General features: G+C 44.3%; 1 protein-coding gene across 1 annotated transcript; it reads left to right on the top strand.

Moving 5' to 3' along the window:
- The first annotated feature begins 41,967 nt into the window (after positions 1-41,967).
- FGF4 (fibroblast growth factor 4) lies at positions 41,968-59,111 on the top strand. Its single transcript, XM_035121451.3, has 3 exons — positions 41,968-42,310; positions 46,492-46,595; positions 53,581-59,111. Exons 1-3 carry the CDS (start codon positions 41,968-41,970, stop codon positions 53,755-53,757), a joined length of 624 nt encoding a protein of 207 aa, XP_034977342.2. The 3' UTR covers positions 53,758-59,111.
- The last annotated feature ends 12,978 nt before the right edge of the window (positions 59,112-72,089 follow it).

Genomic DNA, 72,089 nt, shown 5'->3' with positions numbered 1-72,089 from the left:
CCCTAATTCTGTGCATACTGTGCATACCCATAAACCCACAAGTGGTTCCAACTATTAATAAATACATTCATGTCCATGTTGACGTGACCTGATGTGGACCTGGTTCTGCCCCCTTACGTTTCATGCTCACCCCCTTAGTTACTATTTTAGCAATGGGGGGGGGAGGGCAGTGACTGCCCTAAAATTGGAGGAAGTTGGCGGTTGTGCTCATGGATTTCATGAAGAGGCTCCTCCATTTTCCTCATAATTCAAGGACTGGTTTAGAATTGACTAACTAGATGCACTATTGCCATGTATAGGGCTAATGTCTATTAACATTCGTCGGAATGAATTATTTTGCACATAGTCTATTATTGAAATCCATCGCTTTGCCCGGACACTGAGGTCCAGTGCCGAGGGCCTTCTGGTGGTTCCCTCGCTGCGAGAAGCCAAGTTACAGGGAACCAGGCAGAGGGCCTTCTCGGTAGTGGCACCCGCCCTGTGGAACGCCCTCCCACCAGATGTCAAAAAGAAAAACAACTACCAGACTTTTAGAGGACATCTGAAGGCAGCCCTGTTTAGGGAAGCTTTTAATCTTTAAGAAATTAGTGTATTCTAATATTTCTGTTGGAAGCCGCCCAGAGTGGCTGGGGAAACCCAGCCAGATGGGCGGGGTATAAATAAATTATTATTATTATTATTATTATTATTATTATTATTATTATTATTATTATTATTATTATTTGTACCACATCCAATGCACCATTTATGTCTCCAACTTTATTTCCCAAAGAGCAATACCCAAGCAATACCTGTACTGAATTCAAGCCTTTTTATAAGTATCTTCACCTCTGACACCCAGATCTGAGATCTTGCATCTGATGTTTCACTTTACATGATATGCCATTTGATCGGCAGTAGTAAATGCCAATCTTCTTTCTGCATAGAGTTCCCGAGAAACAGGAAGTTGCTGTGTTGTTATCAGTGTGATTGTGTCATTAATGATGGCTCTGCCAAGCCATTTGCTCGGCTGATTAAGGCCAAAATAGTTATGTCCCCTTCAGTCTCAGTGAAATTGATAATACGTAAGTGCGCATAACTGAGCTGTGCTGCGATTCATGTCTTTGCTGTAAGATCATCTTCTTGAGACTGCTTGACAAAGGAAGTAACTTATATGACTGAAGGCTGGAATTTATAGATCTACAAGGCAGATCCAAATATAGTGCGCTATAAATGTGTAAGTATCTCTGCTGGCCACTTTTACCCTTCCACCAACTTTCATGTATCATGATATCACCAGGAGTAATTACATTAATTTCCTTTAGTGCTTTATTTTCTAGCCATACTCCAGTCACATTAACTCCCAGGTCTGTTTTCATATCTCTAGAGTACATTTGACCTCATGCTGGACCTTGTTGACATTTGTGATGTATTTCTCAACGCTTCCCTCCCCCTCCCTTGACATCACAACTTTATTTTCAGCTCAGCGGTTTTCTTGGCTTTGAGCAACGAAACACTGCCCGCTCTTCAAGACTAATATATGGCCCCTGAGTGAAGGCAAGGCTGTGATCCAAATCAAGAGTTTCGTTGACACCATAATCCTTAGGAGTGCACAACTGGAGCATTTCATGAGCAGTAAGCAAAGGCTCCCTATTGATTTATGGCCCTGGTATTTGATCAGGAGTCCATGTTCTGTGTCACTACTACTACATGCAGACTTCTAATTAAGGAAATTAACTAGTTGTCTGACTTGTAAGAGGAGAATTGTTATATCGGTAGCATGAGGCTGCTTTTATGGATTCTCCCTATTTTTACAATGGATAGGCTCCAGGCATCTAAGAGCATTCAGTAGGGTCTGAAGAAACATCCCTAAAGTTCTAAGATCCAAACTTGCTGCTGCAGTTGTCACATTATGCATCCTTCGCCCAACCTTGGAGAGCTATGGGTGGGTATCTCTTTGTGGGCAGGGACAGAACTGAGGACAGATAAGTGCTGCCTGACAGCATGGGGGTGGAGCTCAACCAGCGTATTTATGTTGGCTCCCTGCTCTCTCCTCTGGTGACACCCAGTCCTCCCTTGCTAAGATATCAGATCAGATTAGCTGGCATGCTTACATTGGCCTCCTATTTTTTTCCCTCCCCATCTACTCTGCACCTGAGAACTGGGGGTAGGGGTGTGAGCAGGTAATTGATTTAGCTGGGGGTTGGGTTTGTTAAATAGGTTGATTCTTCCTTCATAACCTGGCAAGCTTGTGTGGTAAGTGGAACTAGGAAGACCAGTAGGGGAGCTTTACGGTACCCAAGAGTTGCCCGTGGAGCTTTGGTAGCTATCAATAGGGTAAGGACCAATACTGTGGCTAACTTTTGTAACAGGAACATCTCCACCCACCCCTATTGTTCAGCCCAGACACTGAGGTCCAGCTCCAAAGGCCTTTTGGTAGTTCACTCATTGCAAGAAGTGACGTTACAGGCAACCAGGCAGAGGGCCTTCTGGGTAGTGGTGCTCACCCTATGGAACACCCTCCTGTCAGATGTCAAGGAAATAAACAACTATCTGACTTTTATAAGACATCTGAATGCAGCCCTGTATGGGGAAGTTTTTAGTGTTTGATCTTTTATTGTGTTTTTATATTTTGATGAAAGCAGCCCAGAGTGGCTGGGGCAACCCAGTCAGACGGGCAGCATATAATTAATAAAATTATCATCATCATCATACTCAGGCAATTTTCCCATTTAGATGAAGATTTGCAAATTCTGTGTCTTATCTATAAAGGTGGATGGTTCCTGTGGATTCCCTAATAATTGCTCAGAATCATGAATTCACATCCTCTGTTCACCTTAGGGTACTTGGAACATTAAATGCACAGATACATCTGTAGGGTTCAGAGGCAGAAAGAACACTGGTGGTATAAAACACTGCAGTCAGGAGGAGAAGTGGGATCAGCTGTGGGATCAGCACAATTTTTGTCTATAGCCGTCTGGATATAGCATCCTATAATCCTACAGCAACTTAAGTGGAGGCACTGCCTTTGTAGAATTCCCTCCTAGATGATCTCCACTGGGCTCCTCTTTGCCTCTCTTTATGATTGGTAAATACTTAAAACAAAACAAAAAATCTAATTGGCTTTTCCCATATAGCCTGCTGTTTTACACCTTGCATCCTATCCATTGCATTTATTTCCTTTGCTAACTGCAGCTATTTAACTTGCTGCTTTTAATATTTACATTTTGTCCTCCTGCACTTTTGGATTTACAGTCATACCTCGGGTTACAGACGCTTCAGGCTGCGTGTTTTCGGGTTGCACACCATGCCGAACCCAGAAGTACCGGAACAGGTTACTTCCGGGTTTCGGTGCATGCGCAGAAGCACTGAATTGCAACCCGTGTGTGACGCGGTGCTGTGGGTTGCCAACGCTGCGGGTTGCGAACGTGCCTCCTGCACGGATCACGTTCGCAAGCTGAGCGTCCACTGTATTTAATTTGTTTGGTTTTCACACAAAGGCAGGTGTTATTGTGAAATCAAACCAATGTCATTTCGGATCATGTAGTCTAATAATTTGCTTCCCCCCCCCAAGTCCAAACAAGTTCAGGGCACACCATAAATGGATCATCTGAATATCAGCCTGCTCGTGACCAATGATTCAGTTCACCCATTCACCACATGCTCAACTCATTCTGGGATGGCAGGTAAAAGTCCTTGGTCACAAGGAGTTTAGCTATATGAGCTGCCCCTTACATAAATGCTTTACTCTCTTGCCATAGGAGCCAACTCCTAGGGACCATGGGGGCTTTGGGCCCCCCACAATAAAATATTTGAGGGGGCTGCCCCCCGCAAAGTTGATGGGCATTTGTATTCAAATGGTGTGTGTGCACTGTGTCATGTGATTGATTTTATTTTATTCAAGTTAGCATCCTGCTGCATCCATGCTTTGGTGTTTCAGTGTTTACTAAGCGCAACTAAGAAGTTCCCTTGTACTCGATTGCTCAGCATGGCCTCTGCTGATTGGCAGCCATTCTCCAGGGGAGAAAGAGGCATTTCACATCACATGCTACTTGAGCCTTTTAACTGGAGATGCCCTGCATGTGTGCTCTGCAGTCTCACACTAGCAGCCTTAGCTGCTAAACAGATCTCTGCAGCACAGTGGCCATGAGACATCCTTCCCTTCCCTTGCACTCCCTGTCAATGCATACCTGTGAAGAAACTGGTGGCATGCCAGCAAACAAACCCTGTCGCTCCTGCAGTACCAGCCAGCAACCACAGAGTGTCTTAGAGCCGTATGGTGACACCCTTCCCAGCCCCTCTCCCACCCAGCAATCTGCCACCACTCCCCTCTGACCTGAAGTTCTCTAGATTGTTTCCAATCCTGCATTGCTAACCTCACGGAGCCAATAGTATTCCCAGTATTTTGGGGTGGTGACTCACAAGACAGTTATGAGGGCTCCTTAAGGGGCTCTCGGAAGTCTTGGTGTAAGCAACACTCTCTTTTGGCCACAGCTGTAAGCCTGAAACTTTGCACACATTTAAGACCTCTCTCTCTCTCTCTCTCTCTCTCTCTCTCTCTCTCTCTCTCTCTCTCTCTCTCTCCCTTTTTCACACTTTGAGGATGTGTAGTTTTTTCCCTCCTTGGTTTCCCTCCTTCTTTGTGCACATCTTCAGTCTTGAGGATATGCATCAAAAACATTTTGAAAGCTGTGGGCAAGGGAAGCATGGAGTGACATTCTTTATTCCCTTCTACTTATTTAATATACTTAATATTTAATATACTTATTTTTTTTCTCCTACTTTGTACTCTGAGGATCCAAAAGGTCCATTCCTTTGCTCTCACTGCAACTGGTACTCAGCATAGAGTCTCAGTTAACAACCCCCAACTATTTATAATATGAGTTATAGGGTTAGAATGATAGAACTATAGGGGAGGAAGGGATCCTGGGGGTCATCTAGGCAAAGCCCTTGCAATGCAGGAATCTCAGCTAACGCAGCCAGTGTTTGTCATATTCAGAGTAGACCCACTGAAATGGATGGGCATGCCTAACTTAGGTGCATTGATTTCAATGGTTCTCCTCTAAAACCTCCCTGTGTATGGCTCTTAAGTGCTGTGATTGGATGTTATGACACCCCATCCAATACTCTGTCCTGGCAAGGTGGGTGGGGCAATTGTCAATTCTGTGCCCCCTCCCCCTGCTCTTCTCATTGAAGTCAGTGGGAAGGAAATGGATTGCAACCCAAAAAAACATACTTGAAATCACAGGCAAAAAAAATGCTGATAAATGAATAGTTATTGCTGTTTTAAAAAATCTGTAACTCTGTGCATGATTGTCAAGGGTTTTTGTTTTTTGTTTTTTTGTTAGAGATTACTTCCACCGTTAGTAGGCAGCCCTGTTTAGGGAAGCTTTTAATGTTTAATAGATTCTTGTATTTTAATATTCTGTTGGAAGCCGCCCAGAGTGGCTGGGGAAACCCAGCCAGATGGGCGGAGTATAAATAATAAATTGTTGTTGTTGTTGTTGTTGTCAAGAAGGAAATGCATTGCGTCAGGTCTGGGGCTGGTGTAAAGTTGCATCATTGATCGGCTGTGGATGTGGTTAGATGCAGTACTGGATAGAGTGCAAGTGTGCTCCCTGCTTAATCAGACAGATATGCCAGGGTGTCTTTCACCCTGGCGGTGTCTCTCGGGTTTCACAAGCTTAGTGGGGTTTCTAAACTATAGCCTCTCAGCTGGCAGAACTCAAGTGCAGGGCTGAGCTCCTAGCCATTTAAGCTCAGGAGCATGGAATCCTATTTGGACAGCAGGTCACAGAGAACTGGGGCCACATCTGAAAGGAGGGAATGTGCTGCCCACCAGTCAGGGCCGTCTTTAGCATATGCGCTGCCGGGGTGCAAAGATCCGCCCAGCGCCCCAAAATTTAGTTTGGCCCCCAAATTAATTTTTATTATGCTTATGTCAGACACCACACTTTTTAAAAATGATTTCTCTAAACGAATTTGAACTGTAAGTGATGAAATTAAAACGCAATTTGCAATGTTTCACTCGGGGTCAGCGGCACCTTTGACACGACTGATTGCACGTGGTTTGCATGCAGCCAGCAGGCAGGCGGTGCGAGATCAGTCGTGTCAAAGGTGCCACTGACCCCGCTGCCGCATTGCAGCTCAATACAATACGTAACATAATGTTTTGTAAGAGTTAATTTCGCCATTGTGAATGACAAGCACCGTCGCTGGTGCGGTGCGTCTTTGGTAAATGAGCGCACGAAGTCGAAAGTCCTTACAGTAGGTATACATTTTGGTAATACATAGGTATATATGTATTTTGTTTCTCTAGCTTGATCAAAATTATTTATTATTTCATAACAGATAGATAGTAGTTAAGAGCTTAGGCAGCTTCAGCGGCGGGCGCCTAGTGCCCCCCAGAATTTGGTGCCCAGGTGCCCTGCACCCCTTGCACCCCTGGGTAAAGACGGCCCTGCCACCACTCAATCACCTGACATCACAAGGCACAAGGTGGATACAACTCTTGGGCTTGCTTTTGGGATCAAATTTATATGGTATTGAATGGAAGCCACACTTGCTAGGGAACAATCAGGAGTGCCCTTGAAAGCCCCTGGTGGTTCCTTTGTAGCTGCAGCTTCACCTCTCCCACACCTGACATCATAGGACTTCAGGTGAGTGACAGGTGGGCATGAAATGGCCTTGTGGACCAAATTAGGAGTCCCAAATTAGGAGTATAAATAAATTATTTATTATTATTATTATTATTGTTATTATTATTATTAACTGTTGCATTCTTTCTTCTCATGGGTGCAAGAGAAGAAGTTGGCGTAGATCTGTTCTGTAACTTCACATTTTTGAAATGTCCAGGAACTGCATTTGGCAGTCGAACCAGCCTGCCCACAGCTTGCAGTGATTTATTTTAGTGTATGTGAGCCTGGTTTAAGTTTGCCGGTGCACAGAGGTCCTGCCACTGCAGCTGATCATACACATAATTAATTCCAACAATGACAACAGTCTATATGGAGGAGCTTGACAAATGGAAAATGCCCAACTATATTTTTTCCAGTAGTGCAAATATGATACCTCTGCCTTTATATTTGCTGCATATCAGTATTGGTTCTGTTATAGAGAATGACATAAACAGCTTCCTTCTAGTTTAAGAGGAAATGATTTGTTTAGCATGTTTTCTGACCACGATGCATTTAAACCGGGGATGAGCAACCCAGCTCTTGTTGGACTCACATCATTACCTGTCCATTGGCCAGGTTGGCCAAGTTTAATGTTGGACTCCACAATGTATGGAGGCCCAATAAAACAAGAAACAAGACAACGGGCCAAAGCTCTGGAGGACTGGGTGGCATCTATTCAAGATTTGCCTGTATGGGAATTTCACTTTAGCATCACCTGAGTGGATTAACTATGCAGAAGTCCCACTGCAGCTGCTTAAGGCTGCAATCTTATACTCACTTACCTGGGAGTGAAGTCACTGGAACTTATTTCAGAACAGGCATGTCTTGGATTGCTCTGTAAAAGCAGCTAAGCTTAGGCTAACCACCCTTTTCACTGCTGCCTTGCAATCTGAGGGAGTAGAATCATAGAATCATAGAGTTGGAAGAGACTACAAGGGCCATCCAGTCCAACCCCCTGCCAAGCAGGAAACACCATCAAAGCATTCTTGACATATGCCTGTCAAGCCTCTGCTTAAAGACCTCCAAAGAAGGAGACTCCACCACACTTCTTGGCAGCAAATTCCACTGTTGAACAGCTCTTACTGTCAGAGAGAGAGACAACTCTGCTGGGTTGGAGACTAAACATGACTGGATTCCCATGAGGACATCCCACATACTTTGAGCACTGGATCCATTGAATGTTTGAAGGGGAAAAAATATACCTGCTCCATTTCCACACAGCTCCAAATGTGTCGATACCCTCGTAGTGGTCCTAAATCTAATTTAAACAGGAAGATCTTAGCATTCATGCGCTCATATAAATGAAGGAATGTAACCATGATGCAATTCCTTTGTGTACATGTTCTTTATGTTGTTAAACTATCTTTGAAATGGTAAGAAAGCTTCATAACTTGTCATCTGGTGGAGCTAGGGATATCCTGTTGGGAAGCATTGCTGCTGAAGCCCAGGGAGATATGGTTACCAGGAAGGAATCCCTTAGGATTCAGTTACCATGCAGGAATTCTGTAAGACAGTATTATTAAGCAGGAATCTGTCGTGTCCAGTATACCACAAGGCAGTAATATAAGATTTTTAGAATGAAATCCTAGGGTATCTTGTTTTATAAGACCTGGCACAGAAGGAACAAAGAAAAAAAAGCAATGGAAGAAGGCAGATGCTCACTTAAATTATGGAGATGGAAGGAATTCCAAATACTTAATATCCATTTCTGGCACAAAGGGAGGGGGAAAATATTTATTCAAGGTCCTTAAGTGCTATTTTGCTGAAAGTGAGGTGATGAAAGATAATTAATCTGTAGTCATAATATTTTCCTGGAGTTGTTGCTTCTTTTTGGGGGGGACTAGTGAGACATAAAATTGATCTGCAATCATTTTAAAATGTAAAAACAATAGGCAGAATCCCATTGCTCACCAAACCCTCCTCACTCCACTCCCATGCATATTGTTCCACAGGTAGGGAATTCTTGGTGCTGAAACCATCCCCATAGCATCAGCCCACAGCCGTCCTTCAAGTAGAGAGCAGCAGTTGTTGGCTAGCTGTGCACATCTGAGGGTGTACATAAAGGACCAACTGGATCAACCCCAAAGGATTTTATATGGACATCCTCTTAATGGGGCAAAGATATGCTGAAATTGGCTCTTGTACAGAAAGAAAAAAAGCAAAGAAAGCATAACAAAAATAGAGTAGAATAAATATATTTATGCACAGACTTCCCCAACCATAAATGCATTTGTCATATGTATAACCTCCAAGTACTAAAACAGGGAGAACTACAATAAAAATTGAATGTAAAAATGCATTTAGAAATGGATGTTGTCCTATAAGGAATGCAACTCATACAATATATAATGATAATTTATTTTTATATGTTTATACTGAAAACTCAGTAGCAGGCTGGTCAGGTCACCTATTTGTATATTTATTTAATGGGATTTCATAGAATCACAGAGTTGGAAGAGACCACAAGGGCCATCCAGTCCAACCCCCTGCCAAGTAGGAAACACCATCAAAGCATTCTTGACATATGCCTGTCAAGCCTCTGCTTAAAGACCTCCAAAGAAGGAGACTCCACCACACTCCTTGGTAGCAAATTCCACTGCTGAACAGCTCTTACTGTCAGGAAGTTCTTCCTAATGTTTAGGTGGAATCTTCTTTCTTGTAGTTTGAATCCATTGCTCCGTGTCTGCTTCTCTGGAGCAGCAGAAAATAACCTTTCTCCCTCCTCTATATGACATCCTTTTATATATTTGAACATGGCTATCATATCACCCCTTAACCTTCTCTTCTCCAGGCTATTTGTCCGCTGCTTAATTGTAAAATCCTATAAGTTTTACACAAAATAAAATGGATTTTAAAATTATCAATTAAAGTCAGTTAAAAACAAGGTAACTTAAAAGTCAATCATTTAAAATTATAAAATTACATGTTAAAATACTGTACATCCCAAGTTTTCGTATCTGGATAGGTTTTCCTATAATATAAAGAAGTTTTTAGAAGGCAGTACAGTGAACAACATTCTGCACCAACTGCAGTTTCTGGTCCAAGTGCAAGAGAAGTCCCACGTAAAGTTCATTGCAGTCCAGCCTTAAAGTCACATCTGCATGTGATATGTTCAATCAACGCATGTGATGACCATTCCTCAGTTAATATACGAAATGTGTATTTCTTCCAGGTAATTGTTTATTACCGGTAATTCATACAAGCACATTCACACAGTGTACCACATAGTCCATACCTCCCCTTTCAAACTGCTAGGTTGGCTGGCAGGAGCTGGGACAGAGCAACAGGAGCTCACCGCGGTCACACAGACACGAACTGCCGACCTCCTGATCAGCAAGTCCAAGAAGCTCGGAGGTTTAGACCACAGTGCCACCCACTCCATTGAAAGCATACCAGCGTGAGTAGATAAATAGGTACCGCTGCGGCAGGAAGGTGAATGGTGTTTCTGTGCTCTCTGGCACTCGTCACGATGTCCTGTTGTGCCAGAAGCAGTTTAGTCATGCTGGCCACATGACCCAGAAAGCTGTCTGTGGACAAACACCAGCTCCCTGGGCCTGAAGCGAGATGAGCACTGCCCCCTATATTCAAGTTTGACTGGACTTATCCATCCAGGGGTCCTTTACCTTTACCTTTCCCATACCTTTCCAAATATAATAATTATTATTATGTATTTATACCCTGCCCATCTGGCTGGGTTTCCCCAACCATTCTTGGCGGCTCCCAACAGAATATTAAGAACAAATTAAACACAAGCACTGCTTAAAACACTCATTCACATGTACTGTATGCATTTGACATGCCATGTGTGGCACTGCTTAAGTATGAGACACAGTGTTGTGTGTATGAATGTGTGTGTCAGAGATGTGGCCCATGTTTGATGTGCTGGTAGGTGAGGAGGGGGAGAACCATGAACCCCACCTTGTGCTCCTTAGAAGGAAAAGGTGGAATATAGACGCCATAAGATATAATCATTAAAAGATTGAAATCCTACTTTCCCAAATTGTTCAGACCGGGAGGCAACATAATAAAAGTACAATCTTAAAAACAAAAATGCACTACCTTTTAAAGCCCTAAACGGCCTTGGTCCTGCTACCTGAAGGAGCATCTCCACCCCCACTGTTCAGCCCGGACACTGAGGTCCAGCTCCGAGAGCCTTCTGGCAGTTCCCTCATTGTGAGAAGTGAGGTTACAGGGAATCAGACAGAGGGCCTTCTCGGTAGCAGCACCCGCCCTGTGGAACGCCCTTCCATCAGATGTCAAGGAAATAAGCAGCTATCTTAATTTTAAAAGACATCTGAAGGCAGCCCTGTTTAGGGAAGCTTTTAATATTTAATGCTGTATTGTTTTAATATTCGAATGGGAGCCGCCCAGGTTGGCTGGGGAGGCTCAGCCAGATGGGCGGGGTATAAATAATATATTATTATTATTACTACAGTGTTTAGCATAATATCGACAGCAGCATCAAAACAGCAGCAGAAAACAATATCAAGAACAATACAGTGGTACCTCGGGTTAAGAACTTAATTCGTTCCGGAGGTCCGTTTTTAACCTGAAACTGTTCTTAACCTGAGGTACCACTTTAGCTAATGGGGCCTCCCGCTGCCACCATGCCGCTGCCACGCGATTTCTGTTCTCATCCTGAAGCAAAGTTCTTAACCTGAGGTACTATTTCTGAGTTAGTGGAGTCTGTAACCCGAAGCATCTGTAACCCGAGGTACCACTGTATTGTCAGCTGAAAGCCTGATGGAGGAGCTCCTTCCAAAAGGCCACCAGAGATGTCCCTTTCCTCACCTTCTGGCAGGAGACTCCACCATCCAAACCTGCTGCAAAGATGCCACAGGCAGTAATGCCTGAGGACTAAGCCACAACTGGCAAGTGAAAGAGACAGTCTTTAAGGGATGTGTGTGTTGGACATTACAAAATGCCTGCCACTCCCTATTTCAGAACAATCGTTTTGGAAGCAATATGGAGCATAGTAAAGGATAGTGATGTAACTTTTGCAGGACAATAAATAAATAATGTGTAAGGTGGCTTTTATGTGTCCATCCATTTGAAGGGTGTAGACGGAAAGTTAACATAATATGCCACAGTATTCTGAAACAGAGAAAAGAAATGCATGGCAGGTAGCAAAAGGAGCTTCAGCGTATCCCCTCTTTATTCAGGTAGCTTGTTGCCTGAATTGTGTTAGTATACAACATACCTTTGTTTTCTGCTTCTGAAAGCACTTTTCAAGAAGGAGGCCGAGAGGCATCAAAGGTAGGTAGGCATTGTTGGGCAGCTGCAAAGGTTCGCACCTCTGCAGCAGCTCCTTGCTTTCTCTATTTGTTCACCTTCTCTTTTTGAGTATGCAAGCAGATCATGGGACCGAGCCTCTTCCTTTGCCTGTCTTGCACTCTCCCACTGAGCAGTTGTGCAAATTTGGTACAAAGGGAGAAGGAAAGTGAATGGGCAGTGGAGACATCAGTGACCAGGCATTGACTCCCATGCTGGGCTTCTTTAAACATTTCACAGGGTTTGCCACTGAGCATATTCTCAATATAGATGTATAGAAAGCCTCCCCCCCTTTTTTTGCAGACACTGGATTGTTCCTTTCATAGGAACATGAGACGCTCCTTTATACAGTGTCATCCAGCTCACTATTGTTTACACTGACTGGCAGCATCTCTCCAGGGTCCCATTCAAGGTGTTCTCCCAGCCCTACCTGGAGATGCCAGGTATAGAACTTGGAACCTTCTAAATGCAAGGCAGATGTTTTAACACTGATTATGTTCCCAGGTGCAGAATTCAAAATTATTGTACTGTATGAAAAGACCTTCAGCTTCCAAGGATTTGACAAGAATTTGAATCCCATACTATTCCATGAAATTGGATTCCTCCCTGCCTCATATAGAAGATTATTTTTCCTCTGCAGATTGGCATTGCCTGGGGATGGGGGGGGGATGCATGAAACAAGCCACAGTTGCAGGTACTGAACATAGTAAATAAAGAACTAAAATTTTGTAGGCGGAATTCAATCCCATAGCAGCAAATTTTGATTGCACATTTAAAGTGGATTTGGAGCATTTTCATAATAAACCCTCGATAGGTTTTAAAAATACAATTTTTGTGTGTGTGTGTGTGTGTGTGTGTGTGTGTGTGTGTGTGTTGCAGAGTTGTAAAAATTAGAAGCTAGAGCTGCCTGGAGTTACTCAGTCCTACCACTGTCCATTCTGTCTCATTCATACATCACTAACATTGCTTAAAAGGGAAAGATAAAACATGCAGTAGTTCCAATGGTAAAGGGAAAAGAGTTCATTATTTACAGTTACTTCAAGGATGGCTTTGAATTCAAAGTTTACATCACTGGAGGAAATACCATAGCAATATTGTAGCAATCTTGTGCAAGGAAAGAGAGAGAGAGAGGGGGGGGGAGAGGGAGAGGGGGAGAAAGAAAGAAAGAAAGAGAGAGAGAGAGAGAATACAAGAGGAAGGAGCAGAGCTTCAGCATTAGTGGGAAACAACAAAATGTATTTCCCCCTGACTGTTAGTCTCAGCTCTGCTGACTGGAAGCATGCAAGGTTGCTCATACCCAACAACAGCCCCCACCTGGACACACAAAAACCAGCCCTGGATTTTTTTTGAGATAAAGAAAGTGATGAGAAAATGCACAAGAAAATAATAGGATTACAATTGCTTGAGATGTCATATAACCCCCCTGTAAAAACAAATCAGAATGAAGGCCCAATAGACAGCCGACAGAGCCTCCCGACAAACTTTGCGCAAACAAACAGAACAGATGCTCACTAAAGAGGTTGCCTTGAAGCTGCCTCACGGTGTTGTAAAAACGTCATGCAAATGCGATTAGAAAGAAAAAAGGGACAGTGACATTTCTCTTTTAGGCACAGGACAAAGGAGGTGATGGCAGGGCTGAGTGTAAAAGAAGCACAAAGCTTCTTGGAGATGTTTGAGGAAATTCTTGCTCCGAAACAGGAACACAGGCACACCTGGGTGACAGACAATAGGAAAGGTAATGTCACCTCAGTAGAGAGTTTGGACATACTTCATAGGCACCAACATGAACAAAATATGGGGGAGGCGGCTCCTCTTCTCTCTGCACTTCTGCAGAGCACACCTTCCTCCACTGCATGCCACTGGACTCAGGCCTCCCCGGTGCCCCTACCCTGCTCCTGCTCACCTCTCACCCCCCACCCATGTGCAAGAAGTTTATGCCTGACCGCTCACCCCTTGCCCCTCCTACCAGCCAGCTGACTGGCCTGTCCACCTTCCTCTCCCCAGTTGCCCCAGCTCAGATACACTTGGAAATGGCACGGAAAGCCGGGTGGCAAGCTGGGAAAAGAAAGCAATGCCAGGGGTAGGAGTGGGGAGGTGGCTGCCCAAGGGAGGGAGGGAGGGAGGGAGGAAGACATCAACTTGCATAAAATATTGAGTTGAGAGTTGAGTCATATGAGCTAGAAGCTGAATGCAAAAGCTGAAGGCTGGAAAGGCAGAGAGAGAACCAGGCCTGATTTATGCAAGAATCCAAAGTTTGCACCTATGGGAGAAACCAGACCTTTTGGGGGTGTTAATGCTGTGAACCCCTCCATCTTAGGCTCAGGTTGTATACATGTGATAAACCATATATCATAAGGACACCACAGTCTCCACTGTGCCTCATTCCAAAAGGAATTCCAAAAGGAAACATCAACCCTTGGTATGCACATAAAGGTAAAGGGACCCCTGACCATTAGGTCCAGTCGTGACCGACTCTGGGGTTGCGCGCTCATCTCGCATTATTGTCCGAGGGAGCCGGCATACAGCTTCCAGGTCATGTGGCCAGCATGACAAAGCCACTTCTGGCAAACCAGAGAAGCACATGGAAACGCCGTTTACCTTCCCGCTGTAGCGGTTCCTATTTATCTACTTGCATTTTGACATGCTTTCGAACTGCTAGGTTGGCAGGAGCTGGGACCAAGCAACGGGAGCTCACCCCGTCACAGGGATTCGAACCGCCGACCTTCTGATCAGCAAGCCCTAGGCTCAGTGGTTTAACCACAGCGCCACATAGAACCCTGGAATCCTGCACCAATCGGAGTTTGGGGTGTGTGCAACAATCTTTCTTCTTTGGCGATCACTCGTAGCCGAGTAAGATTGTCTTCCATAAACACGGTTTTAACAATGGGTCCGTAAGTGACTGTGAAGGCCAATTCTGGATCCACACGTCCTTCCACAGTGGGGACATTGGTTTCCAGGCGGGAGTTGATCAAGGTGTGGATTTGCCAAGCATGCCTTCCTCTTAGCATGTTTCTCCCTTGCGTCCTGAGATCGAGTTTCTTCAAAGCCCATGACACCTTTGGTAAAGGCTGTTCTCCAACTGGAGCACTTGAAGGCCAGTGTTTCCCAGTTGTCAGTGTTTATACTACATTTTTTAAAGATCTGCCTTGAGACAGTCTTTAAACCTCTTTTGTTGACCACCAGCATTACGCTTTCCATTTTTAAGTTCGGAATAGAGTAGTTGCTTTGGAAGACGGTCATCAGGCATCTGTACAACATGACCAGTCCAACAAAGTTGATGTTGAAGAATCATTGCTTCAATACAATACATATACTGTACCAGGGATGGGGAACCCATGGCCTTCTAGATGTTGTTGGTCTCCAACTTCCATCATTCCTGAGCACTGGCTGTGCTTCCTGCCTGAGGCTGATGGGAGCTGGGCTCAAGCAACAACTGAAGGGCTGTAGGGTCCCCATCCCTGATCTATACCATCAGATTCTGTTGTGGACAGCTCAGTTCACTTTTCCAGTAGACACCCGCCAGAGTTGAACAGCTCTGGGTCCAGATGGGCCAGTAAATCAGGACAGTTTAGCAGGCTTTGGGACAGGGGTCTTTTCCAGACCTTTCTGCTTTAGTGCTTTCCCCAGTAAATAATAAATAGCTGAAGTCTGTGGTGTGGTGAGCTGTTCTCAAGGGCAAGGGCCATAGCTCAGTGGGAGAGTACATCCATGTTCTACGTGCAAAAAGTCCCCTATTCAATCCTTTACATCTCCAGGTAAGGCTAAGAGACCTCCCCCCCTGCATGAAACCCTAGAGGGCTGTTGCCGGTGCATGCAAACAGTGCTGAACTAAATGGACCAATGATGTCGGCAATGATCACATCTACCTCCTACAGCAATGAGTTGATGGTGCAATGGCAACAACAATAATACCGGTACAAAGCAGCCGTGTGCATTAACGTTTGAGCACCTAGACCTCTATTGATGGAGTAGAAGTCTATCACAGTCTGTCCACTGCTGACGGATGTTTGGTTTAGCTGTTTCACTCACTCGGTTTATGAATTGCTTTCCTTGTTTTGTTTTTCAGATTCCATGGGTCACAAAAATAAAAAGAGCCCTTCTTTTGCAAATAGCAGCAGATAGGAGAGAGGGAGATGATATTTCAATAGCTCGCAAGCCCAACTCCGAAAGTTCCCAGGAATGAGGAGAATGAAGATTGATCTCCACATTGGAATAGGCCTGTGTTGTTTAATGAGCAACATCAAAAGTAACCGGGCAGAGCAGAGGGCAGGAGCATTGCTGAGGTCCGGGAGGTTGCACAAGAGGGACAAAAAGCACCACCCCAGTTGCTATTTCACACAGGAAGTTTCTCAGCAACACTATAGCAGCAGCCACAAGCCTCATTCCAGGATGATTTATGAAGCTGAATTCTGCCCGCAAGTTACACCTGTGCCACCCTGATGCATGAATGAGTGGACGGATTCAGCTGACAGCAGAAGTGCGGTTTTAAGATGAACTCTTGGCCTACACAAATTTTACTGCTAACTTCAGCGGGGACAGAGTTTCATCCTTAATCTTGTAAATATCTAATACTTCTGGCCTTGGGAAATTTGCGCAGTATTCATTTTCTCTGTATTGCAACAGTTAGGATTGTGCCCAGATCTAGGCACCTCAGCGGCTGTATTACATGTCATGATTGTGAGACAATGATCTGGGGTTCTGTGGGCAATTTGGAAGAAGTGGAGCCAAGAGGTGGTGAAGGGAAAAGTCGGATTCTGGTAGTGAAGAGATGTCAGGGAGAATGGATCCTCAACCATGAGCTAAGGCATGAAAGTCTGAACAAAACAAATCCATAACCATGGAACTTTGTATAATATGTTAATTATAATTATCCAACAGACTTATGTACAGACTTTCTTGTACAATGTATCAAAAAAAAATTTAAATCAGTCTGAAACATGTTGGTAAAGGGATGGTAAGAAATTAAATATCGATAAAAATAACCAGTGTTTTTTTAAAAATAGAGAAAGGGTGTTGGTACTCATGTAGTTGTTACAGTAAGTGCCACACTTTTAACTTTTTTAAAAAATAAAAATGCCGGTACTGTGTACTCTTGAGTACCTTCAGAAAAAGTGTCATGTGCACTGATTAGGTGGCTCTGACGCCACAGACACCAATTTGATAGTGCTTGTGATGTCGTTGGTGACATTGGGTACAATTCTCCCCTTCACCTAATTCTGTTATTTTGTGAAGATTTAGACTTGCAAAAAAGAGAAAACCCCTTCCAAACCCATATCCTTTATGGGCTGATAGCATCATAGCTGTAATAATAATAATAATAATAATAATAATAATAATAATAATAATAATAATAATACCATGCTCATCTGGCTGGGCTTCTCCAGCCACTCTGGGCGGCTTACAGCAATTAGGGTTGCCAGGCTCAATAGAGGACAGGACTTCTGTGCCTTTAATTGCCCTGCTCTCTTTTGAGTCTGGAAACCTTAAAGAGAAACCAGCAGACCCTTTGCTTGGAAATTAAACAAAGGGTCTGCTGGTTTCTCTTTAAGGTTTCCAGACTCAAAAGAGAGTGGGGCAATTAAAGGCACAGAAGTCCTGTCCTCTATTGAGTCTGGCAACCCTAACAGCAATATCTAAAAACATAATACAGCATATCTAAAAACATAATAAAAACATCAAAAACACATAAAAGCATCAAGCATTAAAAGCCTCCCGATACAGGGCTGCCTTCAGATGTCTTCTAAAAGTTGTGTAATTCTTTATCTCCTTGACATCTGGAGGGAGGGCGTTCCACAGGATGGGAGCCACTACTGAGAAGGCCATCTGCCTGCTTCCCTGTAAGTTCACTTCTTGCAGTTGTGGGAATGTTCAGGAATGTGGATGAGGAGATATTGTTTAATATATCCTATCCTAGCTTGTGTTATCAAGCTTCAAACTTAGCAGAGTTACATTCCCCTTTGAGACACAGCAGAAACGGTTGCGCAGGCTTGCTAAAGCCTCTAGAATAATATATATTCCTGGTATATTCCCCCTTTTATCCCTCTTAAAAGAAAAGACACAACACAATGCTCTTTAAAAGTATGAAAGAGTTTACTCACGAGACATCCTGATTTAACAGCACAATCTCAGAAGGCAGGCTTGCTTAGAAAAGTAATATATACATATAGAGTCTAATCATATGGAATGAGACTCCATTTTCTCCTCTCTTGGCTGGAAGCCGAGAGAGGATCTCTCACTAAGATGCATAGCTGCCAAGTTATCCCTTTTTTACAGGGATTTTCCCTTATGCTGAATAGGCTTCCTCGCGAGAAAAGCGAAAACCTGGCAGCTATGCTAAGATGTGGTCAGCTTGAGTGCGTAGTCAGAAGAGAGAGAACATGGCCGCTGCCCTGTCCTTATATTTTACCTGGACAGGTAACGTCCATCTCAATTACATGCAGAGGAAGTCCATCCCAGATCAGTGGCAGGAAGTCCGCTGTTGACCTGGTCAGGTGTCCCTCCATGTGGTCACTCTAGGAAATGATGTGACTTGACTGCTCCTGGTTTACATCCCCACAGCAGTGAGGGAACCGCCAGAAGACCCTTGGAGGAGGAGCTCAGTATCCAGGCAGAACGATGAGAGTGGAGATGCTTTTTCCGGTATACTGGGCCGAGGCCATTTAGGGCTTTAATGGTCTGCACCAACACTTTGAATTGTGCTTGGAAACATCTCCTGGGATGTATTCAGCATTTATGCATCTCTTCAAATTTAGATTAAAAAGGGGAAACCCTCCAAGGTTTCTCCCTCTTTCTTTTTTATTTAGGTCTTTGGATTCTGCTTCCTAGCTTCATAATTTATAGCAGCAGTGATTATTTATTTATTCATTATTATTACTTAAAAAGCAAACACAGCGGTAAATCTTGACTTTAGGTCCTTAAGAAACGTTAGGTACTGAAAAATCAGGAATGAGAGGCCTTGTTGTCAGTGCTGGAATATGTGTAGTCTAATGCAGCGTTTCCCAACAGGAAAGCCAGAGCTGCTTGTTGCTGCTGCCTGCCAGTGCTGGCCCCGGTAGCAGCCTGGGTCTGACTCTGCAGGGTGCAGGATGCAATCCACCCCAGCGCCTAGCAGATCAGGGCCTTCGGATGTTGCCAAGGGACGTAGGGTCACCTGGTGCTGCTGTCTTGCATGTAGTAAATGACTGTTTACTCAGAAGAAAACCCCACTAAATTCAGTGGGCCTTACTCCCAGGTAAGGGTGTGTGGGACTATAGGCAGCCAGGACACCTCCGGATGACAATATCTTTTTGCAAGTAGCCAAGATGTTTGTTATGGGGCCAGGTTTTTGTTGGGGGAGCAGAACCTCAGATTTGTATTGATTTTATATTGCTTTTTACTTATGGGCGCAGAAGTGCTGGAAGAAGAAGAAGAAGAAGAAGAAGAAGAAGAAGAAGAAGAAGAAGAAGAAGAAGAAGAAGAAGAAGAAGAAGAAGAAGAAGAATTTTCCCAGCCACTCTGAGCGGCTTCCAACAAAAGATTTAAAATAGATTAAAACATCAGTCATTAAAAACTTCCCTAAACAGGGCTGCCTTCAGATGTCTTCTAAATGTCAGATAGTTGTTTATTTCTTTGACATCTGGTGGGGCAGGTGCCACTACCGAGAAGGCCCTCTGCCTGGTTCCCTGTAACTTGGCTTCTCGCAGTGAGGGAATTACCAGAAGGCGCTCGGCGCTGGAACTCAGTGTCCGGGCAGAACAATGGGGGTGGAGACACTCCTTCAGGTATCCTGGGCCGAGGCCATTTAGGGCTTTAAAGGTCAGCACCAACACTTTGAATTGTGCTTCGAAACGTACTGGGAGCCAATGTAGGTCTTTCAAGATGGGTGTTATGTGATCTCGGCAGCCGCTCCCAGTCACCAGTCTAGCTGCCGCATTCTGGATTAATTGTAGTTTCTGGATCACCTTCAAAGGTAGCCCCACACAGAGCGCATTGCAGTAGTCCAAGTGGGAGATAGCCAGAGCATGCACCACTCTGGGGAGACAGTCTGCAGGCAGGTAGGATCTCAGCTGGTGTACCAGGTGAAGCTGGTAGACAGCTACCCTGGACACAAAATCGAGCAAGGTTATGAAACTTTGATTCCATTTGTTCATGGTTTCAACTCTGTGTTTTCTCAGCAATAGCATGCTCTACTTCAAGTCTTAAAAGGGACGCTATATGTAATTGTGTCTGCACCGTAATTGTGTGTCCCCCAAATAGCAAAGGAAAAGTAGGTACCCTACTGCAGTTGTTGATACACCCACTTTCAAACTTACCCAGGTTTATTTTGCTGTTGAAATGCACCCTGTGATTTCTAGAAAGCTGAAATACCGTAGTTGTTTCCTTCCTTCTCTACCCCACCCCGGAATAATCCATAAGAAGGCCTGCCCGCTTATCCGATGACATTAGGGAGCAGCTCACCCAGTGTTTCCTTTTCTCCTATAGATGGCACCAACATTACTAAAACTTTCGGAAAGATCTGCACCTTAAAGAATGGACTGTTCTTTTTGGAATTCAGCACAAAAGTACACAGCAATCTGTGGGGAAATGTGGTCATTGAAATAAGAACAAAGCTGTTGTTTTCATAACGCTTGCCCAGCCCAAAGGTCATAGAAACTGTAGAAATGCCGAAAACTTGTAATAATAATTTCCCACTTTTCTAAGTGCACCCCCCTGTGTAGATGCGTTGAATCAAATCAGATTCTTAATGTGCTCTACGTAGCTCATCTTTCTTCAGAGGAAATGCATTTCTTTAACAAACCTGAATCAACGAAGCTTGGAATAAGATGCAGATAGCAAGTTCAGGATCAGGTAAGCCTTCCAGAATCATTTAATTTGGTTTCACAGCTACCCCATACAGCAGATCTTTATTGTCTCTTCTGAACTGGAATTGAGGGTAAACTAGATGATACTTTAATTGATATAGTCAACAACTATGTTTGGGTGCTGTTTTTTTTTTTAATAATAATGCTAGTTGCAGGGGGTGATTTCCATTTACTTCCGCTTGTGGGAAAGGGAGGTTTGACCATTCTTCCTTAGCTATGACAGGGGAGGACTTTGGTAATCTTTGGTAAAATGCCACACTGAGCAAGGCCAATAATTTTTTTAACTAGTATTTATCTAATAGAATTTTAGAGTTGGAACAGACCACGAGGAATCTTTTGCCCAACATGGGGCTCGAACCCACAACCTGGTGCCCCAAATGGATCTTTTGAATTATGGGTTTTCTCAATGTTGCACCCCCTTGACTCATCGGCGCCCCCCCCCCCACAAAGGGGCAGTTAGCTTTAGTAAGAAAGCTCCCAATGGCACAGATACTGAAAACTGGGAACTCCCCATTCCTAGTATTAGATAAAGAAAATATCCTGATGTGTTTGCCTCTGACCCTGCCCCCCCATTTGTGGTCACTGAGCTGAAAAAGCTTCCCCACCCCTCTCCTAAACAATAAAAGTTGCAATATGGAAGCCACCTTTTATATAACAGTCTGTAGTATCAACAAGATCTTAAGTCATCCAACCCTATATTGCCTGAAGTTCCATGCTTGGTTGCATGTGGTTATACGACCACTCAGCACAATTACCCCCCCCCCCCAAGAATGCCCACCACCTTCCAAAACAAAACTCTGTCCTTTGCTTCAATCTCGATATAGCTAAATAAATCCCATGTAATCTGTTCTTTTTCAACAAACTGAGTTACCACTTTGTTTGTTTTCTGGGAGGTAGAGGGAGGGGTACATTTAAGTTATTTAAGACTCTGATGAGACTTTGGGCCTTGAAGTGCTTTTTCTGGCCATGTCTCTGAGTGGAATATTTTGTGCCTGTATATAGCATTCGGGAAATAGCACAGCAGTGACTGCGCAGTCACTGTCTGAATTCCCCAGGCAGGGAAGTTTTGCTTCGTTAAAGCATCATTTGCGACATTAGACAGTGATTTTGTTCTTATCCTCCCATAAAGAATTGTGTGTAGAAATTTGTAACAGTCGCTGGCTCAGGAGCAAATTGCACATTACACTGCAGCTATGTGTAATAATGCCCTGGCAGCTGCCTCAGAATTTGCATCAGAGGAGGAACAGCACCATAAAGGCTAAGATGATGCAAACAACAACAACAATAACAACAGCAATTTTATTATTTATTTGCCACACATCTGACTGGGTTGCCCCATCCACTCTGGGTGGCTCCCAACAGAATATTAAAAACACAACAAAACATTAAAAACTTCCCTATACGGGGATGTCTTCAGATCATCTGCTGCTCCAAAAACTGTGTATTAAAATTGTATCAGATGCTCTGAGAATGTGCAGAGCCCTGGGGAGCCAGTCATGATCCACATGAAATCTTGATCAGCATTCTCCTGCCTTTGCTCCACACACTGCAACCCCTGTTCCCAGGTTTTACTGCAGCACGAGTGGCCTTGGATCTGTCAGCCCTCTGGGCTATTGCCTTATGGGCAAGATCCAGCACTGAATTATGTAGGATCAGCTTGTGTTGCAGGAAGTCCCCGCCTTAATAGGCTGGCACTCCCCTCGTATTGTTTTAAACACCTGCTAGAAACTTTTTTTCATTAGGCAACCCTATCCATACATGAAATGTTATTATGCACATTTGGTGGTGGTGGTGTTTTAATAAAATGTCGATTTTATGTATACAGTATGTTGATAATTGTATTATGCCCAGTTTTTATTGCTGACTTCAATGAATGTATTATTGTATACCATTTTATGTAGATATATAGATATATAGATATGTAGATATAGATATACTGTAGCTAGAGATAGACACCGTGATAAAGAGATATTGCTTAAGCTGTATAAACAGTTTGTGAAATACAAAAACGAATGAATGAATGAATGAATAGACTTCTGGGACCACTATCTGGAAAATAAAGCCCCTGAGAACCCAGCAGTTGGCCATCTCTGTATATTACATTGTGGCTTTTTGTTTCAGTCCTACATCGTATTCATGGCTAATCCTCGGAGACCACTAGAAAACGGATGGGTGGATGGATGGATAAATTTAAATGAAAGATAGTTTCATTTCATTCATAGCTGTGGCAAGAAATGTCAGCTGGAAAATCTAGATCTATATCTGTTATGTACTGAGCTGAATCCTAGAACAATAGGATTCAGAATCAGCGGGAGCTACCCAATCCAACTCCAGGTGGAAGTGAATCCGCAACCTGATTGGCCTGCTGGAGCAGCCAATCAGGCGGCTGGCAGAAGTGAATCTGCTACCTGATTGGCCTGTAGGAGCAGCCAATCAGGCTGCAGGCAGAAGTCAATCCACAATATAATTGGCCCACAGGTGTAGCCCTGAAGTAGCCAATCACGCAAGGCCCATTGTGTAAATAATGTATATAAGCAGATGGTTTTGGGAAAAGAGCCATTCGTCTTCTCTTCTTCTCCTTGATGAATATGAGCTGAATAAAGAGCATGAAATTCACTCTCGACTCCGAGTATATTTCACTGGCGACGAGGATGGGATCCTGCTGAGCTGACCGCCACCACGCACTGCACCGCAGCACCGCCACCTGCTGCACCGCTGCATCGCACCGTGCATCCAGGTTTCAGCTCCAGGACCCAAGGAACCCAGAATGGCAACCGACAGCAGCTTCTTGCCATTCAAACCAGCATCAGGAGACTGGGAAGGGTACGCCGCCCGTTTCAACTTCCTCCTGCAAGCGAAAGAAGTCACCAACGATGCCATGAAGAGGGCGACATTCTTCAGCGTCTGTGGAGAGGAGACGTTTGAAATCGCCCGGGCTCTCCTTGCACCTAGAGATGTCGCTACCGTCTCTTACAAAACAATAATGGAACGGCTGAAGGAGCACTTCTCACCACAGCCCTCGGTGGTAGCTTGCCGAAATGCCTTCTACGCAAAACGGCAAGCCCCGGGGGAAACCATAACTGGGTTTGTGACCTCCCTCCGCCAAGCCGCCCGGTTATGCAACTTCTCAGAATTGGAGAACATGCTTCGTGACCGCCTCGTCGGTGGCCTGAGGGACGAGATGTTGCAACGACGCCTCTACGCCAAAAAAGACCTCACGTTCCAGATTGCTCTGGAGGAAGCCCTGGCAACCGAAGCCGCCGAGAGGTCAACGCAAGAGGCACGACCGGCCCCGCCATCCCAACCGAGGGTCTACCACGAAGACCTCACCGACGAATCCGAATCTGACAGGGAGGAAGTACACCGAGTACAGCGGCGCACTCAAGCAGCACACACACCACAGCAGCCTCGACGAGAAGGAGGGAACTGTGCAAGCTGCGGGGAGAACCACGAGAGGAGGACCTGTCGTTTCCGCAACGCAGAGTGCAGGCAGTGCAGAAAATTGGGACACATCGCCCGGGTGTGTCGGGCTCGACTCACCCGTCGACAAGCATCAGATGACCGACCCAGGAGCCCCAGGTCACACGGCACCATGCACCAAGGCAACTCGACGGAGATCACGGACTACCAGGTATTCCAGTTGCCCCATCCCAGCACAGAGAAAATTTATATAGAGGTACAGATAGAGGGAGCCCCATGCCGCATGGAGCTGGACACGGGTTCAACTCTATCCATAATCTCGGCCCGAACATTAAGGGAACTGTGCCCTAATGGGGGTCCCAAACTAAGGCCGGCCCCATTCACCCTCCGGGACTTCCAGAAACGTAAGGTCCCTACAATGGGGGTGGGGACCTTCAGGGTGCAATATCGAGGGCGAAAGCAACAATTGGACTTGCTGGTAGTTAAGGGCCCCTACGTTAGCTTACTGGGACTGGCATGGTTTGGACCTCTGGGGCTAGCCGTTACCGGGGTGAACCGCACTAGCTTACAAGTGGACGTGGACGCCATATGCAAAGAGTTTCCAGGGGTTTTCGATGGGGCATTGGGACGATATACAGGACCCCCCATTGCCCTACAGCTAGACCCCGCTGTACGACCCATCAGGCACAAGGCCCGCCGGGTCCCGTTCGCCCTGAAACCCCGCATAGACGAGGAATTGGACCGGCTCGTGGAGCAAGGAGTGCTGGAGCCGGTGCCCAACGCCCCCTGGGAAACTCCAATTGTCACACCCGTCAAGCCTAACGGTTCGGTCCGCATCTGTGCAGACTACAAATGCACCATAAACAAGGCTCTCACGGCCCATGCATACCCAGTGCCAGTGGTCAGCCATGTCCTCGCCACCCTGGCTGGGTCAAAAATCTTTGGCAAACTGGACTTGGCCCAAGCGTATCAACAGTTGCCTGTGGACGAAGCCACAGCAGAGGCTCAGACGATTGTGACGCACAGAGGGGCATTCAGAGTAAAGCGGCTGCAATTTGGCGTTAGCGTGGCACCAGGCATATTCCAGAATCTAATGGACTCTCTCCTTAAAGGGATTCCTGGCGTCACCCCCTTCTTCGATGATGTACTGATCGCCGGGCCCACACCAGAGGAATTTGAGGACCGCCTCCGCTCCGTCCTGCACCGTTTCCAGACGGCGGGCCTCAAGGTGAAGCGGGAAAAGTGTTTACTGGGAGTGCCGCAGGTGGACTTTCTGGGATTTAAGGTGGATGCAGAAGGGGTCCATCCAACCGGTGACAAGGTACGGGCCATTTGTGAGGCCCCAGCGCCCAAGAGCAAGCCCGAACTTCAGTCATTCTTGGGACTATTGAACTTTTACCATGCCTTCCTTCCCCATAAGGCAGCGGTAGCGGAGCCCCTACACAGACTCCTAGATAAAAGGGCCCCTTGGGTGTGGGGCCAGCGACAAAGGGCCGCATTCCAGGCAGTCAAGGACTTGCTCGTCTCAAACTCGGTCTTGGCACACTTCGACGAGAGGCTGCCAGTGGTGCTGGCATGCGACGCCTCTCCCTATGGCATCGGCGCTGTCCTGGGACACCAACTCCCGGATGGAAGAGAGGTGCCGGTGGCATACTTCTCCCAGACGCTTGCTGCAGCCGAACGAAACTACTCACAGATTGACAAGGAGGGTCTGGCAATCGTGAAGGGCGTAAAAAAATTCCATGATTTCTTGTACGGGCGGCCCTTTACCATAGTGACTGACCACAAGCCGTTGCTTGGCCTGTTTGCCCCCGAGAAGCAGACCCCCCAAGTGTTGTCTCCACGTGTCCTCAGGTGGTCAATTTTCCTTGCCGGCTACCAGTATGCACTAATCCACCGCCCTGGGAAGGCGATGGGCCACGCAGACGCACTCAGCAGGCTACCACTACCAGAAACAGGCCCCGACCCAGCGCCTGCGCAAGAGGTTATGACCCTGGAGCTGCTTCCCGACCGACCCATTCAGGCACAAGAAGTTGCGCACCATTCCACAAAAGATAGGGTCATCTCCCGGGTCCTGGACTGGGTGTGGCGAGGATGGCCCAGCAGCAGCCCCGGGCCAGAATTCGCTGGCTACACAAACCGCAAACATGAACTGTCGGCCCACAAGGGGTGCCTGTTATGGGGAAGCAGGGTTGTTGTTCCCCAGCCCCTCCGCAAAAGGGTCCTCACAGCCCTACACGAGACACACCCAGGGGTAGTGAGGATGAAGGCCCTTGCCAGGAGTTATGTGTGGTGGCCGGGGATTGACAGAGAGATAGAGGCCTGGGTCCAACACTGCCAGACCTGCCAAGAATCCCGCCCGGATCCCCCAAGGGCCCCAGTCCAGCCCTGGGAGTCCGCCCGACATCCATGGTCACGCTTGCACGTGGACTTCGCTGGCCCCTTCCAGGGAAAAACATTCTTCATAGTGGTGGATTCCTACACCAAATGGCTGGAGGTCGCACTGGTACCGTCCACTTCTACGGCGGCAGCCATCCGGGTACTACGTAAGCTGTTTGCAACCCACGGGCTCCCTGACACCCTCGTCTCAGACAATGGAACCGCATTCACGTCAGAGGAGTTCCAGACCTTCACAGCGCAGAACGCCATCCGCCACATCCGCTCAGCACCATTCCACCCTGCCACCAATGGCCAAGCGGAGCGCATGGTGCGGACCACCAAGGACAGCCTCCGCCGCATAACACAAGGGGACTGGGAATACCGCCTTGCCGCATTTCTTCTAGCACAGCACAGCACCCCAAGCACAACGACGGGCCGGAGCCCAGCTGAACTACTCATGGGCCGGCGCCTTGCAACTAGACTGGACCGACTTCACCCCGACAGAGCTCAGGATGAGGTAGTGGTGGGGAAAGGCAGGAACCCCCGGACATTTGTGGCCCAGGACCCAGTGTATGCAAAGAATTTTGGGGCAGGCCCAGCATGGGTATCCGCCACAGTCACCAAGGTGACCGGTCCCGTGTCGTACGAGGTACTAACGGAAGGGGGGCAATGTTGGCGCCGCCACTGCGACCAGCTACGGCGACGATTCCCAGGAGGAACCCGGGAGGAGAGCGGGACAGAGGGGTCCCAAGGGGACAGCAGGGCAGTGAGGCCTGTAGAGCGAGAGGGGTGGGCAGGGGAAGCAGAAGCAGTAGGCACAGAGGGGCGCCCCGAGGCTGGAAGGACACCGGAACCAGAGTCACAACCTAGTGGTTCAGTGGCGCCAGACCAGACAGCCCCGGCACAGCCAGCAGCCTCGGAACACGAGCCAGAACCAGAACCCCTGACCAAGGAACACCCCAGGCCACAACGCACACGGAGGCGGCCAGCAGACCTTGGTGACTACGAATGCAACTTCCCGGGCAGGACTGGAACTTAGAGGGGAGGGGTGTTATGTACTGAGCTGAATCCTAGAACAATAGGATTCAGAATCAGCGGGAGCTACCCAATCCAACTCCAGGTGGAAGTGAATCCGCAACCTGATTGGCCTGCTGGAGCAGCCAATCAGGCGGCTGGCAGAAGTGAATCTGCTACCTGATTGGCCTGTAGGAGCAGCCAATCAGGCTGCAGGCAGAAGTCAATCCACAATATAATTGGCCCACAGGTGTAGCCCTGAAGTAGCCAATCACGCAAGGCCCATTGTGTAAATAATGTATATAAGCAGATGGTTTTGGGAAAAGAGCCATTCGTCTTCTCTTCTTCTCCTTGATGAATATGAGCTGAATAAAGAGCATGAAATTCACTCTCGACTCCGAGTATATTTCAATATCTATATTTAGTTATTGGTACTGTTCAAGATGGTTATGATTTCCATGGTTATCTCTGTATGTGTAGAGACAGATTTTACGTTAAGCTATAAGGTGAAGGTTTTTTAAAACTCAGCAAGACGCGTCATTTGATTACAACAATGAGGTTGCTGCGTAAGTATATGATGATGAATCATAAAACAGAGGTCACCCCATGTGGAGAATGCCACTTCTATAAGGAACTGATGCTGTACTGTAAGGTCAATTCATGAAATATTAAGAGTAATAATAAAAAGAAAACTCACCGAGCTAACTTTTATTACTGTTTCCCACAACACTAACAACAACATTCTTTTTCTTTCTTGGTGTAAAAGATCAGCAAGAGAAGAGGAGGAGGAGGAGGAGGAGGAGGAGGAGGAGGAGGAGGAGGAGGAGGAGGAGTTTGGATTTGATATCCCGCTTTATCACTACCCAAAGGAGTCTCAAAGCGGCTAACAATCTCCTTTCCCTTCCTCCCCCACAACAGACACCCTGTGAGGTGGGTGGGGCTGAGAGACTTCAAAGAAGTCACAAGGTCACCCAGCAGCTGCATGTGGAGGAGCGGAGACGCGAACCTGGTTCCCCAGATTACGAGTCTACCGCTCTTAACCACTACACCACACTGGCTCTCAGAATACATTTCATAGGCTGGCAAGAAAGCAGAATGCATATTTTCATTCAGAAATAGTACATTAATTTTGAAAAAAGCATGAGAAATTAAAAAAGGATCAGTGACAATGATAAGAGGCCCTAGCACATTTTTAATGGAATATGGTAATGAGCTATTGTAAAGAGTTGTTGAACAGAACACACCACAAAACCCAGGGGAGGGGCAAAAATCTGTCCACCAGACTAGCATTTTATGAAACATTTCTGTTATGTACTGAGCTGAATCCTAGAACAATAGGATTCAGAATCAGCAGTCTGATTGGTCCGCAGGAGCTACCCAATCCAACTCCAGGTGGAAGTGAATCCACAACCTGATTGGCCTGCAGGAGCAGCCAATCAGGCGGCTGGCAGAAGTGAATCTGCAACCTGATTGGCCTGTAGGAGCAGCCAATCAGGCGGCTGGCAGAAGTCAATCCACAACCTGATTGGCCCACAGGTGTAGCCCTGAAGTAGCCAATCACGCAAGGCCCATTGTGTAAATAATGTATATAAGCAGATGGTTTTGGGAAAAGAGCCATTCTTCACTTCTTCTCCTTGATGACTATGAGCTGAATAAAGAGCATGAAATTCACTCTCAACTCCGAGTATATTTCAATTTCCTTATTCATAGACATGGTGCATTGCTAGATATGTAAAAGATTTGGGGTGTAGACCCATAGACCCAAATGTGCACACAAACACACATTTATAACTTAGATGTCAAAGAAACTGAGAACCAATTGATTTCCCATCCAAATCACACAAGATAAATTCTTCACTTACTTTGTATCTTATCCTAAATCAGTTCCTCTTTAATTCACTAGCTACAGTATTGGCAACTTCCAGACTGGACTGTTGCAATGCACTCTAAGATGACTTGGAAACTTCCAAAGGTCTAAAGTGCAGTAACCAGATTCTTGGCTGGAGTTGCTTAGAACTCATATACTGTAATCCCTGTTTTAAAGCTGTTGCACTGATTGACAGTTCATTTTTGGACCCAATTCAAGGTGCTTTAGGTTTGAAGCCCTAAATGACTTTAACCCTGAATATCTGAAACAATGCCTCCTTCTCATCAGACCCTCTTGGGTGTTAAGATCAGCAAAGAGCACCCTCTTGGTAATTTTATCACCCCCAAGAGTTCAAAATGAAGGCTCCTAAATTGTGGAATCCCCTCCCCACAAAGTCTGGCACCTTCATTATGTAGCTACCATTCTATGCTGAAGTCATGTCTCTTTACCCTGGCCTTTGACACCTGAGATATAGATATTTTAAGACTTGTCCTAATCTTGCAACTGTAATTTGCCTTAATTTGTTTTTAATATTGTGTTTTTAAATTGCTGTTAACCCACCCTGGGACTTTATGGTGAAGAGTGGGTAAGAAATTGAATGAATGAATGGCTTAACCTCATTAATTTACCAATAGATCCTACTCCAAATCAATTCAATCCCCCTTCGATTACTTCCATTTATTAATCTCCAAGTAATCTGTAGTCATCTCAGTTTATTTTGCCAAATTACTATCCTACCCAGTAACCCAGATCCTGCTCCCCAGGTAGAAAAAGATGTGGGTAGATGCTCCTTTTCCCTAACAACACTTCTGACAGTGTATGTCATAAAATGCGGGTCTGGAAGATCCCCACCCCACCCCCATTTCAATAAAACAATAACAAAGGAGATCTGAAGAGCATTTTGTTTTCAGAGAACCAAACTGACTGAGAGAACAATCCACTGGGAGTTTGCCTGTTGAAGCACTGACATTGTCTAGGAAAACCATGAATGGAACATCCCAGAGGATTGTGCCCATAACGAAGAGGAACAAACTTTAAAACATCACAGGTCACTTTTTCAGGCCAAAACCAACCAACAATTAATTCAAAAGCCTTAATTCATATTGCCCAGCAACATTTTCCTGAAGTGCTTTAGGAATAGTAGAAGAGTACATTCACATAGGGACCCAGGTGGTGCTGTGGATTAAACCACTGAGCCTAGGGCTTGCTGATCAGAAGGTCGGTGGTTCGAATCCCTGTGACGGTATGAGCTCCTGTTGCTCGGTCCCAGCTCCTGCCAACCTAGCAGTTCGAAAGCACGTCAAAATGCAAGTAGATAAATAGGAACCGCTACAGCAGGAAGGTAAACGGCGTTTCCGTGTGCTGCTCTGGTTCGCCAGAAGTGGCTTTGTCATGCTGGCCACATGACCTGGAAGCTATACGCCGGCTCCCTCGGCCAATAATGCGAGATGAGCGCGCAAGCCCAGAGTCGGTCACGACTGGACCTAATGGTCAGGGGTCCCTTTACCTTTACCTTTTACATTCACATAAACAGATGTTGTGCACCAATAGTACCCATCACTTTGCTTACTTTTTTTTAAAGAATAGTAGGAGCCTCCTTACTGCATCTTTAGATATCCCAGAAGAGGAGAAATCTGAACCTTCTTTCAAGGTCAAGAAAAGCAGGAACCACTTTACTTCCTGTTTGAAGAACAAGAGTTATTGATATCTGTTGCCTTTTCTTTGGCCATCATTGGGAACTCACCATTTTTGTTTTTACTGTACAATAAGCTATAAATTGGTGGTGGTGGTGGTGGTGGTGGTGTGTGTGTGTGTGTGTGTACATACATACATTCACATAGGGATACATACATACATACATACATACATACATACATACATACATACATACACACAGACACACACACAACAGAATCCAAAAACATAAACACATTTTTAATTAAAAGGCTTTTAGTTTTCTTAACTTCTTACAACAGAAATGTAGGCTGGAAGGTGTTTTGACAATGGCAATATAGAATACACAAAAGTAGCCACAAAACAAGGACAAACACAGACCACTTAACGCAGAGAATGGTTGCAGCTTAGCTGGCCTCTCCATGTTGCTCTGTCATGCTATTCCTTGCCTAAACAATTATGTACCTTTTCACAAACTCCCTCTTTGGAGTAGGTTGACTGATAGCAATTGAGTGAATATGTTCAAACTGATCTAATGAAAAGCTCACTGTGGAAACCCTTCATTTCTACCTCTCTACACCACCACCCATGTACCTAGGCCAGCGCCCACACCAACTTTTTAAAAACAAGATCTTGAACATAGTTCACACTGAAAGTAGGATGAACATAGATGAGAGATCTAGAGACTGCATCACAGAGAACCCCAGGATGGTCATGTCAGCTGACTTTCCTGACTTCAGATTCAACCTTGTGCACTTACCTGGGAGTAAACCCCATTGAACTCAGTGAGAGTCACTTCAATCAAACTGTATGGTTTCAAGTGACCCTATGTATTCTTTCTAAGTCAATTGGACTTATTTTTGAGTGTGCACTTAGGATTCGGCTCCACCATGGTCCAGTACTTCAAACCTGTGTTGGTTGGCTGTGCCTTACTTTGGCCTCATTCAGAATATTTACTTTAACTTGCTTTGGCGTCATTAATAATATTTAATAATATTGCTTGAAAGTCACCTCCCACAGTCCTTTGCACCTCACATAGGCAGAAGAACATTAGAGTAGCATCCTCCCTAATAAGACTGTAAATATTTTCAAAAACTTTGGCATCATCAATAATATACTGTAGTGGTGCCTCAGTTTTCGAACGTCTCCGTTGACGAACATTTCGGTTTTCGAATGCCGTAAACCCAGAGGTAAATGCTTCGGTTTTCAAACACACCTCAGAAGGCAAACCAGAAACACGGCTTCCGCTGAGTGCAAGATCGTGAGGCCTAGCTGTCGGCTATTTCATTTTTGGTTCTTGAAAGTTTCAGAACTCGAACAGTCTTCCGGAATGAATTACATTTGAAAACCGAGGTACCACTGTATTTAAGATTGCTTGAAAGTCACCTCCCACAGTCCTTTGCATCTCACATAGGCGGAAGAACGTTAGCGTAGCATCTTCCCTAATAAGACTGAAAGTGTTTTCTAAAGCCACTAGACTTGTGGGCAAGGCTTTGAAATCCATTGAGACAGACCAGTCTTCCACAGCGTTGATAACTGATGTCATTTCCAGAGGCACATCTTCAGTTTCACCAATGCAGAGAATGAGGTAATAGCTGCTGAGGTTGTCTATAAGCATTACAATTTTGGGGGGGGGAGGCAGGAGAGAACGTCCCATGAAGGCTTTGTGTATATCTAAGCACATTTTCTCCACCTTACTGCTGCCTGTTTGCTCAATGCCCCATTGTGGCTGGCTCTTGCCATACTCCATTGCCCCTGGCCGACATATTCCAGCGCACTCTCATCTGAAGGAATACGTTTTTGATCAGGGCAAGGCGTGAACAACGGCAGCAACAAAGAAGCACAGAGATCAAATAGGGCAGTAGCATGAAAGGGAGGAAGAAAGAGTTTGTGTGTCCATCAACTCAGATTGCCAGACTGTGCCTCAATGTGCCTGCGCATTTCATAGGTGGCGTGGCCTCCTGAGGCCTAGCCGGTGAGGAGTCTCCCAGAGACACTCACTGGCCACTGGGCCCCCCAATACTGGTCTGCATTCCAGCTGGTTCTCCTCTCTCCCAGCCACACACACACCCCTCCGACATAGAGAATCAGCCAGACGTGAACGTGAGAAAGCTTGGGCAGTCGAGTCTCTTCCACTGATTGCTGCTGCTTGGTGGCTTCTGATATGATAATCATCAAAAGAGGCGTGTGCGATGAGGGGCCTGCGAGGAGGCGCAAGCCGAGGAACGGGCCCATTTGTTTGCACTGACCTAGTTACATACAAATACGGGGCGGAGGGGAATCCGTCCAACAATATACTTAACGAAAGGTTGATCTATTTATCCCGCTCGCCCCAATGAGGCAGATCAAAGGGTGGTGGGACAATGTGCTCCTTCAGTCTCGGAGTTTACAAATTGTGCCAATTTAGCATCCATTCAGCGGAGTGAATCATCAATATAAGTTAACTCAAAATATTGTCACTGAAGATAAATGCCTGTTTGTGCGAGGATGGATGGTATACCCATTCGATACACTGTATGTCTGCATGTGATGAATAGTTAGATGGAGCATAGACTAAACCTGTAAGCTCAAAGCTCTAGAATAATTTGTGACTTTTATGAACTATACTCATTCTGATGATCAAGCTCCCAAGTCCTTTTCCACACATTTTGATGGAGATGCCAAAATATTGTTGCACATCAATCTCCGAGCAGTGTGAGATTCCAGGAGTTCCAGGTTCGATTTCCTTGGAATGAGGGACAGCAGAGACTGTGGTGTCTTTATGATATATGGTTTCTTTACACATATATACAACCTGAGTGTACAATGGAGGGGCTCACAGCATTAACACCCCAAGAATGTCTTGCTTCCCTCATAGCCACAGCCTTGGATTTAAGCCTCTCTGGTTTGGTCCTTCTCACTACCAGACCTGTATTTAGAACCATCACCAAGGAGCTGGCCTGGCTACTTCAACAATGGAATTGCTTAAACACACAACAGTATGTAATATGTATTGGAGAAACACCTCTCTGTTATAATATAGCAGGGGCAGCACCAGATACTGGCAGGACTCCAGAGCCCCAAGACAGCCAAAGAGAGAATAACACAAACATTTGACAGTTTGTGCAGAGGATCCAGGAAGATTGAATGCAACCTAGGAGACTTTTCAGTTTCCATGTCCCACCTCTTCCAGCTTAGTAAGGGCCACTGAGAGTGCCATGTCTGTGGCTGAGCCTCTAAAATTCCCTGCCCAGGGAAACTTGCCTTGCCATTTCCTCCATGGCCTCTGTCGAAGTAGTGCAAAGACATTTCTCTTTAGGAAGGTTTTTTCGTCCTTAGAAACTGGATGGAGCCACCTGACTTTTATGGCTGTTCATACTTGACTCTCTGACTGCCCTGTCATATCTCTAGTAGTTAACTTTGTATAGTGGGCTGCTGTCAGTTTCTGCTTTTGCTTATTGTATTTTATACTGTCCTGGTTGTTAGTGTGGGAATGTTCAGGGATGTGGATGAGGAGATATTGTTTAATATATCCTATCCTAGCTTGTGTTATCAAGCTTCAAACTTAGCAGAGTTACATTCCCCTTTGAGACACAGCCGAAACAGTTGCGCAGGCTTGCTAAAGCCTCTAGAATAATATATATATTCCTGATATTTCCCCTTTATCCCTCTTAAAAGAAAATACACGACACAATGCTCTTTAAAAGTATGAAAGAGTTTACTCATGAGACATCCTGAGTTAGCAACACAATCTCAGAAAGGCAGGGTAGCTTAGATAAATGTATTTACAGGTAGAGTCCATGCCTTATGGGCCATGGATCCCTTTTGTTCTCTCTAGGCTGGAAGCCTTGAGGGAACATTCCTCACTAGAGATGTTGCTTCTCTAAAGTCAAAATCCAAAGAGAGAGAGAGATGGCCGCTGGCCAGTGAATTTACCTGGCAGCTTACCCATCTCATTTGCATGTAGAGGAAGTCTGTACTAGGTCAGTGACAGGAAGTCAGCTACTGACCTGATCAGGTGTCCCTCCATGTGGTCACTCTAGGAAATGTTGTGACTTGACTGCACCTAGTTTTACATCCCACAGTTAGTCACCTTGTACTTTTAAACTTTTAAACTTTTTACCACAAAGGAAAGAAGGGCTCTAATTAATGAGCTTCCTGGAGCTCTGTGTGTATTCAAGTCTCCCAGTCTGATATTCGACATGGCACTTATACCAGGCAAACAATATAAAGACTCAGGCCTGGTCCCTTCCCACACCCTTGGGGAATTATGGGGATTATGTATGATGATGATGATGATGTGTGTGTGTGTGTGTGTGTGTGTGTGTTTATTACATTTTATATCTCACATTCCCCCCCCCCCACCAAAGGAGCTCAAGCTGGTGTACATGGTTTTCCCCTCCTCAAATTATCCTCACAACAACCCTGTGAGGTTACCTTTGAAGGTGACCGAGAAACTACAACTCATCCAGAATACGGCAGCTAGACTGGTGACTAGGAGTGGCCGCCGGGACCATATAACATTGGTCCTAAAGGATCTTCATTGGCTCCCAGTGCATTTCCGAGCACAATTCAAAGTGTTGGTGCTGACCTTTAAAGCCCTAAACGGCCTCGGTCCAGTATACCTGAAGGAGCATCTCCACCCCCATTGTTCGATCCAGACACTGAGGTCCTCCTCCAAGGGTCTTTTTCTGGTTCCCTCACTGCAAGAAGAGATGTTACAGGGAACCAGGCAGAGGGCCTTCTCGGTGGTGGCGCCCGCCCTGTGGAATGCCCTCCCTTCAGATGTCAAGGAAATAACCCACTATCTGACTTTACACGACACCTGAAGGCAGCCCTGTATTGGGAAGTTTTAAATGTTTGATGTTTTATTATGTTCCGATATACAGTACATGGGCGTACCCAGCCTGGGGCAGGGGGGCAGCTGCCCCCTAGAAGCAAAAAAGGGAGAGCGCAGCACAACAGGCAGGGACGCTGCCAGCTGTGCTCCGCATCAGACTGCTCGGCTGTAGCGAAACGGCAGCAGCAGCAAAGCTGCCTCCGTCGAGGAAAACCTGGACCTGGACCTGGGCTAACTTCACCCCACACTCCTTTAAGTCACAGCGAGCACAGCACAGAAAGTGCTGCCCCACAATGCTCTGCGGCATCTCATTTGCGTGCCCCCCCTAGTTTTGATCCTGGGTACGTCCATGATACAGTATGCTGTGAGCCGCCCAAATTATAAAATGATGGTGGTGATGGTGATGGTGATGGTGATGGTGATGTAGGTTAGATTGAGAGATAGTGACTAGTCCAATGTCACCCAGCGAGCTTTATGGCTGAGTGGTCTCCCAGGTCCCAGGTCATAGTCCAACACTCTGTTACACCACAAAGGTGTAACACACATGATAGTATGTTCATATAATGGGGAGCTGCAATTTTATAGTTCTCCTGTTTTACAAGGACACTATCAGTACTAGCAGTATACAAATATGTACTCACAAAATTCTGTAACCTGCTGAAGCCCCTTTTAAGCTCGCCTTTCCCAAAGCTAATTCATATTATGAATTCACATTATGAAGGATTTGATCAGGGTTCTGCACATCATAAAAATGCATGCTCAACTCCACATGGACCATCTATCCACCCAAACCCTAGCCTTTTAGCTCTAACCAAGACTTATTTTCAACCAGGGCTCACTCAAAGGCTTTGGCCCAAGCCAGGTCTGCCCTTGAAAGTCACAAGGGCAGGAAACAATAACCACAGCCATCTCCTATTGCTCATCCCAAGGACAGGGTGCCTCTCCACATATAGAGATGGCATCCACCTCAGGGCCAATAAAACCACTGATAGATCTGTTGTCATATTCATATATGTGTGTGTGTGTATTCTCTCTCTCTCTCTCTCTCTCTCTCTCTCTCACTCACACACACACACACACACACACAGCGTTTGTATCCCACCTTTTTCTCCAAGGAGCTCAAAGTGGCAGACTTAGCAACAAACAACAGACAACACAATAATATTACAGGATGTATAGAAATAACAAAAATCGTGAAAGCGCTAAATCATATATATATGCAACCGGAGGGGATGGAATACATAACACATATGCAAATGTCTCTGGAGAGGCGGATAAGGCTCACGAAGTGCAACGTTCAATGTGCAAAAAGTCCAATGTAATAAGGTGCTAAAGTCTCTCAGGCGTCCTCATCTGTCCTCCAACAGGCGGCTAGCTTGTGTTATCCCCGTTTCACTGCCAACCAGGAACCATTAAGGTTTGTGAGCATTTCAGCCTTGTTAAGTTTTAGTGTATGAAGATGTTGATGAAGTCCATCCCTTGAAGAAACTGTACCAGTGAAATATATAATATATATTTGATTGCCTATATATATGATTTAGTGCTTTCACGGTTTTTTAAATTTCTATACAAAGTGGCAGACATGGCTCTCTGCTTCTTCATTTAATCCCCACAATAGGTTAGGCTGAAAGGCAGCAACTGAACCAAGGTGACCCAGTCAACTTCATGGGCAAGTGGGGATTGGAACCCTGGTCTACCCGAGTCCTAGTCTGACACTCTAACCCAGGGGTCCCCAAACTACGCCCCCCGGGCCAGATGCGGCCCAATCGGCCTTCCAATCCGGCCCGCGACGACCCCCGCCGCCCGCTGCCGCCGCCCGCTCTCACGGCGCGCGGCGCAGCGACGATCTAAAAAATCGGCAAAAAATCGCCGAAAATCCTTTGTGCGCATGCGTATGGGCCTCTCCCGACCCGGAAGAGGTCATTTCTGGTGCACTTCTGGGTTGGGGGAGGCCCATACGCATGCGCACAAGCGATTTTCGGCGTTTTTCCCCCCGCCCGTGTGCGTGTGCGCATGCGCACGGGCGCGCACTCCCCCGCCTCCGGCCCGCTGCGCGCGCACTCCCCTGCCCTCTGGCCCGCCGCGCGGTCGGCGCGGCGGGCACCGGCCCGCCGCACGGTAAGTCTGGGGACCCCTGCTCTAACCACTAGACAACACTGGCTGTTTAGAAACAACAGCCCATGTTAGTGGCCATGATCCCTTCTTATGCTAACAGATCCCCACTTAACACAGCTAATTGCATGGGCACCACTTTAAACAGGGAATTAAAGGGGAATGAAGGAGAACCAAACAGTGTTTACCTGTTAATATTTAGAATTTCAAAACTGCAGACACATTTTTTCTTTTAAAAAAACCATACAAAGAATAAGAACAAACAAAATTCATCATAGCAACAAAAATAAACTGTGTTGAGGTATTTTAAATATATATGAATCATTTTGTGCATGGACATTATTTATATATTCATATCAGGTATTTATAGACTACGTAATATTTGGAATGTCTAAGCGGTATACACAAAATTGCTTTTTAAAAACCTATATAAAGAATACGAACAAAATTCATAGCAGAAACAGAAATAATCTGCGTTGGGAGATTTAAAATTTTTAACTCCAATAATTTTGGGTATGGGCATATTTTGGAGAGTATTAATCACCGATCCTGAATTATGAAGGAAAACAACGTAAATCTGAGACTGAGCCTCACAGCAGTCAGGCTGAGCGAGGGGTGGGAAGCGGGTCGCTTTGTGCTGGGATTTAGCGAAGGTCGGCGATTTTCGCACCTAGGTGAGCTGTCATCTGGCTCTGGGCAATTCGCTTTCTCCTCTCGCACCTGTGCTGGACCAGCGGGGAACCTCGCTAGCGTGAAAGGGAGGAAAGTCTGCGGGAAGCGAGAAAGGCCTGACTCACTCACTCACTCACACCACGCAGCGCAGCGCAGCGCAGCGCAGCGGCCTGTCGTCTGCTGTCCATTCATTCATTCGTTCATTCATTCAGAATCGCAGAGAACACTTCTGACTCTCCCACCTGTTGCTTCTGAAGGACGAGCCTGGGCTCCCTCCCGAGCCATCCTAAGATCACCTGGGAGCAAAAATACCCATTGCTTAATTAATAATCATTATTGAATAGTAAGAAGTAAGAAGTGTGTGTGTGTGTGTGTGTGTGTGTGTGTGTGTGTGTGTGTGTGTGTGTGTAACACGATCGATTATTATTATTGTCGCATTGCAACAGTTTGCTTGAATGGTACTGAGGCAGACAAATAAAAAAAATGAATTTCTCTTAATTTACTCGTCGAAGGTGGTATGCCTCTGAATGCTGGGCTTCCCACGGGCATCTGGTTGACCACGGTGAGAACGGGATGCTGGACTAGATGGGCCACTGGCATGGGCATGGGCAAGAGGTGGCAGGGAGGCAGCTGCTGCCCGCCATCAAGTAAAACAATAGAAATACTCAACTAACTGACCAATCACGTCAGTTCTGCCTCTCAGCCAAAATCCTGGCTATGCCCATGGCCACTGGGCTCGTTTTATGTACGTACTGTGCTCCCGAATACGCATGACCAAGAAGGCTCCACTGAGTTCAATTGGGGTTACTCCCAGGCCAGGTGAAGGTGGCCTCAGGATTGCAGCCTGAGCCTCATTGAGTGCATTGTGGGGGGGGGGGGCGTACCTCCTAGTAAACACGCCTAGGATTGCTCTAGGTACGCTGCGTTGTAGCCTAGCCCTTGAAACCTAAACACCTCCCGCCACCCCCAGGTGAATCATGAAAGAAAGAGCTCATATGCCTCTTGTTTCCAGTGGGACGTTAATGCCCTTTAGAATGAAATCCCAGTGACGGTGTAGATGACGCGCGAAATAATTTGTAGAGGTTAGAATGTTTGCGCACTTGGCACTTACAACAGCCCTGTAAGGTAGGCCGGCTTTCTGATGTCCACGCGGTTGTCATCGAAGCCGCCTCACGAGTTCCACGTTGATGCTGGGATCCGCAATGGTGCCTCCTTTCTGGTCCACAGCTCACTCTCTTAGCTGTACATCTACTGAATTATTTACCTCTCCAACCCTTGTCTTGCTTCAGAGAGTCCAGGGCTGCTTCAGAGAGCCCAGGGCGGTAACTTCTACAGGGGGGAAAGGATCGTGTATTTGTTCATTTATTACAATCATAATATAATAGGATCACAATACAGGAAAGGCAGCCTAGTCCAAATTCTTAATCACTACTCAATGTATGATCGCACGGGAATATACAAAATCCGGCCTCCAAGAACGCCACGATCAAGGTTACACAATATATATTTTATTACCAGGTCACTCCAGAATTAAAACAGTCCGGCTTGCCCACCAGAAACCAAAGGAGGTTGCTCCGGTAATGATGCTGATGATGTTATGGCGTCATTTTTCGAATATGCTTGAGCTACGGTTTTGGCGGATCTTAGAATTTAGAAGCGCGTAAATGGAAATATAGTAATAAAAGAATAGTTTCTCCAGATATACGTTCCTTTTCTTCTTAGCGTCCTGAGCGTCCTTCCTTGGGAGGAAAAACCCTCTGAAATTAACAGGGATCCCCTTCCAAGGAAAACGTCTTTGGACTGGTGCTGCCAGAATAGCCTATATATCTATATAGATATATATATAGGCAGAAAAATGACTCCAAGGAGCATATATGTAACCAGAGAACAGCTCCTCCATTGGGCTGTCAGCCTGACACTTGAAGAAGTGTCTGTGTAATCTAAAACGACCAGATACCAAAAGTATCTTTAAGATACCATTCCAATGTATCCGGGTGATCGCTCGAGAATTTGCCTCCTTGCTCTTCCAAGCTGCTAGAGCGCATTTTTGGGTTCTCAGAGTGCAGGTTTAACCCAAAGTCTGCCTTCCTCCCCCCACGTTCCCCGCTCTCGGTTTCCTCCAGTTTAAAAGGTCCCGTTCAGATTATCATTTTGTCTCCACTGAGCCCTTTAATACCTTCTCTTTTGTGCGGAGAGTTTCCCTTCCTAACTTTTCTCAAGTTCGGTTTTCTCAGTGCTTCCAACCTCTCCTTTCCTGCAACAACTGTTGTGGCCTTTCATGGAGCGTTTTGTTTTGTTTTTTGCTGGTTGTGTGTGTGTGTCTTTTTTGCACACTCTAAAGCAATGTTACTTGGAAACAGCCGAAGCTTAAATTCCACAGACTTCCACAAAGTATGACATTGTTGGAAGGGAGACGGAGGCAGGCGTCTTGGGCATTCTTCTGCGCCTTTGGGGACTCAGTCGCGCTTGGCGCGAACTTGGCAACCAGAAAAGGGAACCGCGGCGGAAAGTGGCCTGTTAACTCTTCTTTCAAAGGGTGTGTGTGGAATCCACTCTTTTTTTATTAAAAGTGGACTTCTTCTTTTTTAATACTGTCTGCCCTTCCTCCTCTGCCCAGCTCCGCTTGGAAGTGGCGGGTGATGATCATCTCGGGGCGATCACTTCGCGTTCTGCTCAACTCAGCTGCTGCCTCCAGCACTCGGTGGTGATGTAATAGGTGCAAGCGAGGCACATGGATCTATAAATGCCGTGGCTTGAGGGGGGTCAAGGGGCTGATGGCTGAGCAGCCGGACCAGAAGATCCCCACTCGACAGGAGCCTTTTGGGACGGAGATCAAGTTCAGAAAGAGCTGGGGCTGAGTCGATCTCCCCAACACCCCCACCTCTCTCTCTCTCTCTCTCTCTCTCTCTCTCTCTCTCTCTCTCTCTCTCCTCTCTCCACCACGACGTTTCTGCCGGGCGCCCCCTCCCCGGGTCTTCGCCCAGCCCCTTCCCAACGTGGCTTGCTCTCCCGTGCAACCTGACCAGAGTGTCTGCAGTTCCTTGGGGGACTGAGCTGCCTGGGCTCCCTCTTTGCCACCCTCTCTCTCTCTCTTGCCCCCCCCCCCCCCGCGCTTTCCTCCTGTGATCTCTCCAGTCCGAAGTGGGAAGCTGTCCTCTCTCTCTCTCTCTCTCTCTCTGGGCGCGCGGAGAGGGTATATTTTTAGAGCGATCGCCTCCCTGTTCGGCACCACGTGTGCTGCCCATGTTGCTCGGAATGACTGGCCCCTCTTCGGCCTTCTTGCCAGTCTTGCTCCTGGGACTGCTGTCGCCTTGGCTGGCCGGGCGCTGCATGCCCGCCTTCGGCCAGCCCCACCATCCCCACCAGCAGCTCCAGCACAACGACACCCTGGAGTGGCGCTGGGAGACGCTCTTCTCGCGCTCCATGGCCAGGATCCCCGGGGAAAGGAGGGAGCCCAACCGCGACGGCGACTATCTGCTGGGCATCAAGAGGCTCAGGCGTCTCTATTGCAACGTCGGCATCGGCTTCCACATCCAGGTGCTGCCAGACGGCAGGATCAACGGGATCCACAACGAAAACCGGCACAGTAAGTCGCCACCTGCGCCCACCAGGCCATAGACTGTGGCACTCTCCACGGGCGTGGGATCTGGTCGCTTTGCAAAGCCCCGCCAGCCCACTGCACAATTGCTTTCTGGGGAGTTTTGACGTTCCTTTAACGGCAGGGTTAAATCTTACCACTTCAGAGCTCACCGGGCAGTTTTCTCCAGGGACCCGCTGGAGGGTGTGGGAATAATGATCATCTGATGTCATCAGTCCCTTATGTTCCGGTCTGGTCTGGAGCGCATTTTCTTGCATGCAGGGAGGTGGACTAGAGGACCCTTGGGGTCTTTTCCACCAGCTCGACAGTTCTGTAATTCTACCTAGAATCGCCCGAGCAAAGGTGTTCAGTCAAGCCATGCAAGGAAAAGGAAGGGAAAGAGCGCAGGGTCTCAGCAAAGCGGGCCTGCGCTGCTTTCGATTCCACCCAGGTGATCAAGTTCCTTAGACCAATAGTATTGACCCAGCCTCCGAAAAAGCAAATTGCAGATTCGGAAGCCAGCAACTTCGGAGATGCCTCCGTTAAACTGGTGGAAGTTAAAGGGAGTTTTGTCAGGTTTCTATGGTTAGAAAACACTTCTGCAGACGGGGGAGAAATATGTCAGGTGTGGCGATTTTACTTGGTGTTGCTTCGTCGCCCTGGGCATATGCAGCAAAATGCATGCATGTGAAGATGATCGCCCCTGTTGATTTGCCAGTTTCATGCTGTTTCCCTTATAAATAAGTTTATTCCTTGGGCATTTTGTGTGTTTGGTCCAAGGGAAATTGCAGTGTGTGAAGAGTCTCTTAATGGGATTTGTTAGGCAATTCTACCTCTATACTCAATTTTGAAGGGGGGGAATCATATATGGCAGAAGAGTATGATCAAATTATTCCATTTTAAAAGTCATTAGTCCTCGTGAATGCATAGGGAAAGTGTTTAAAATGCCGAATGCAAAGTGCCAGCTTGGGAAATATTCATTTTATCTTCTATATAACAGCCTTCTCCAACCCGATGCCATTCAGATGTTTTGGGCTACAACTGCCATCAGCCCCAGTTCGGGGGTGGGGGCACCAGGTTGGGGATTACTGCTCTATAATTTAGGCAGCTATATATTCTGTGGCTGGCTGAGTTATTCTTGCTCTAGAGTGGGATACGTGAGGACGGCAAACTAAAATGTAAAACAAAACCCCGCATCCCAAAATTCTGGGTTTGGTTGCATTAAGTATTTCAAATGGAGTTCAGTCTCAGAAAACACACCACTTTGCTTATCCCCATCTTTGAGTTCAGGAACTGGTTACACAGAAATAAAAAGTTACATCACTCCCACAGTGATCAGTATAAACTGTCTTAAAGCAATTGTTGCATCGACTCATAGCAATACTACTGCTGATCAAAAGGAATCAGGTGTTTTTCACTGTCCCTCCAGGTTTGCAGTGAGACACTGCTCGAATAGCCCCCCCCTTCCTTTTGCAAGAGGGTTGCAAATAGTTAATTTGGGATTCCAGATCCCACAGAAGCTCTGCCAAGAAGTTAGGGCAGTCCACTAGGAAAAGCATCTGTTAGTGACTTAACCTCATGGCCCTGTGGCTCTAATTCTAACTATGGTCCAACTGAAACAATAGGACTGAGGAGGAAGGGTTAGAGGCAGCAGCATGACAAATGTTTCACATGTCCTGAAACATATTGTTACTTATTTTAACCTGGACGATGTGGGGGATCACTGCCAACCATTAAAACATGCGCGTGCGCACACACACCCTCTCTTTAACCGTATCCGGGTGCTTTTGTGGTGCTCTGCAGTCACTTAATGAATGGAAGGAGTTTAAAGGAGTTCTGTTCACTTAAGGAATAGAATTGCATAGGACTTCTATACACACTTACCTGGGAGCAAATCCATTCATCTCAATGGGACTGATTTCTGAGCCTGCATGCATAGAGTTGCCAATGTAGACTGATTATTAGCCAGCAAACCTCATCAGAGTCAATCTACACACATGACAACTGCCACAGAGAACCACTTCAAACCGGTCCATGTGCAATGTTAGCAAAGTCATTCAATGTGGCCAACCAGAAGGGGTAGTTTGACCATGTCAACACAGTTTGTTCCTTTTCAGATTTCTGGGTGATCATGGGGAAAATAATAATGGGTGGTGCATGCAGGAGTTGGTGTATATGGGGAGAGGAAGACTAAATTGTGCCCCTGAGTAGAGAGTGGCCCTACCCTGCTGAAGCATAGTGCCTTGATAAGTGTGTGTGTTCGAGGCTGCAGAATGAAGCTTGGCACCCAGAGAGTGATTCCTATTGTCTGGTATTATTGTGTCATTCGCTTGTATCCTTGCTAGAGGCTACAAAATAAAAAACGAAAGCTCATACCAATGACAAACTTAGTTGGTCTCTAAGGTGCTACTGGAAGGAATTTTTTTTATTATTTTGTTTCGACTATGGCAGACCAACACGGCTACCTACCTGTTGCTAGATGCTGCCAGCTCCTTTCTAGGAGCTGAGTCTGTATCATGTAACGGTCCTTTGCTCGCACCACCACAACTTTTCCAGTAATTTTAATGTAAGGTACTTTGGCTCACTCAGTGAGAAAAGCAATTTCTTCTTCTTATTAGAAGATTGATCAATAACTAGATAGATAGATAGAGTAGATATAGACAGTGGTTTTTTTCTGAGGGGTACTCAACAGTATGTAGTACCAGCACTTTTTTAATGGATATGTTAAAAGTGTGGTACTTACTGTAACAACTTCATGGCACATTTTTTCTAGAAAAAAGCACTGGATATATTATTATTATTATTATTATTTATTAAATTTGTATACCATCCTATACCTGTAGATCTCAGGGCATTCACAACATGAAACCATAACATAAAAAGCAGAAAATACATAATAAAAACAAAAACAAAAACAACCCAATAACCCCCCCTCCCACAACATATTTTAAAAGGGTATATACCAGGCATCCCCAAACTGCGGCCCTCCAGATGTTTTGGCCTACAACTCCCATGATCCCTAGCTAACAGGACCAGTGGTCAGGAATGATGGGAATTGTAGTCCAAAACATCTGGAGGGCCGAAATTTGGGGATACCTGGTATATACAGTAGACATACCGGTATAATTATTAACAGTAGGATGCCCCTCCACCCTCTGTTATCACACACTGACAGACACCAAGTTGTACATTCAAATATTCCACCACACACACAACCATAGGAGAAAATCACATCAACCTTGCTCTATACAGCTTACCACATGAAAGTCACCACCAAGTGGGGCAACTGAAAGTATATTCAACATAGTGGCAGTAATATATAGAGCAACTCTACATCCATCCATTAGATTGCCTTAAAGAAACCAAGCCTTTGGATCACAACTCATTAATTCTAGAGTATCCCAAAGAGATCTAAGGAATTGCTCTGAAGCTGAGCACCTTGGAGATGGCTGCCCAAAGTCCACAAAACATAGGATGTGCTTAAAAGGTAAAGGTAAAGGGACCCCTGACCATTAGGTCCAGTCGTGACCAACTCTGGGGTTGTGGCGCTCATCTTGCCTTATTGTCGAGGGAGCCGGCGTACAGCTTCCGGGTCATGTGGCCAGCATGACAAAGCCACTTCTGGTGAACCAGAGCAGCACACGGAAACGTCGTTTACCTTCCCGCTGTAGTGGTACCTATTTCTCTACTTGCACTTTGATGTGCTTTCGCACTGCTAGGTTGGCAGGAGCTGGGACTGAGCAACGAGAGCTCACCCCGTCACAGGGATTCAAACCACTGACCTTCTGATCGGCAAGCCCTAGGCTACCTGTGGTTTAACCCACAGCGCCACCCACGTCCCTAGGGTGTGCTTAGGAGTGGACTATTCCCAAACACTTACTTCTGAGTAGCCCCATTGATGACATCATAAAATGGATTCAGAATTGTATCATTGCATCCTCTTATCCTTTTCCAAAGGGACATCTGTGTTAGTCTCTCGGAGCAAAAACAACAGAGACTGGTGGCATCTTAAAGACTAATATACAGTATTTATGATGGCATAGGCTTTCATGGACTATGGTCTATTATTTCATTAGATGTATGAAATGTTATTCACAGTTGTTGGTATTTGTGATTTAAGAGAACAGGAATGGCTTACACTCACATTCATCTCTTAGCTGACTCCCTATACATTTTCCCCCTTCTTACAGGTTTGCTTGAAATCTCTCCTGTGGAAAGAGGAGTGGTGAGCCTATTTGGTGTTAAAAGTGGACTCTTTGTAGCCATGAACGGTAAAGGCAAACTCTATGGAGCTGTAAGTAGTCATGAAAGTGCTCAACTATGTGTCTTTAACCCCCCCCCTTTTTTTAAAGTGCTGGTGTGTTGTTTTGATGTAAAATGGAGTGCTCCTGAGTCTTGACCCTCTCAAAATATATTAACATGGAAACCAATGACAGAGATACCCAGCTAGGTAATGCTCAGAGTAGTCTATTGGTTTTAGTGGTTCTGCTCTAAGCAATACTAACATCGGGTATCAAACAATGATTTCCCCCCCCCCTTTATTTGATGAACAAAACTTTAAACTGCAGGAAAATCAGCATAGAAATATTTGAATCAATGCATATTTTAATAGTCAGATTAGGTTACTGAGCAAGTCCCAGTGGCAGCTGTTCAGTTATCTTGGATGTGGTCTATGGTACAGAACTAGAAGTGATTGGGTACCTCCCTTGCCACTGGAATATTAATATGCAAGCTTAATGTGCAAACAATAAAAAAAATACAAGCACCTGGTCATCTTGTTTGGCAAGTTAAAGGGCAATACAAAAAGCTTCAATCTGATAATATAAGGATTTGCACACATTTAAAAATAAATTGCAAACTGTGTTCCAGGTACATATTTGTGTGGTGCTATTGTAGCAATTGGTTAGGCCAGTCAAATGACCATGCAGCAACAGAGAAATAACGCAAGAAAGTTTTAATTGATTGCCAGCAGCAAGCAATGGCCCAGAGGATTAAGTCTGGCCACTCCCAACAGGAGGGCTTCCCTTTATACATTCTTGAACCAGGTCTTTATCCAATTAAAAGTTACAGCATACACATACTGTACTCTGAAAGATACATTAGATTCTGCCAAGAGACATGAATTGTTCTGGGTGGAGAGTGTGTTCCAGAATGATACATTGGGTTCTGCCTAGTGATAGATGGAGAGTGTGCTGGATATTACCCCAAACATCTTAGCTGCCAAGTATCCTGTTTTTCGCGGGAAACCCCCGGATTTTAATCCGTTTTCCGCTGTTCTCCCGAATGGAGAAAAATCCCGGAAATCCCCGGATTTCCTACCTGCCAGGGAGCCTCCATTTTGGGTGCCGCTCTGCCCGATGGCTGCTGCCATGCGGCCACCACCAAGATGGCCTCCGGGCATGCGTAGAAGCGACTTCTGGTGCCGCTCTGCCCGATTTCCGGCGCCCACACATGGGAAGAGATGCCCTGGAAGTTGTTTCTACGCAACTTCCAGTGCCGCGGCGCTGCTGATCCCTCATTTTTCAGCAGGAGACTTGGCAGGTATGACAAAGATATTTAAATAAAATAGAATAAAATAAGGATACAACCCTATATACAGTACGCTTATCTGGGAGCAGTGCAGGTCCGAGAGTCTGCCACAGGGACAAAGTAGCAGGAAAGAGAGGAGGCTGTGCTCGCTGTGTCTCGACATCATCTGAGGCTCTGGCCTTCCCCCTTTTCAATTAGCCTCTGCTGGAGGCTGCATTAGGTCCAGTAGAATTATCTGCCCTCTGAGAAAGCCTGTGCAGGGCAGCGACATCTCATTGGACACCAGTTCCGTGGAGAGCCACAAGCTCCCCAAAGCTACTTGATTTAGAGCATCCAAAACATCACAAAATAGTGAGGAAGCTTTTGAGTTCTCCGGAGATTTTCTTCAACCTGGGTGTTAAATAAAATGAGCTCAGGGAAGGAAACATGGGAGAAAGAGCTGGATATGATGTTGGAGTCCCAAAGCCTGCCACTTTTACTAGTCTTAAGATGGAGTGCCAGAAGTTTTTGGGATGGGGAACTTGTTGGCTTCTGAACTCCCTGATGGGAGTTGGAATTCAACAGCATCAGGAGGGCCATGGGCTCCGAACATTGTCATCATCAAATTGCTGGCATTTAAATCTGCATTCCCCCGTACTTCAGAAAATCCAACACGTGTGTGTGTGTGTGTGGGTGGGTGTGTGGGTGTGTAAAATGGTTACTGGTGGTATGGAAGCTTATGCGTGCACCCCCCCCCCATGGGTACATTGTCACATGTTTCTGTGGGTGGCCTCTAATGCTACATCCTTACTTCCATTTCTTCCTCATTGAGGAAGCCATTTTGTTTTCAGTGGCCCAGAGGATAGGACCATGCCAGCAATTGCCATAGCTGCCAAGTTATCCCTTTTTAAAGGGATTTTCCCTTATGCTGAATAGGCTTCATCGTGAGAAAAGGGAAAACTTGGCAGCTATGGCAATTGCTGGATGCTGAATTTACAATTCAGCAATCTAATTCGAAAGAGCTGCTCTCTCAAGATCTCCACACAAGACATTACCATGTAGTTGGTAATGTAGCACATACATCATGCTACGGTATAATGATAAGAATAATGATAGTAATGATAATTCTTCAGAATGCTTGAGCAGTCAACATTCTTCAAGCTAACAAACAAACAACGGGAAATGGATATTCTACCACCATCCCTTGACAGCACAAGCCTTCAATTTGTCTATCGTGACACATGATAACTAAGTCAGGTAACATTTGCTCTTGTGCACTAACTGGGAATTTTTGGTGCACATTCACAGGTATATAAATACCTGTGTGCATGCCCAGTATTGAAGATGGCTATGGATACATTGCATTATGGTCTACCCACTAATTTGGATGGCAAGCAGTGGAATAGCAGTGAAGATCTATAACTGGAACAATGGGAATGTGTTGAAGCTAACCAAACACACAGAGAGAACACAATTGGATCTGAATGATCCAGTTGTAGTTTGGAAGCAATCCCAATCTGGAAGCACCAAGCACCATTAATTAGCTAGGTCCCAGCAAAGTTCAAAAGAGCTTTCCTCTTGCCCAAGGAGCTGCTGAAACTAAGAAGCAAGAAGTGCTGCTTCCCATATTTTGAAAATATAAAATATAGCAATGACTCAGACCTATCTCCTGCACAGATTCGGTCCCTTGTAAGGGGAAGTTTGGTTTCCAATTTTAATTTTAAAAAGAGCATGTATTGGAGTTATCTAAAGTGGGGAAAACACATTGTGCCGCAATCTGATGAGCAATTGCACCATTTGTTTATTGGCCATTGTTTGAAAAAGGGACAAAGCAAATCAGTAAATGGTATTCAGACTTCAGATACACAAATATTCATCTGATCTTCTGGAGAAGGATTTAGTTGTTTGTATCTGCATTTTTACAAAAAAAAGAAAAAGTTTTTACAAAAAACCAAAACAAAAAACCATACACAATCTTGAGAACAAATAGCCAAAGGCATTTCATTTCTTGAGGCCCACTTGGTTACTAAAAATAAGACAAGTCTTGTTTATGGTCATTTCCAGCTGTCCTTCTCTTGTGGCCTCGCTGTTTGTCTAAGCTCATGTGAGCAGGGCTTTTAGTCTAATGATTCTGCAACGGGATCACTTTTGCATGGACTTGTCCTAAAGGGAGCTATGGATGCAAAAGGCTCAAGGCTTTCATTGCAAAAGTCTTTAACCTTGGACTTCTTCTCACTTTGGGAGCTATAATTGAGTGTGACGCTTCCTTTTGTTTTCTGTGTCTATAGAGATTTGTCACCAATTATCTTTCCCCTTCTGCAGTATTATAACATTTTGTGTGTTTGAGCAAAAGCTGCATCCTTTGCTCTACATCTCAGAAGAAGCCCTTAGAGCAGCCCTGCAGCAGCGGCAGCCCAAAGGCCCTTCTATTCCTTCTAACAGGGCTCAAAGGCAGGAACCCCTTTCCACTGTTGCTCCCCAGCAGCTTGTATTCAGTGGGTTACTGATTCCAGAAATTCCTTATAGCCATCATGGCTTGTGACTATTGATAGCCTGGTCTTCCATGAATGTCTCATTCTCCTTTAAAAGCAATCTAAACCAGTGGCCATGATCACCACGTATAAAATGTCCAAACCACAGTCCACAACGCCTTAGTTCCAGTTGGAGAAAGTAGTTTGTGGATTACTGTGGTCAACAAGGGCCTTGAGATGCCACACTTGCATTTACGTAGCGCATTGAGCGATGGCATATGTAGTCTTCGGGTTGTAGTATAAAAGTCTACATGCAGAGAAGATGCAGCTCAGTGGAGACTTGGAATAGTGCAAGATCTTTTCTTGTAGTATCTCTCAGAAAAAGCCAACCCTGTGGGCTTGTAATGTATCCTCTAGCTGTGATGTTGCTGTTTGCAACATTTGCAAAACTGAAGAAGAGTCAAGATCAGCTCAAGATTAGCAAAGTGGAGGGGAGGACTAGTGAACTTAATGTGAGGGCTCAGAGGGTCTGTGTGCCAGTGACCAGGGATCTTGATTTCCCAGGAGATGGGGCAAAATCAAACAATGGACAAGGCTTAGAATTGTGTACCTGTCAGTAACACTGTCTAGCTTACTGTTTTACTATATCTTCCCATTAGGTTTAGTCATTTTCCTAATCAATGTGCTGTTCTGAACTTCAACTCTTTGCAATTTGCTTGAAGGATTCCTATCAGTTTCAGAAAATCTGTTTCTAATAAACCAACAGTTCTGACTTGGACCCTTTGGTGGTGATTAGTATTCTATGACGGAGATACATGGGTGTTTCCCCCCTCCCCCCTCCCCTCCAGCGCTGCCTATTTTATATATGTTTTTTTAACCTGGGAAAACACCATTCTCTTTCACTCCCCACCCAAGATAGTGCATCGATACAATAAAGATTGCACTGTGGAATGTGGTAGTGCAGGTATCATTGGGGCACCTATCAGATTTTGCCTGCGATATATATGGAGATAAGCCCCACAACTCTTTCCCTATGCCATTTTGTAACTTTGAAACGCCCTATTTCAGCAAGCCACAAAGCGGCTTTATTTAGGAAGAATGCTGGGAGCACAAGCAAAACTCTCCCCGCCCCTCTTTATACCTTTGCCTCTTTATACAACCCTTTTAGCTTACTCCTCCGGGGCTGAGAATTCTCCCTCTCTAGTATCAGCTCCCCTGATAAAAATCTCCCCTTCGAGTCCAATCTCCCTTCTTCGAAACATCCTTAATGTAATGGAAAGATATCTCCCTCCCACTTCATTTTTTAAGGCAGCTGCCTGAGGATTTTCCATGCATGTACAGATCCTAGAGGGTTTACAGCTGCAAGTGTAAGAGGAGATTTTCCCCTGCAGTTGAGTGCATGCACCCACACGCTTCAAACAGCTAATTGGTTTAGTTTAGTGTCTCTCTCTGTGTGTGTAGCATTCAGCTATGCTCTACTCAGAGTAGACCCATTTAAATTAATAGACCTAATTTAATCACGTTTTGTAATTTCAATACGTCACTCAGAGTAAATCTTAGTTGACTTTGACCCATAGATTGCTGAGATGAGGTTGGAGGTCTGACTGGCCAAAGTCCAGAGAGCAGATTCCGTGGTGGAATCACTGTTGGGGTAGATATCCCTGGAATCATTATTGCGGTGGATTTCTGAGGTGGATTCTGAGATCCACCCCCCATGTGGGTCAGAAGATAGCGGAGGCCATTTGCAGTTTGTACCATGTTGCTGGATGGAGACATGCTACTGGAAAGCATTATGTACCGTACTAGCAGCTGAAAGAGCATGCCAGTACAGTGGTACCTCGCAAGACGAATGCCCTGCAAGATGAATTTTTCGCAAGACGAATGAGTCTTGCAATCTGAAGGTGACTCGCAAGACGAATTCGTTTTACGAAAAATTCATCTTGCGAATCACGGTTTCCCATAGGAATGCATTGAAATTTAATTAATGCATTCCTATGGGCAAAAAAAGAAATTTCAATGCATTCCTATGGGAAACTGCGATTCGCAAGACGAATTTTTCACAAAACGAATTGCCTCACGGAATGAATTAAATTCATCTTGCAAGGCACCACTGTATCCTTAACTGCAGGCGGACTTGATGCTGTGTTTGTGCACCAAGAACAGATGAATCATATTGTAAATCTGTATAAAGCATACAGGTAGGAATGCAGGCACCTGAAGATATCCAGGTGCTGAGTCCCAGTGGTGGTGGTTTGTGTGAGCAGATATGTAAAAAGCATTTCCAGGGGGAGGGAGAAGATATACATTGCAGTCACTGGGGTGGGCAGCTTCTGCCACCAATAAGAAACTGAAAAGTTTGGAGACTTCAGGATCTGTCCTTCCAGTGAGCACTCAGGGCTGATTTCCTTCAGAATGGATAAATTGGATCTTCTTGCAGTCCTTGGGACTCTCAAGAGTCTCCTCCAGCACCATAACTCAAGAGCATCAATTCTTTGGCAATCAGCCTTCTTTATGGTCCATCTCTCACTTCCATACATCACTACAGGAAAGTAACATGTAACATTTCAGAAGGATGGGTGCTGGGGATTCAGAGTTACAAGGAATGGGAAGACAAACAGCTTCATGTTTGCATTCTTTTTAATCGGCACCAAAGATCTCAGAAATACACTTCACAACAGATTTGACAGGCTTGCGCACGCACACTCAACAGCCCTCCAAGCGTGATTCAAAGCCTGTGGGTTTGTTTGTTTTTTAAATCATGTTCTCTGTCTCTAAAAGGCCATTTGAAGCCTCAGTTGTACAGTATGATACACTTGAAAAGAAAACTAGAAAAAAAAAGTCAACTGCTAAGGTGTATCATCCCTGCACCTGTTCTACAAAACAAACAAACAAATCTTTTCTACATCTAACTCCCTGTTCTGCAAGAAAGACCTGGTGGTCCCTGTGGCTCACAGGAAATATTAATGAACGCAAAATGGAGCACCAAATACCACTTGTGTGAAGTTAACTTTCTGTCTGCTGTGCAGCTATGAGAAGGCACAAGAGTCCTGCCCCCCCCCCCAAAAAAAGTTGGCAACCTCTAAATTCGCTTGTCAAATACTTTGAGAAATATATTATATTCTTGAAAAGTGGCATACAGATGTGCTAAGAGAAATATAATAGCCTATTAATATTTTTATATCTATTTCATTTTGTAGACCACTTTGTTTTTCAGCAGAAATCTCTGACTTCTGATCCCTAACAGAAAACTTCCATTGTTCTCCCTCCCTCCCTCCCTCTACCCCCAAATTCTCATTTCAGAACCATTTCAATGATGAGTGCAAATTCAAAGAGATCCTGCTGCCCAACAACTACAACGCCTACGAATCCCAGATCTACCCGGGGATGTACATAGCCCTGAGCAAAAACGGACGAACAAAGAAAGGCAACAAAGTCTCTCCCACCATGACAGTGACACATTTTCTTCCTAGGATCTGAGCACTTGTCCCTTCAGACTTAACCTCAGGGAAGTGGGGAGGAGGAGGAGGAGGCGAGAGACCCAAGAGGAGGAGGAGGAGGAGGGGAAACCTATGGTGCACTTTTCTTTTGAGAGTTTTATGCAAGAGTAGATGTAAGATATTTAAATTATTTAATTCTGTATATATTGCCAGAAAGTTATTTATAGTTCTGATTTTTTAAAAAGAAATTCCTTTTTAAAAAAAAGGACAAAAAAAAGACAGACCCAGCATAAAACAAAATCCTCCGACTTAAGCTATTCATTGCGCAATGCAACGACAGAGGACTCTTTTGCATTGCGGCTTATTTTACTTTGTTTTGGGTAAGTTATCACAGGTGTGCTGCTATTATGTGTTTTTGTTTTTTAAAAACGTGAAATCCGATTCCTATATTTACAATGTTTTGCACTGTTCTCTGTGTTGTACAGTGTTGGCTAGTGAACATGATTTTTGTTTTTTTTTAAAGAAACCAATGATAACTGCCAGGTAAGGTCTTTAGTCTTTGAAGAATGAGTGGGCAAAACCTCCCTCTTGTTCTGATGCCAGCTTGTTGCAAGCAATGCACAATGTCTGACCTCCTTTTGTGCAGCATTGCTGTTTCATTGAAATGGTATCAGTTTACTTCTGGTGCAGAAAGTGCAGTGTTGAAGTACCACCCTGAAAAGCTGTTTTTAGATCTGCTGCTGCTGAACTCTGAACTTCCCCGCAGTCAATCTCTTTGGAGCCCCTGAGACGTGATTCACCAAGTAATATGGGCGAATGACTCTTTTGAACTAACATGGAGGCTGCTCAGCAGCAGTGCTTGGTGAATCTGTGCCCTTAGCAGACAACTCTTAAAAAACACGTAGAATCAATTTCCAGGGATTTTATTCTATTTTAACTTTAAAAACAAAAACAAAAAAACTGGACAAAAGCAAACCTTTTGACCCATCAGTAACTGTGTGCTCACTTTCTTTCCCCCATCAAGGTTCACACTTTGTGAAACCAGTAGGCCACAATTAATTAGTAGCATTTAATTTTTGTAATGAAAACTACCCATCTTTTAAATGTGATAAGTCTATTCCTCTTCCCTGCCAAATGCATAATTCTGGCAATGTCTGAACAGCATGTCATCAAAAAAGATCTCTCTCTCTCTCACTTTCTCAGATATGGCCAGATGACTGACGTTTCTCTACATCCTTATTGTTGTATTGTTCCTCTACTTCCTTATTGATGTATTGTTTTTAATGCAATATTTAGAAGGAGAAAATGTGCTGCTGCCTTTAAGGCTGCAATCCATAACCCACTACAGTATGTCTAAGTTACCTTAGAGCACATTGTTGTAACAGAAACCGGCTTTGATGCTCTGGTTGGTAGCTGTGCTTGCTGCAAAGTGATCATTTGCAAAGTGATCATCTTTACTCTTGCCCCCCTGGCATGGTGGAGTAAAGGATATGGTGCATTGCTCCAGCATCAATGGACTGTAGGATTGCTCTGCCTGTTACATAGGCTTCTCCCTATGCAGTTGATCTACTGTGATGTAAATGGCTTATGGGTTGCAGCCTTAGCATTTCATTCCCTGACATAACTGATTCATGTCTACCTCACTCATTCTTGAAGCCAGTTTCCTAATTCAGTCTGCATGGAAGGTGCATACATTTCTCTCTCTCTCACCCCCTCCCTGTTCATTCAGTGTTGTAATTCCCCTGTGGGAGGGGGCATCCAAAATCCCTACTCCCCCCCCCTTCCCTATGTAGCCAGAAGTATTCCAGATAGTGCTGGTTGCATCCAATTTGAGCCTTGTCACGTTTGTGCTATCTTTACCCAGTGATTTACTTTTAGTAAGGATAATCATGGTGAAAATATTTGCAGACAGCTGTCAGGCTGCAGCACTATATGGCCATCCAGTAACCCTATATTTTTCTTTATATATTTTGTGAATGTAAACGATGTCTTTAAAGCAAAGAATGAGCAGGCAGGTTTAAGAATGATGGCAGGGGGATGGAGAGGCAGGGAAAAGGAAAGTCTGAAGATTCTACTCAGTTTTGAGTTGATTGGATGTCTTTTTTTAAAATAGAAGTGAAACTTTGAAAGCAATATACAAAGTTCTTTGAAACAACAGCGGAGGAAGAGGAATGCAGGGGGAGCGCACTGCCTCTGGCAGGCCCCGCCCCCAGGACGTGCACCAGCCCCGCCCCCACCTGCTCTCCGTCCCCCAGTGCCGGAGCACTGGAAAACCTTAGCAATAGCTCACACGGTTCTGACTTGAGACCTGCAGCCTCAGCAAATTGAGGGTTATGATGAGGCGCAATTCTAGTTGCTGCAGAAGAGCAATATCACAAATACAATATTATGCTGCTGTTACTTCAGGCAGCCTTGCTGCCACGGGGATTTATGATGGGAGTGGGCAAGCTGATGCCCTCAATCACTTTGTCTAGATAGGGCTGCTTTAGACCACAATCCGGAAACTATTCCCATTGACTTCAGTGGGGTTTCTTTTGAGTATATATGCAAACTGAGATCGTTATGTCTTCAATCTATAGCCTAACAAACCTTGAGTCGCCTGGAGTTCAGTCTGCCTTGTTCTGCTTTCCTTTCTATGGCAGGGATATAGGAAGCCAACTTCTATCAAATCAAACCATTTGTCCATCCAGTCTAGTATTGTCTCCCTGTGGCTGTCAGTAGCTTTCTAGGGCTTCAGACTGAGGTCTATCCCATCATCTCCTATTCAATCCTTGTAACTGGAAAAAGTCAGGGATTGAACCTGGAACCTTCTGTATGCAAAACAAGCAATGATCCTGGCCCACCGAGTCTCAAGGGTGGATCAAAATGGCTGAGCTTGAGCCATTGTCCCCTTTTCAGGTGGCAAATCAGGTGTGGCCATATTGGGGGGATTTGGGGGGATTTTTCAGTTCAAGACATTTGTGTTTGGGGAATTTGCCATTTGACCCATTGTGGAGAAGTAGAGTAGCTGACCATGTGAGGCAGGGGAGGTTGTTACCTTCCCGTTTCTTTTGTACCTTTCAAAATCTGCTGGGAGGGAGGGATGGTGGCGGCAGCCAGAGCCCAGATTTTGGCTTTAAGGTAACCAAGTTTTGTTACCCAAACTTGGTGAAATTCATGAGGAAGGGCTGTAGTTTAACATTCAAACATTTGCTTTGCATGCATAAGGTTCCAGGTTCAGTCCCTGACGTTTCCACGCAGGGCTGAAAACAGCTCCTGTCTGAAACTCTGGAGAGCTGTTGCCATTCAGATTAGGCATCCTGAGCTAGATAGACCTTCTTAGCAGAAGAAGATAAGGCAGCTTTCTAGCCAGTTTGTTTAAAACTGTATCAAACCATGTCTGATAAACTTGACTTGCTGACTACTTGTAGTAAGCTAACCAAGTTCAGACACTGCAGGGCATTCTACTTAGTTTAAAAGTGAAAGTGAAAGCTCCTCCTGTTCTGCTGATAGCCTCAGAAAGCAGAGCTGGGAGCCTTCAAGCCTGGGGCTTATATAAGCTCTGGTACCATGGGCGTAGCCAAGAGGGGCAGCTGCCCCCCAATCAATAAAAATCAATAAAATTACATAGCAAATTGAGGTTCTCCCCCACCCCACCCCAAAAATCCAGGCTACAACCATGGTGCTATAATTAAATTTAAAAAAAAACACCTTATGTCCTGGAGTCATAAATGTGTGTATCAGCAAAATACCAAGGCTGCAGAAATTCATCTTTCATTTCATTTCATTTTCTTTTTAACATTCCTGTATATTACTAAAGTTACACATACATGAACCATATTGTGCTTATAAATGACTTGCATATAGATACTGTAATTAATGGATGATCTTGAAGAATAAAGCTACTCATAGGTATTGTTGGAAGCTAATTCAGAATTTGGGGAGTATGGAAGATGAACTTCCCTGGTTTTAATCACATACACCCCAATTATAAGGTGAGGCCAGACCCCTCCAAACTTGGGTCTGGCACCACATGGGGTTGCCCCATCCCCATTGCTAGCCAGTTGTCTCTCAGTTGTGCTTCAGAAATGTGGCAAGCCAGCCCTGCTGTGTTTGGAAGCACTCCTGTTCCATCTGCTGACTGGATCCCTGGACTTTTGTCCCAAAGTCCTGCCCTCATAGCACCACCGGGCTGCAGGGAGGGTCAGTGGAGGCTAGCCCATAATTCCAAATGGAGAACGTCACCCACCAACCGTTGTCTACACTTGGCCAATCCTCAGCTGCCTGCCTTCTTACTTACAACCAGTCCAAGGTGGGTGGCACTGCCAGTCAACTTCCTCCTCCTTAGTCTCAGTGTTGCCCTGGTAGAACACAACAGGAAAGGTGATGGCTCTGTCTCCACCTACGGATGGCTTTCCTCCTTTTTGTCCTACCAGTGCCAAGGAGCACCATGCTGGAGATATGAGAGGTCCGTTTGTAGGTCTTGCCCCTAAGTGGAATCGAAACTTGGGGCCATGCTCCATATCATCATTTCCAGAAAAGGGTGAGCCCCGCAGGTTGGCTTTTCATGACTCCGTTGAGCTTGCCCCGTTTCAACATTTCCACTTGATTGGTTTCCCATTTCCCATTTTTCCCTGGGGATAACTTGGAAATAACCAAAGGGGCTTCCCCAAGCATTATTTGAGAAAGTTGGGGCAAAACCAGCTGGTTGTGAACAGAGCCAATGGGAGTCTTTCATCAGTGCGAGCAGAATATAGCTGGACCAGGGATTCTTTAAACAAAGGATGGGGGACCTGTGGCTCTTTTGATGCTGTTGGATCACACTTTCCATCATATCTGGCCATTTTCCATGCCAGCTGGGGCTGAAAGGAGTCTGACAAAACCTGGAAGACCACAGATCTCCCATCCTTCAAACCATCTTGCTTCTGTTCATTTTATCCTAAGTGAAATAAGCTCTTGGCATCATGGGATGCTAAAATATTTCTGTGCAGTTTGAGGTATTTCTGTATCCTTCCTCTCTCTCTGTTCCCCTCTTCCCCTCTCTCTCACATTTGGGTATTTGCATTTGTAACCATCACAACTACTCTCCGGGAGCTCAAGTATTTCTCTCTTTCCAAAGTCAAAGCAACTGGAAGCATTGGCTTTTTTTCCCTAAACCCATTGGGTGTAGACCATTCTCCTTCATGTCCCTTTTGACTTCCTTTCAGTGCTCAGCTGACAGCCTCACCCTTGGTGTACTCAGAGGTAGCTTCTATTGTAGTGTTCAGATAATGTTGTAAAACTTTGATATCAATGTTACATGGTACAAGCTTTCACCATTTACCAGATCTGTCTGTAGTTTTATACAGGTGTTGTTTAATATTGTGGTGTATGTGCTGTGCACATTTAAATGCATAATAAATAGATAAATGTTTACAACGGGCATGGTGCACTGGTTGAAATTATTTCAAATGCCATTGTGTTCTCAGGTAGAAAACGAAAGTACTACCGTATATCCCGCCTTTTTAAAAGTATAATAAAATGACTGCTTCACTTACAGCACAAGCTGAAGCATTTTTTTTTTTTGCAGAATCAAGTCCTGCTGTGTCCATTTGAACTTACTCCCTAATCCTAAACATGCTTACTGAGGATCACGTTCCGTTGGACATAATGTGGCTTTCTTTGGAGTAAGCATGCGTAGGCTCGGGTTACTAATCATTCATTAAGTGGCTAACAGTGCAGGCCTATGCTTCCTTGCACAGAAATAAGTTCCACTCTGTTCAATAGAAGCTTACGTCCTGATAACTGTGTCCCTTTACCAGGAATGGTTGCAATTACCCTCCCCAATAGTGCAATCTTATGCATGCCTATTCAGCACTAAGTCCTCTTGGCCTGGTTTGCACTAAACCATTGTTAAAAAACAACCTGTGGTTTAATGTGAGCATCCTGCATGCTGGTGAATGCTAATGATAAGTTATTGCTCCGTTCCACTCCCAGTCCTGCTGCTGCACCAGGAAACCAGTCGGAGTTTGGCTTGTCCTGATATACGTATGTCCAAAACCCAAGTTTTGACCCACAAGCGGCAACCAAGGTTTTGCTGCTCATGGTTTAAAGGAGACAACAATAAATGAAAAAACAACAACACACACACACACACACACACACACACACACACAATATAATAATAATAATAATAATAATAATAATAATAATAATAATACTTCACAGCAAAGACCTTCACACAAAAGTTTCTTCTTGAACTGTCTGGTCTCCACATTGAATCAGGATTTCTATCTAGACCTCCTTTCTGAGAGGAGAGGAAGACAAAGCAGGGAGAATGGTGTCTCTTCCGAGCTACTTTGAGTGACAGTAAGCAGATGCAGGCTGCAGGCATGGGATGCGGTGTGGCCCTAGCAGGTTGGATGTACAAAACAGATGCACTGACCTGTTGTAAATATCTGGTGCTGACAAGCATTTCGCCTTTAACTGAATTGTATGAGCGACCGAGCTGGGTTGAGGGGTTTATGTCACATACAGGCCACCCGTGATGAATCCTTGAGGCTTAGGCAAAAATATATGAGCTGTGCTGTAGCCTTCCCATCAGCACAATCCCAGCAGATGCATATGGCCAAGCACTTCACAGAAGAGAGTGACACAAGGCAATTGGTCAATATGTGTCTCAAGTTATCTTGTAAGGGACTCCCATAGCTCCTCTTTTTGTGGACAATAGTGCAAGAGCTTCCCAATAAAGTAAAGCAAAGGAGAAGGAAGACAGAATTGGCCATAGAGTGCAGAGTTGATTATTGCAGTATCAAGTGTGGTATTACATGTGTGCTAAGTCACACTAGATCAAAACACCCCAGAGAATTCAGGTCACCTCAGGCAGGTCACATATTCAACAGCAAATCACTGATTTGACATGATATCACATGACATATGTGCATGGATAATTTGTCCTTTTCTCATGAAAACATAGGAAAATCTTCCAGTGTCTCACAAAGTCCAGTACCATCTCCTGAACAAGCAGATCTCTGGACTGGGACAATGACATGACCAGAGATCTCAGATGGGTTCCCCATTTGTAACACAGGCTACTCTAAAAGGCTGTTGTGAAAGAGCAATACACAGCAGACATAATAAACACTTTTGAGGATATAGAAGTTGTGGATGAATACGGATGAACAATTAAAGCAAATAATTGTAGGGGACTGTTGATGAGAAATATTTTGAGAATATAAGGAATTTCCAACTCAGTTTTATGATTCGCCCTCCCCCGCAAACATCCACAAGCACTAGCTACTTAAAAAAAAATGCTAGCTCTCATTCTCTCACCCATTTCCCCCTTGGGCCTTTTGATGAGTCTCTCATGCCTGATGAAGAATGCACCTCAGGGCTTGATCACCAGATTAAGGTAAAGGGTAAAGGGACTCCTGACCGTTAGGTCCAGTCGCGGACGACTCTGGGGTTACGGCGCTCATCTCGCTTTACTGGCCGAGGGAGCCGGTGTACAGCTTATGGGTCATGTGGCCAGCATGACTGATCACTAGATTAGGGTGGGGGCAAATGAAAGGATATGGGGGAGATGAGAATATATTTTATAATCAAAATCAATAATCAAGATCTTGAACAATATAAACAAAGTGAAGAAGGCTCCTGGAACGAGCTTATTGCAAGAACAATAATTAGAGAGAGAAAGAGAGAGTACAAAGATTGGTCCATAAGAAAACACACACACACACACAGAGAGAGAGAGAGAGAGAGAGAGAGAGAGAGAGAGAGAGAGAGAGAGAGAGAGAGAGAGAGAGAGAGACTCCACAATCCTTTATTGGATCCAACCAAAAAGTCAGAAGAATGTGGCAAGCTTTTGAGTTCTCTAGATCTCTTCATCAGGCAAGATGTGATACCAAGCAGGGGGTGAGGGGGATGAGCAATAATGACAACAATAACACTAATGTAGCCATGAGGTCAGCTTGTAGACTCAGTTCCAAGATAAGAGTTTGCAGCCTGAGTAAGGTCCTTCCTCAGTACAATGGATATCAGATTCTACAGATAGGATTCTGGAATGAAGAAGCAATGACTGCTCCTGATGTCTGAAAAAATAAAGTCCGGCTTGCATCCCATATCTAAGTACAAGTAATAAGGGTTCCACAAGGGTTTGTTGAACTTTTATTAAACATTGTGTTCTCAGGCAGTACCTCAGGAGCATTTTCACCCACAAACACGTGGAATCTCTATCATTCAGGCCATGGAAAAACATGTTTCTGCTCATAATCTCTTTACAGAGTTTTGCTTTAAACCCTGGAATCTAAACATTCTCTAGCCTTCCATCCCCACCCCAAGGGACTGGCATGAGAAGTATTTCTCCAGGTGGGTCTAAAACCCATGCTCTTTCAGGGTGACCTGCTGTGCATCATTTGACATTAAGCAGCTGTGTTGATCATCAGCTAACATCCCCAAATACATTTCTTGAAACCACTGGAGACAAAGCATAGAGTGAATGCAAGAGAGAAGTAAATACTAATAGCAACTTACTGGGAACCATAGTGTTTTACTAAGTGGCTTTGACACTTCTCAGGCTCCTTTAAGCTGTTGAAGGACAGATTTGTACTTCAGAGGTAGCCTGATTAACAGGCAGTTTGAACTGTGAGATGCTAATGGAGACAAACATTGTCAAATCGCTTTCTTCAACTTCTATGAAACAGTGTAAACGGAGAAGCATGATGCTCCATAGGAGTGTAGTGGAAGGACCACAGTGATGCTCAAAGCAACAGTGAGTGATACAGGATAATATTCTAGTCCTCCATAACTGATAGGAGCACTTTTTAAATAATCTTTGAGTGTCATACAGAGGTTATCTTTTCATTTTGACTGGAATTAAGTATTATAATTTGACTCTACAGCATTGCATTGATTCTTATTCACAAATTAATCATCCAAGCAAAAAGGTTTCTCAATACAAAACAAGCAATCCTCAGCTTGAATGTCCAATTAGATATCAGCAAAGAAATTTCTGGTCTTTGACATTGTTCTTGTTAGTGCTAGATTCAGGACAGACAAGAAAGAATATTTATTCACACAGTGCATAGCTAAACTATGGCATATGCTCCCACAAGATGTTGTGATGACCACCAACTTGGATGTCTTTAAAATAAGATAAACTCATGAGGATCAATGACTACTAGTCACAGTGGCCATATTCTACCTCCACTGTTGGAGGCATTACACCTCTGAATGCCAGTTGCTGAAAATCACAAGCAGTGAGAATGCTGTTGTATTTTGGTCCTGCTCATAGGCTTCCCATAAATATCTGCCCTGTTTTCCCTTTTTTAATATGTAGTCATAAAGTAAGCCATGGCAGGGTTTTTAAGCATTTGAGAAATATAAGACATACCCCGAAAATAAGCCATACTTCCGCACCGCGGAAACCAACCCCCACAGACACCTCCACTTCCCTCTTAAAATAATAATAACGCAACAGTCTTCTAGGAAAAAGAAGAATAAAGTTTACTCGCATCCAGTAGCAATCTGAAGGCAGGCTTGAGTTGTAGTTACAGGTACATTTGTAGATTAAAGTGTAGAGAAGTCTGAGCTAAGTCTTAGACGTACAACATGGGCTTACATCCTTTGTTATGGATGAGCCATGTGCTGGCTAAGAGCCAGGAGCAAAAGTTGGTCAAAAGAGAAGTCCAAAAGAGAAAGATGGCTGTGTGCCTGGCCTTGGGTCAGCTAGGGTCACACCCATCTACCTGGTCACACTCAGGGGGAGGTGGCTCCCAACCAGTATGACAGGGAGTCCTCCCTGTTTGGAGCCACGTTCCCCTACGTGTCCGTTCTAGGAAAACAGGAAATGTTGGACTTGACTGCTCTACCAATATACCCCACAGATTCTACGTAGCTATTCTTAAGTTCTTATTAATGCTGTTAAATTGGTAGGAAGCCTGTGGTTCAGGATAAATTTGATATGCAAAAAAGGTGTTCAGTAACAGATAAATGCAGTTGTGCAATACAGCCACAGGGAAGAATGAGATCAAGAAAACAATACAAAACAAAACCCCAACGCCCTCTCTTTGTAATATGAACTCTTGCAGGCATAATCCTCTCACGTTTTTCCATTGACAGACCTTTTAATGCATTTTAAAGGAACAACAACAATACGTGAAACACAAATACAGTGTCTCCGGAGAAACTAATGAAGTGCTACCTTGATATGTCAAAATGTGCAAGTTCAGTTCTGACACATTTCTCTGACATGCTCATTAGACTTCTCTGCTGAGATTACTCTCATATTTTTGCCTCTTGGGCAGTTTCTGAAGCCCCACAGAACTTAATCCACTGAACTTTTACATAAGGCACCCATGGCCAATACTCCCATTCCTTAGTTTATCACAGTGAAACAATTTCCATTCGTTCCAATGGGACTTGTTTACACATAGCATCTAATGGAGAACATAAGAATGTTCTTACCCTGTAAAAGGGTAAAAAAGTACTGGGAAATAATCCATAAGAATTGGAAAAAAATGTTTAAAAATACTTTCAAAAAAAAAAAAACCAGAGTCTTTTTTGTTGGGGATAATTCAGACGGAAATTCCCAGGTGTCAAAAAACACCATTTATGTATGCCACTACTGTAGCCCATGTTTTGTTAGCCCCAAAATGGAAAATGAGCAAGGTCACCCCCACACACATTGATTTTTTTTTTGCCTGAAAAAAATGGTTTTACGTTATTTCATATTTTCTTACAAAGGAATAATAATAAATAATAATAATAATAATAATAATAATAATAATAATAATAATAATAACTTATTTATATCCTGCCCTCCCCGGCCGAAGTCGGGCTGAGGGTGGCTAACATCAGATACATAACATTGGTATAAAATCAAACAATAATTAAATTACCTCCTTAAAACATGTCAAAATCAAATTAAAGTCTAATTAGATGGGGTTAGGGTTGGGAACAGTAAGTGCTCCACTGAATTGAAATTCCAGCCTTCACGACATAGGAAAACGGCCAAGCAAACAGCTATTTTCATGGAGGAGAGTCAAAGTATTAACTGATATGTATGAAATTTCATATATAGCTATATAATCCCTACTTTAGTACGATAAGACCTTTGGACCAGGTATTTTTTTAAAAAAGTTTTATTATGAACTGCCCTAGTAGGGCAGTAATTGTTCCTTGATAATTTGTCACCTCCTCCACGATGGAACCTGGGACAGCCCACCCGCCTGTCCCCTTCCTTGCACCCCTGAGTTTATATAAAATATCCCAGGATTTATGCTATGCAAAGTGAACCATGGAAAGAGAAGAAGTGAAGTCATTGATATTTTAAGGCATATATATATATATATATATATATATCACATGACAGGAGCCTGCTGTATCCTGTCAATGGCCAATCACAGTGGCTGATCAGATGCCTTTGGGATAAGCAGGACCTGAGTGCTCTCCCCACTCTCTCCACTTGTGATTCCCGGCAACTAGCATTCAGAGTCATACTGCTGTAGGTAGACCCTAGACATTGTGGCTGGTAGCCTTGATCGCCGCCTTCTCCATGGATTTGTCTAATCCTCTTTTAAAGTCATCCACAAAGCACTTCTTTGTATCTGTCCTGACCATAGCTGCCAAGTTATCCCTTTTTTTACAGGGATTTTCCCTTATGCTGAATAGGCTTCCTCGCGAGAAAAGGGAAAACTTGGCAGCTATGGTCCTGACATCCACCCTCATTGGATGTCTCCTGATCGGTCCTGGGTGGGTGTGCTTTGATTTACAGAAGAAAAGAGTTTACTAAGTAGTCAGGTGAGACCCCCCAGGAAGTTTCAAGTGGTACATGAGGTGGGGATAGGGTGTCTGAGAACTACTAGAGTATAACATAAGGGTGAAATGCACAACACTCATTAGTTTAACATTGATCACAAATAGCTCTCATTCTGTAGAAATATCATAGACTGCTCTATGTTATCACTGCAGAGTCTGGTTAATTTTAACAGTGTTAACAACATGAAGAACACTTGGTAAGAATGTATATAGAGTTTTTCTGTTGACTAAGGTAAAGGCTAAAGATTTGTTCATCCCTTTATGTGCAAAATAAGCCTAATCCTGATAATTGAATTACATACATCAGTTGCATAGGCAAACAACAGTTACTTCAGGCAGAGATGCTAAATTTCACTCATCATTTGTTCTTATCTTTTTAAGCCATGCCATGACATATGAATAGTAAGTGGCAATCTAACACTCTGTTTTCCCACCCATCCAACCATTAACAAAGCCTTCTACCAGTTTTTGGAGTAGAAAACAAAAACGTTCATCTTTGACAGAAATCCTACACACACAAAAATAAATGCAGAGGAATTAGAAGTAGCAGAATAAGACATTGGTAAACTTGATGTCAAAGAAAAGAATTTATCATACAATATTCATTTATTCATTCAAGACTTTTGCCTCGGCCCAATGGGAGTCATTTAATTTCATTCCACAATCCATCATATCTTTATAAGGGCAAGCTAAAATGTCACACAGCTGACTTTTGAAACCCACTGAATTTCCCCAGTCTTTTAATACCCCAAACCCTGGAATAGGAGGCAACAGCAATTAAAAGGAAAATACCGTAGGTGCTGAATAAGTTTTCAAGTACCAACAAGGAAGTCGTATCTAATGCACAGGGACATTCTCATTGTGCCAAACTCTACTCTCTGTGGGATTTTAGCATGTTCTGGCAATGTGAGTGGAAAATGACTTATTTATACAGATGAAAAATTAGGAGGACGCTAATAACCTATTGCCTATGGGCAAACATTTTTCCCAGCTGAGCCATCATCTCTGGAGCCCCTACTTTCTTGAAAGAAAATGCATACAACACTTTTAATAACTGTACTGGGAATTAAAGGGCAGGGCAGGGCAGTTATCTGCCAGCTCAGTTGTTAAGATTGGTGGCTGTCGGCTGGTAGTGGGATGGGGTCCCTTCCCATAGTCTCACAACAGGTGCTTCCTGGCTGATGTTGGCTCACAAGAAGACCTTCTCCATAGAGCATCCTACCCCTGGAATTGCACCAAGCATCTTTGGTGGAGATTTCTTGACAGCAGCTGGATATGCTCTTACTCAGCCAGGCTTTGGGGACAAATTGACTTGTGCGCTGCGTTGCGTTGATTTTCTGCTGCTGTACAATTAAAAGAACATTGGTTTGGATACAGTACTTTGTGTTTCACTGATGGTTAACTGATATGGTTGGTCTTTTGGTGGCATGTGGACTGTCAAGCACCCAGATATTGCTGACTGTGGAAGTCAATAAATAAATAATATGCACTCCAATCTTCCTCATTTTTGCAGAAATTTCTGGATTTCTATTATACCTGTGGGGAAGGGCGGGTACCACACAACCATGTCACGGAAGGGTGTCCCATAATCAGTATTTGTAAATGCTGAGGGCGCTGGATGCTTGAGCTTTTCAAAAGAACGGAGTTGGTTTGTGATTTCATGTGGTGAAGGAGTCACTTGGAGCAGTGGTGGCCTCTGTCACCCGACATGGGTCAGGATCACAAAGGTTAATACCCTTGTCATGTCAGCGGGGTCAGCATACCACACACCAGTGGCTACTATTATGGTCTGTATTAGGAATGGTGCTTGAGGAAGACAGGTCAGACAGCTGATTGCCCTAGCAAGTAAGAGTTGCACAGACTGCACATAGAATACACAAAACCTCATCAAAAGGGCCCTTTTACTAGTCATTTTGCTCCAATCCATTTTGCTAAGCAAATTCACAGCCTGAAGTCGTGCTTTCAATACAAACAATTGCAGGCTGTCCATATGGAAGCCAGTTTTAACCAAGAGAAGATTAATAATTATCTGCTCCCTGTTAATTGACCTTTTTAAAAATTCATTCTTTCATCCACGCCCTGTTTTTCTGCACACAAGTTAAGGGCGACCATGTGTTCTCCTTAGCATGCCTTGGCAGAAAAAGGAGGTTTTAACCAGAAGCTTTCTTTATGCCTCTGTTAGTTCCATTTCTACTTGGCCGTTCTCATACAAAAATGCTCAAGGCAGCTATAGGCAATAAAATCCATGATATAAAGCAACTAGTTCAAAAGCAAGTAAGCAATATAACAATAAAAATCAGATAAGATATGAGCATATTAAAACGCAGCTGGTTAAAAAGCAGAGAGGAATTCAACATAGCACTAAGGAAATTGCCCCACCAGCGCAAGCATTTTTTATTGCCTAATGGAGGGTCCCCCACTCCTTCCCCATGTGTGATCCTAGAACCGTAGAATTGGATGCAGTGGGAGGAGAGGGGAGAAACCCCATTGTACTAGTGAAAATCTTTGTATGGGCTTCCAGGACCAGTCAGTTGAATCCAGCCACAAACCTGTTATCATCGAACCTGTTATATATAATGCAGCTTCCTATGTGCCTCAAAGTATCTGAGGCCATTTAGCATTTCAGAAATTAACATGAGAGGCGGCCTCTACAAGTTCTACACAAGGCATGGAGTCTTTGGCTTGCTATCTAACAAACACAGAGAAAGGTCCCTCTTTAAACTGTCCTGAAGACCAAATGCATTTTTATCAGAAAAGGAAGTGTTTTTTGTGGGGGACAAACTGTAAGAAAACTAGCAGGGGGGGAAGCATATTAACTGGCTTTAATGCAGACAAAATATGGTAGCTGAGGGGGAGTGTTTGTTTCAGAAAGGTCATTTATCCACTTTGCATCTGCATTCCTTCCCCCCATTTACACGCCCGCCAACGGTACTCCTCAAAGCTCTATTATACTTGTTTTGGCACACATATAAAACAATCACTTTCACAGGCACTGACATAACCACCCAAAAGGAAAAGATGAAAACGGAAAGTTGTTTACTTCATTTATGCGTTGACTTAAGAGGGATTTGAAGGATGTCATGGATGTTTTAGCTGAGATTCCTGCATTGCAGGGGGTTGGACTAGATGACCCTCGGAGCCCTTTACCAACTCGACAATTCTATGGTTCTTTGAAGGGGGAAAGTGGTGGGAATTGGCCCATTATCATCACAACATACACACTTTCAGGAAAAAAGTTTTGGCTATAATTTTTTTCATTATTAAACAATATTTCTTTTTTCAAATTCAGTTATTTTGGTACTAATTCCTCGTGATTTAGTATCTTTCTCATATGTGGCCTTCAACTGAAAAAATTCTAACCAACTTAGCCCTAATGGCTTTAATTCCTCATATTTTTTTAAACTAATACTCCCATTCTGATCTTCAATCAATTCTCTATAGGTCGGCCACAATTTTTTCTTATTACATCTCAACATAGAGTTTGCCTCAACTGGAGATACCCATCCGGGCATTTTATCTATGATCTTTTCTTTAGTTCTTTCCCACACCTCGAGCAAGGCTTTCCTTAAAATGTGGTTTTTAAATCCTTTATGTATCTGTGCCTTCCCGTACCACAGGTAGCCATGCCACCCAAATACCGGTACCTTGTCCCATCCCTCGATATTCAAAATTTCTGTATTTTTAGGAGCATCCACTCTTTAAGCCAACTCCAGCAGGCTGCCTCATAATACCTCCTCAGATATGGGAGTGCAAATCCTCCCTATCCTTAGATTTTATTAAATTTTCCATTTTTATTCTGGCTTTCTTCCCCTGCCAGATGAAAATGGCTAGGTCCTTCTGCCGGTCTTTAAGATGTCTTAGTCCTATAATTATAGGAATGTTCTGAAAGAGGAACATTATTTTTGGTAACACCACCATTTTTATCATTGACACTTGCCCCCATATTGACAGTCTTAGTTTGTTCCATTTAGCCATACTTTCTTTAATTTCTTTCCATTTTTTAAGATAATTGTCTTCGAATAAATTTGTATTTTTGTTCGAAATCCATATAATTGACTTTTTTGTCTATTTTAATTCCTGTTACCCTTCCTAATTCCTCCTTGTCCTTCTCACTCAGGTTTGTTTGCCTGTTCGAAATATTTTTGTTTAGTCCAAATGATTTTTTTCCAACCTCTTTATTAATTAGGTCAGCCAAATGAGCTTGCAACCTTTTAATTTGTTGTCTAATTTCGTCATTTTTTGGGAATTTGACCAGTTCTTTTTCTTTACCTCTTATTTGTTCATTTATTTCCAAAATATTTTTCTGCTTTTCCCTCCTTATCCTGCCCATCTGTTGTATCCCGAACCCCCTCGTGTAAGCCTTACTTGTTTCCCATATTATTTTCTTATCAGATCCTTGACTTTCATTTATTTCAAAAAATTCCTTGAGCATCTCATTTGCTTTATTAACCCTTGTTCTTTATTAACCCTTTGTTCTTCCCTTCATATTTCGTCGTTCATCCTCCATCTCCCCTTTGTTTTACTCTTAAATTTTAATTGAATTGTCACTGGGTTGTGGTCAGAGATCGATTTGTTTAGTATTTCAGCCTTTTCTAGGTGTAATGTTAATTTCCTTGAAATCCAAATTGCATCTATCCTTCCGCTGGATTTTTGCGCATCCGAATAGTGGGTAATATCTCTAACGTTTGAATTTTTAATTCTCAATGAATCGTGTAAATCGACATTTTCCACAAGTTGAAAAAATGATTGAGCGAGTTTCCCTGATTTAATTTCTTTGTCTCTGTGTGTTCTGTCCAATTCTATTGAGACCACCCTGTTTAGGTCTCCCATCACTATCATATTCTCTCCCGCGTAGTCCCATAAGATCTCCTCTACCTTTTTTAAAAAATTGTCTTTTTATCAGTTGGGGCATAAATACCCACTATTATTATTTTCCCTTCCCTTGTATAGGTCTCAATGCCCAATATTCTACCCTCGTCATCTTTGAATAACAATTTAGCTTTTAACACTCCATTTATATACAGAACTATCCCTAGTTTCTTTTCCGTACCTGAAGATATAAATTTGAGGCCCAACCTGTTATTTTTTAGCACTCTTGTGTGATTTTGAACAATATGCGTTTCCTGCATGCAGATAATGTCCCATTTCTTTTTTTTTTAGTAGACATTCTGTCTTGTTCCTCTTATATTTACTATTTAATCTGTTTATATGCCAAGAAATACAATAGTAAATACAATAGAAATACAATAGTTACCCTTTATTTTAATATGCTTAATTCTTTCTCCTTCCCCGTATCCACCTATGAAGTGGTGGTTACCGGTTATTGCAAAAAAGAAAAAGAAAATAAGACTAAGAAAGACAAGAAAACAGTAGAACAATACAAATACAAACCAATCTCAAAATGAAATGGAGAAAAACAAATGAAATTAACTTTCAAAAATTATTAAAAGGCTTTCATTCCCAACAGAGTTACTTGCATTCCCCCTTTCCCTCTGGTAGTTTTCCCCCGCCTAACTCCTCCCAGTACTTTCTCCAGAATATTTTAGTATCATCAACTGATCTAAAAGTTGATTTTCTATCTTTGTATGTAAAAGTTAACCCTTCCGGGAATTCCCATTTAAACCTTATATTGTTTTTCCGTAACGCCAAGGTTATGAATCTATAGTTCTATCTCTTTTTCAATATTCTTGTTGGCATCTCTTTCATTATCTCTACTGGTGCTCCATTGATGCACAGTGGGTCAGTTCTGCCTTTCAATAACAGTTTATCTTTAAGCAATCTCGAATTGAGAAACAATAGACAGTCCCCTGGTCCCTTTCTTCCCTTGCCTTTATTAGATCTTATTCGGAATATTTTTTTCAATGTCCAGCAGTAGGTCTTCCTCCTGTACATCTAACCATTTCGCAATAGCTTTTGTTAATTTTGAAGATATATCTTCATCATGATTTTCCTTGACGCCCCTCACGCGGAGGGTGAGTTCTTTTTGTTTCATTTCCAGAGCAGCTATTGCATCAAATGTTTCTTCCTGTATTTTTTTAAGTTCGTCAATTTCCTACTTATTTTTTTCTTTTCATATCTTTTTGATCTTGTTGATTTTTTTTCATCTGTTCATCTTGTTTCTGTGTTTTGGTTTTGACTTCTTGTACCGATGCCTCTATTTCTTTATTTTTGACAGCTAATTGGTTAATTGGTTCAGAAAGGTCCACGATCAATTTAGAATTGTTTTCTATCTTGGAGCCCATATTTTCCATTTTGTTATCTATTATTTTTATATTTCCGTCTAAAATTGTAATTTTATCACTCAGATTTTTTTCCATCCTCTCCAGTGCTGATACAAGTTCTTTCATCTCCATATTATTTTCGGACTCAAATATCGATGTTCTGCGTGGATGGTTTGAGACTGAGTTCACGCCACTTGCAGTGAGTCCCTTTTTGGAGCCCATCGGAAATTATTAATTTAATTTGATTCCTTTCCTTTCTTTTTCCTTGGCGTTCCAAAAATTCCTGGGAATTCCCTCTGCGTTCTTTTTATATGTCCATTTTATGTTGCAACCAATTCTTTATGCTATACTTCTATCCTTTTAGTTCAGTTTCCAA

This window comes from Zootoca vivipara, chromosome 1 (assembly GCF_965207765.1).
Source record: "Zootoca vivipara chromosome 1, rZooViv2.hap1.1, whole genome shotgun sequence".
NCBI classification, from domain to species: Eukaryota; Metazoa; Chordata; class Lepidosauria; order Squamata; family Lacertidae; genus Zootoca; species Zootoca vivipara.
The sequence above is the reverse complement of the archived record's forward strand: the minus strand, read 5'-3'. Positions and strand labels throughout refer to the sequence as shown.

Bases quoted from the DNA above. Each gene is read 5' to 3' on its own strand.
- FGF4 (XM_035121451.3), top strand. From the start codon at position 41,968: ATGTTGCTCGGAATGACTGGCCCCTCTTCGGCCTTCTTGCCAGTCTTG. The intron at 42,311-46,491 runs GTAAGTCGCCAC...CCCTTCTTACAG, and splicing joins CCACAACGAAAACCGGCACA to GTTTGCTTGAAATCTCTCCT. The intron at 46,596-53,580 runs GTAAGTAGTCAT...TTCTCATTTCAG, and splicing joins AAGGCAAACTCTATGGAGCT to AACCATTTCAATGATGAGTG.